This window comes from Oreochromis niloticus, linkage group LG3, assembly GCF_001858045.2.
Source record: "Oreochromis niloticus isolate F11D_XX linkage group LG3, O_niloticus_UMD_NMBU, whole genome shotgun sequence".
Taxonomy (NCBI): Eukaryota; Metazoa; Chordata; class Actinopteri; order Cichliformes; family Cichlidae; genus Oreochromis; species Oreochromis niloticus.
This window is the reverse complement of record NC_031967.2, coordinates 38,924,816-38,996,904: the sequence shown is the minus strand read 5'-3', so window position 1 is coordinate 38,996,904 and position 72,089 is coordinate 38,924,816. Positions and strand designations below refer to the sequence as shown.

The 72,089-nt window shown below is 42.1% G+C and overlaps 2 protein-coding genes and 2 long non-coding RNA genes across 5 annotated transcripts in view; 1 reads left to right on the top strand and 3 right to left on the bottom strand.

The window, feature by feature from the left end:
- Positions 1-2,993, bottom strand: part of LOC106096939 (uncharacterized) — a 15,764-nt gene extending 12,771 nt beyond the window's left edge. The window contains exon 1 of the long non-coding RNA XR_002059815.2: positions 2,354-2,993. This is a non-coding gene — a long non-coding RNA (uncharacterized LOC106096939). The remainder of the gene's footprint in view (positions 1-2,353) is intronic.
- A 19,286-nt stretch (positions 2,994-22,279) lies between these two features.
- LOC112845522 (uncharacterized) lies at positions 22,280-23,239 on the top strand. Its single transcript, XM_025904932.1, has 2 exons — positions 22,280-22,921; positions 23,035-23,239. Exons 1-2 carry the CDS (start codon positions 22,280-22,282, stop codon positions 23,050-23,052), a joined length of 660 nt encoding a protein of 219 aa, XP_025760717.1. The 3' UTR covers positions 23,053-23,239.
- Positions 23,240-26,033: 2,794 nt separating this feature from the next.
- On the bottom strand, positions 26,034-32,206 carry LOC112843146 (uncharacterized). 2 transcript variants are annotated; one of them, XR_003215310.1, is made up of 3 exons: positions 31,424-32,206; positions 29,906-30,967; positions 26,034-26,707 (listed from the first exon to the last, which is right to left on the bottom strand). It is a non-coding gene; the product is annotated as an uncharacterized LOC112843146 (long non-coding RNA). The 2 variants fall into 2 exon arrangements; XR_003215309.1 differs by lacking the exon at positions 26,034-26,707 and having other exon boundaries at positions 29,739-30,967.
- A 14,733-nt stretch (positions 32,207-46,939) lies between these two features.
- LOC102077966 (adhesion G protein-coupled receptor F4-like) lies at positions 46,940-58,120 on the bottom strand. Its single transcript, XM_005463138.3, has 13 exons — positions 57,967-58,120; positions 57,805-57,857; positions 53,556-53,677; positions 53,236-53,454; positions 51,791-51,994; positions 51,472-51,603; positions 51,173-51,354; positions 50,160-50,336; positions 48,702-50,075; positions 48,564-48,605; positions 47,929-47,979; positions 47,743-47,809; positions 46,940-47,424 (listed from the first exon to the last, which is right to left on the bottom strand). Exons 1-13 carry the CDS (start codon positions 58,033-58,035, stop codon positions 47,366-47,368), a joined length of 2,751 nt encoding a protein of 916 aa, XP_005463195.2. The 5' UTR covers positions 58,036-58,120; the 3' UTR covers positions 46,940-47,365.
- Between the last annotated feature and the right edge of the window lie 13,969 nt (positions 58,121-72,089).

Sequence of the window (72,089 nt, the reverse complement as noted above, 5' to 3'; positions counted from 1 at the left end):
CTTTGAAAACACGAGGCGTCTGCGTTTCTTGGTCCCTTGTTCGCGGTTGCTGGGAGCTCGTATCCTGCAGGCTCTTCTGGATTTCAGGGGTCGCGATGAGGGTCAAAACAGCCCAGTCAGACGAGCTAAAAGCAATCCGTGGTGTCAGCGGGCCAAAACTTTCACCTGCTTTTAGCTGGTAGAAATAGATTTGGCTCTCCGGGAGGCTGAAAGCATAGCCCCAAAATCCCCCGGTGTTGAGAGGGAATCTCTCCTCCAAAGGGATAGCAGATGCAGGCTGGACCCTACAGAGATGCAGCCGTTTGAGCTGCACTGGCTTGGCAGAGGCTCTGTAGCTGGTTACGGGGGTCTGAGAGACCACAGTGAGGTTGGTAGGTCTGGTGGCCATGTTGTTTTGTGAAAAAAGGAGAAAACTTGTTTTTCTGAGAGGGAAAAACTGTTAAATTCAACTTGAAATGTGAGATTATTTATCCTGATGCAGGTGAGAGAATAGACCTATCGCTGAGAAGATAAATCGGCCCTGTATCCGATTGGGTGAGCGGGGTGTGAACGGATCCACCCGTTTGTTATGTAATTGTCAGCGGGGCAGTAAGGTTTACCAGGTATGATTGATATGCACACAGGTAAAAGTACCGCTAATTGTTTAAACGGTCTGGCGAAGGGGGTATTAATGGGTATTCGGTCTGAGTACCGCTAATTGTTTTAAGCGGTCTGGCGAAGGGGGTATTAATGGGTATTCGGTCTGAGTACCGCTAATTGTTTTAAGCGGTCTGGCGAAGGGGGTATTAATGGGTATTCGGTCTGAGTACCGCTAATTGTTTTAAGCGGTCTGGCGAAGGGGGTATTAATGGGTATTCGGTCTGAGTACCGCTAATTGTTTTAAGCGGTCTGGCGAAGGGGGTATTAATGGGTATTCGGTCTGAGTGGCGGCACCTGGGAGGCGGAGTGGATCTCCGGCGCAAATTTCAAACGAGGTAGGCAGCATTCGAGGGTGAGCAGGGGAACGAACAAGAAGGAAAAAGAGAATGCTCTGGTTGCGGGCCGGTGCGGCTCGGAGCGAAGGGAGAACTTAGACTCTGAGCGGGATTTGAGAATAAAAGACTAAGGATTTGGTTTCAGGATTTTGCCCTGTTATCGAATATAAGGCTTGGGGATAGGAGGTTGACTACAGGTTATTTCTAGGGGTTTTTTGTTTTGCGTATTTTTGGAGAGAAACCGCGGAGGTTTTTTTTTGTTTTGTTTTGTTTTTCAGGAGGATTTGCCGGTTATGTGCCTAAGGATCGCGAGTAAGAACTTAGACACGGAGCGGGGTTTGAGAATAAAAGACTAAGGATTTGGTTTCAGGATTTGCCCCTGTTATCGAATATAAGGCTTGGGGATAGGAGGTTGACTACAGGTTATTTCTAGGGGTTTTTTGTTTTGCGTATTTTTGGAGAGAAACCGCGGAGGTTTTTTTTTGTTTTGTTTTGTTTTTCAGGAGGATTTGCCGGTTATGTGCCTAAGGATCGCGAGTAAGAACTTAGACACGGAGCGGGGTTTGAGAATAAAAGACTAAGGATTTGGTTTCAGGATTTGCCCCTGTTATCGAGTATAAGGTTTTGGGTATACGGGGGTTCCCTACAGGTTATTTCTAGGGGTTTTTTGTTTTGCGTATTTTGGAGAGAAACCGCAGAGGTTTTTTTGTTTTTTGCTGTAAGCCGCTGGGAGCCGCGGGGCGTTTATGGTCGCGAGAGTTTTTTGCGACTCGGACTTTGATTTTAAATTTCTTTGTTCGGATTAAACAAATGCATATAAATTGAAATAAACTTTTCCCACAAGGCATGCACCCTGTATGTCTGGCCATTCTGAACGTTACAAAAGCACAAGTTTAACTAAGCACATTTATACTGGTTTAACACATTTTCACCCATAAACACGGAGCCCCCCACAGAAGCACGGTCCCGAGTCAGGCGCGCGCACGAGCGCGCCTAGACACACAGGCGCGCTCGTGCGCGCCCTGTGCACTCATGCGCTGTCATGCGCTGACCCACCACCAGATGGCGTTTCTTTAGGGGAAAAAGGAAAAAGTTTTTAATGGATTAAAAAAATAAAAGAATGCTATTTGATATAAAAACTTTTCTAAAATAAGCAATTAGTTCTTATTTTTTGGGGGAAGAAAAGCAATGAACTAGCATATTTTATGAAAATCATAATTTTTATGAATATCATATTTTTATTAATATCATAATTTAATTATCATAATTTAATTATCATAATTTAATTACTTACTGAGCTCATGAATAATTCATAGAAACTAACACTCAAAAAGCTCATGAATATTTTTGACATAAGGGGTATAATATCACTCTCTCTGGTATCGATACCCGGCTTCTGTTAAAGTGATTTCCGTATGTGATTTCCCCCGTCCGACCATTCAGCTCCAGCAGTACTTCCCCGTTTCTCCTCCAGCGCGCAGACTTCACCGACTGGCCCGCTGTGACGGAGCGACACGGGAGGATGGCATCCCCACCCTCGGATACAGCAACTTCAGAGGGCACAAATACCTCCAGCTTGTAAGCTTCCAAGTGTTTCCTGTTGCAGGTAAACTCATAATGCCCGTTGTCATTGAAGTTAGCATTTGTTAAGATTAAACAATCGCGTCCTACGACCACACGGTCAGTGTAATCTCGCCCTGGCTTCCAGTAACCACTTAGAGATGCGATGAGCTGAGTGCTGGCATCATCCAGCCGCTGATACAGTGTGCCTTCTCCCTTCCTGCACTCCTCTGAGAGCGGAAACTCGACATCTGCCCCCACAGTGGTTTGGATCAGCGCTCCCAACCCCTCACAGATAAAAGGAAGAAAGAACACAAACACTGATGAAAGGCTCATCCTGACGATCTGACAGTGAAGTGTTTCCGTTATCAACCTTCTTCTGCGTTATCGCGAAGCTCCGTTAGGTTTAGACACCGAGAGAAATGCTTGCCACATGCGCATGAACTGATGTGATGTCAGGGTCCGCCCAACCGGCGTACGCCGTCATTGTAAATGGTGCTAGCCTAAATACATTTCTGCCCCGTGTAACTGAAGCTGGCAATAAGACGTAACTACACACACAAGGTGCTGAAATCCAACAAACATATTCTGATCATCACTTTGTGTTTGGTGGTGCTGTAGCCACAGAACACTCCAGTTTCTATAACATTATTATATTGTTCATAATATTTTATTATCATTAATTTACGTGGCAAAATCAAAGTGAGCCAAGTTGTGAAATGTGTTGGCCAGAAGCTACATGACAGGAGGCTGCGTGAGAGTGCTGAGCAGTTTAAACAAGTGCTGTGTGAACCTGAGAGGTTTACTGTGAGGTCAAAGGTCAGCTCAGTTTAATTCTGTTTTTTATACAGCCTGAAATCAACAGTTGCCTAAAGGTTCATTTTATTGTAAGGTAAAGACCCTACAATGATACAGAGAAAACCTCCAACAATCAGGTTTCCCCCCTATGAGCAGGCTCTTTGGCAGCAGTGGGAAGGAAGAACTTCCAGCAAGAAACCCAGGCCCATGGTGGAGAGGCCATCTGCTGTGTGTGACTGGGGTGAGTCAGGACAAAGGCACACTGTGGAAGAGAGACAGATATTAATAAATAGAGAGATGTGTACAAACACAAATAGAGGTAAAAAAAAAAAAAAAAACCCAAAGGGGACTGAAGAAGAAACACTCAGTGCATCATGGGAATCCCCCAACACCCTTGGCCTATTGCAGTGTAACTAAGGGAGGACTCAGGGTCACCTGATCCAGCCCTGACTATATGCTTTGTCAAAAAGAAAAGTTTTAAGCCTAATCTTAAAAGTAGAGATGCCATGGTCCTAAGCCAGAAGAGGGTGGTGTGCCCACTCCAGGTCATGGACGAGTTCCTGCCTTAAATGGAGAAGTTTAAGCTCATGAGTGAGAGGAGAAGGGAGCGGGAGATCGACAGATGGATTAGTGCTGCAACCACAGTGATGTGGACGCTGTACCTTCGATTTACCAGTCGATAAGTGGATGAAAATGGATGGAAGACTGTTTGCCAATAAACAGGACATAAAATTATTAATTAGGTTACAAAGTCATTCATTTCAGCTATATATATGAAATATATTCAAAAGGAAAGAAAAGAATTGTTGTACTTTTTGTTATTATTGTTTATTTTTTGCTATTAAACTAACTTTTTATTGTAATTGCACAGTCATACTTAGTACAATAGTACAACAAAATTGGAAAAAAAAATTTTTACATGTAAATGTTAATGTGATTTCATTTTTCGTACTTAACTTTGGACGGAGCCTCCATGATAGAGGCTTCTGCAGCTCTTAATCAGGGTCTCCTCATTAATAGCTGCCAGTCTGTGTGATGTCTGTGTGCAGCTGTTTTATGAAAGCCATTCAAACTTTTAGAAATCTCTAAGAATGATGAAAAAGAAACACTTCCCCACCCAGGGAGGTGGAGGTGGCTGGAGGTGCAAAGGTTTTGGACACCTGCTCAGGGCGGGCTCAAGATGCATCAGTGAAAACACCTCCACTGTTTCCAATCACGCATTTTGCAGTGATAGTAGTGATTTGTGTTAAGATGTGGCACCTGGAAGATGCACCTCAAAGTTAAAGTTCTGTTTCTCTTTAGCGTAACTGCTGGAGAGGAAGAAAATACCACTCTTCTGTTCTGAGTCTGCTGATGCCGATACTCTGTGACAGAGCTTTTGCTTAAACATGGCACAGGATAAGGAGAAAGATGGGGGAGATTATTTTTGTTACATCCAACATGAAGAGGAAAAGAAAGAGAGGTGCTGTCCATGAAGCTGAAGGTCAACAAGACAACGTCTGGATCATCCACTCCTCCACCTTTATTAGTGAGCATCCCTCTGTGTCCACTTGTGTCTGAGTCAAAATTTCTGAATTTCTCATTTATGTTTCATGGTTTCTAAAATTCTGTCATTAGAAACAACAACTAACCTGAGCTGCTGTCAGGAGCTTTGGATCGTCAACCTTGTGGAGTGGATGATGAAATCAGTGCATCATATAGACCCGGTGCTGTGCAACATCCAGAAGTGATGAAGTCACATGGACCTTCATCTTCTTTCTCTTCAGCTCAAAAGTGGCTCATTTTCAGCATCTAAAAAACATCCAGGTGTGAAGTTTGAAGTACCAGCTTTACTCTGAATGGGATGTTTAGTGTGAAGCTTAGAAACATTTTTTTCAGAAATGTTATCATAAGAAACGTGTTCTAACAGGAAATTCACATCTTTTCATATTCTATTCATTCTGTTTCTAAATAAACTCTTTGGTTTCTCCAGTGTCTTTGGTGCCTTCAGTCTACATACAGTCCTTCTCTTTATATTAATAAATGAGTTTAAAAGCCTAAAGTGTGTACTTGTAGCATTACAAAACTACATATGTGTTTTCTGTAAAACACAAATAAAGTATAACCTAACCCAAACTCCTGTACATCCCAAAGATGAACATAAACAAAGCATCTTAGAATCATAGTTCTTTACTTTTAGCACTCAGAGTGAAACATCTACAGCTGAAAGCTCCATTATAGTTGACCATTTTGTTACGGGGCAGAAACATTTTTCTAATCTTTCTGGAGGCAGGTACCTCGGCCTTCTCTATGTTTTCTATGTTCTTCTCCTTACAATATTTATTTTACAATATCAAGCTGTTATCATTTCAGACCACATGGGGGAGCTCTTTATATATTTTTTGGACTGTAAGCGGTTTAGCTGTGAACATGTGGGGAGAGAAAACATCATAATCCTTTATTTTTGTAGAGGTTTCTAGTCATCCAGGTCATCTTAGTCTATGGAAAGAAAATCTGGACTTCTTTAAGTTTCTTGAAGACCTTTCACCTCTCATCTGAGAAGCTTCTTCAGTTCTAAGAGGAACTGGTGGAGAGTCCCAGATTTAAGCCCTATGGAAGTGTCCCTAAGAGGGTCATGGACCCCCTATTGATCCTCTGCTTAAGCCAAGGTGTGAAAACGGGTGTGAGTCACAATCAGCCAAGGTTTAGGATGAACCCTTTGTAAGACTAGCATCCCCTGGGTATAGACGATGGTATGTAGGGCGGTCAATGACTTTGTCCTTTTCAAGTTTTTGTCGGCAACTGATACGTTATTTGTGTTTGCTTTTGGGGTCTCGTTTCAAGGCTTCATAGGTATTGAAGTCACTGCAGAGTGTAGTAATGTTTGTGTAATAATCTGCTGTGTTTAGAACAGCAGTGCACCTCCTCATATCGGCTGGACGGCCTTCTTTTCTTGTATTGTGAGGTTGGACAGAGGAACTTTTGCACTGTAGAGGGTGGCTAAAACTTTCCTCCTTATTTGCTCTGATCCTGTTTGTGTTAATTTATTAATCCTTATGGTTGTTTCTGTGTCTGATTTGAAGTCCACTATGGGTAACTGTTGAGGAGAAATGGCAAAATTGAGTTCTGTGGCTAGGACTTCAGTGAGATTCCTGTCTGAAAAGTTCTTCACTCATTTTTCTGACTGTCTTTGGTTGTGAAGTCCTCATGTTCTTGTCAATATTGTGTACGTGTTGACTGGGAAGTATAAGTTTTCATTAGCAAAGTAGGGAATTTCTAGAGTTGTCTTTCTTTTCCTTTAGAGTGTTGGGCCCTCTGAGCCCTGGCCACAAACTTGAAAAATGAAAACTCTAAAATAGGGGAGGGTAGAAGTTTTTTTTAGTTCTAACTAATCTTGTGCATCTATAGTGAAATGGACCTGTCTTATCCTTTCACTTGGAAGTTGATTTTGTGCTCTCCATAGAATCAATAAAACTGCTCTGAGTTTGCTTCAAACTCTTTGAAACAAGTCTGCTCTGTCTGCATCTTAGATTGAAACTGACATGCTGAAGAGTTGTCCCTGTGGAGCTGTACATCAGAAAACTCCACTTAGTCACATGAATATTCTGGATGAGTTTCAAAAGATTTACTCCTTTTTTCTCATTTTTAACAGAAACAAAGGTCAAGATATCCAACCACCAATTTTGTTCTGCTTATCCGTGGCTTGATAACGGAGGCAGTAGCCTAGGCAAAGATGCCCAGACCTTTCTCTTTCCACTGAGGCATTTCTAGGCCAGCTCAGAGATGTCATTTCTCCAGCACGTCCTGGAGTCAGGTCTTTGGAGTGAGCAATACAGAGAGCACCTGGTGGGCTGGCCTGTAATGACAAGATACGTGACAGGATATGTTACACTATTTATACGTGATTCAGCAAGGTCTACAGAATATTGCTGGTCACATGTTCCCAGAGACGTAATACTTTAGCCATTCGCTGCACTAGGTTTTAACCAGAAGCATTTCTTTAACTTCCATTTGTCGAATGATGCATTTGGCAAAGTGCACCACTATTTGGAGAGCTCGTCTTTCCTCCTTGGTGCTGTTCCAATAGGTGCAGACATTTCCCATCAGGATGCTCTGGATGGTGCATGAGTAGAAGTTCTTGAGCAACTTCGGAGGTAGGTGGAAGTCTCTGAGTTGTCTGAGGAAGAAGAGACGCTAGCAGGCTTTTTTCACCAGCGTGTTAGTGTGACGTGACTAGTTTCTTTCTAGCAATTCTCTCACTTTGTAAAGGTACATCTTGAACAAACAGCATAAACTGATCTCTGAAGAACTATTCATGATAAGGGACACTAGAAGGATCACTAGCAAACATGCATCAACTGCATCAAAACATCTTCTGTATAACTCCCCTCTTCTGTTTACTTTCATAAAACCATTGCTGAAGAGTGAACACTTAATTTCTCTTGTTATACACACCACCCTATCAAATGCTGTTACACAAGACTGCAATTTATTGAATAATAATAATAATAATCTACACCTCTTCATAGTCAGGATTTTTTTTGAAAACCTATATCTGAAAGTATTTCTGTTTTTGTTTATGACAAACAAACACGACGGAGCATAAGAGTTTACACCAGTTGGATTCTAATAGACTAAATCACTGGGATTTTTTACTTCCCAGAATAATTAGTTAGACAGTGAAAAAAACCTTTTCATGTATTTTCAAACGGGAATGTGAATGTGTCTGTCTTTAAACTTTAGCTCTGTCTCTTTGCTGGGGGTCTGTCTTTCTTGGGACATGTCGTGGTGTGAGATACTGCAAGTTTTGGTATCAATTGGACGTCAAGTAAATACAGGGCCAGTATTACGAATACCAGTATTGATACACTTAATCTATAAAGGCAGCTTATATACAGGAGAGTGTAGTCTTATGATGAATGTGATGGATTATCATCAATTTGCCAAATAAAAATACATCACTGAGATCTTCAAGTATTTTGAAAGAGTGTTTTTGTTTTGTTTGTTGTAGAATCTAAAAGTGCATATTTTTAAAGCATATTAGGTCAACATCGGTTGTTTAAATAAATAAATAAAATAGACAATCCAAAAAAGTAACTATATTATATTCAATGAATGTCATTGGCCATGGTCAATAACACTTTAAGTTATGCTTAAGACCTGGGCTGAGTCACTGGGATGCGTCATGACTAAAACATGTCTTTTTCCACTAACCTAAATGAGCTGGGACAAAGCTCTGCTGTGTTCCCACACACATCAGTGTTGGCAGTGATTTCATTTACTCACTGCGGCCTGTGGCTGCTCTGTGCCACTGAGTCCCTCAGTAAATTAAACATAGCAGAGCAGAGTGGAGTGTACCTCCATGGGAGGAGCGGTGTTTGCACGATTATATCTACTTTCTGACGATTTCGAGCAAGGGAGTGAACTTAGAAGAGAAAACAACAAAGTACAGTGTAGATCTCTTTTCACTAATTAAAATAAATAGTTAGTGGTTTGAGCAAAACGATTCCATAAAAATGTGACACCAAAGCCTTTTTATCTTACTTAGTGTGAGGTAGTCGGACACGAACGTCAAGGAAGGTGGTAGGGAAGCAGACTAGGGAGGCATTTCAGATTTCAAGGTGAGCAATTTATTTACAGTGAACTTAATATAATAGAACTTAACAAAACTTCCCCCCAAATCAATTCAATTAACAAAACTCAACATAACATAACATGGCTCTGGTGACACAGCTCACCTCTCCTCTCTCTTACATCTTGTAGAGACTGGCTTTAAATAGGGCCATCAATTTCCCTTCAATTGCCCAGCCAGTACCACTCACTCAACTGAGGGATGTAAAACTCTACACAAATGATTTAAAAACACAAAACCTCTACACACTTCTAATATGCACATTTACACAACTAAATGGCAATATTAACAAAAGGAAAAACATTCAACAAATTCCTTTAAACCTTAACACAAACAAAAGGAAGCATCTCTATGGAAAAAGAAACCCCTCCACTTAGTTTGACCTGCTGATGTCATGCGTGACATCATCAGGATTTTAAAATGAGGAAATGCCAGGCGGGCGTTTCCCCACACCTGACCCTAATGAAGACTGAAATGACAAACAAAGTAAGTATGAACAAATGACTTAATCTGTAACATAATAAAATATAAAGAAACATAACTTAGTATTTGTCTTAATTTGCAGAATGTTAATTTGCCGGCAACAGAACGCTTACACAAACAAACCCGGGATAGTGAGTGAAGCAATGTTACTTGACAAATAGCAAATGGAAGCAAATACATAGAAACAAAATAATGTGTATAATGTGCAAAATAAAGTAAACACATATGGGACAAATGGAGAGCTTTACAACTGCTCCTCCACTTTGTCACACTTAGCTGGCAGAGAGCTCAATGGTATGCAACAGATGCACTACTGTTTTTCTTGGCTTCCTGATTCAGGTTTATGCAGCACAGATGCTTCCTTTGATTTCTCTGAATGAATACTTTAGTCATGGTTTGTAGTGTTTGCGTGGCTTTCCGTCTTCAATGTGACTCATTAGGGTGTAATATTTTTGGTTGCCAAGCTCTGTATGGAGGCGAATTTATAGCTTTCAAATTAGTTGGGAATGTACTTGTTAGTTTGGGTTGAACCCAGGACTGTATAGGCGTTGGCTGAATAGCAGTGGTGTTCACCTTGGGGTGTCGGTCAGAACACACAGGATGCACAGTTAAAGGTTATACCGTCTTTACTGTGATTCCTCAGCTTAACAGCACAGTACAGCAACACAGTAATGCAACCGCAGGCTTACAAAGTGGTGAGGGGTGTGGGTGTGGTCTGTGAACAGAACATATACAGAATACTGAATGTAATAAACATCTAAGTCATGAATTATGATTCATTAGCTTTCTTCGAATTTAACCAGCACTACAAATGGGAATTCCTATATGAACATTTACATGCACAAGTTTCATACACTACTCCCAAACCCTTACAGTACATGACATTGATTGCCAATACACCCAACAACAATATATCACAAAACACCAAATGGCTTTAGCTCACAGCTAGCAAGCATAACAAGTAGCATTAGTAGCATGAACTAGCCACATAGCGAACAGGTCAAAACACATTGCACTTCTACATCCACTAAATGTCTAACTGGCATAAAAGACTAAAACTGTCCTTTCCAGGCAGGGCTCCACGTCTACTCACAGTTCTTTAGCGACGCACACGACTCACACCGTGTGTAGACATCCCCTGCTGAGTCAGTCTGCCAGGTGGCTCTTGCTATGTGTTAGCTCCAACATGTGCTCAGTAGTGCAACTGTGCTCTCTCACCACAAGGGGGCTCCCCTCCCACAGCTGACAGCCTTTCCAACATAGCCGCCCCCCAATTTGCAGTGCAAATTGGCTCCATGGATAGGCTGTCTATGCAGACGAAGGATCCCCCACCTGGTCATCCTCATTCTTGATCGCCGGAAGTACAATCAGACGTACTATAGGCCGGGTGTATGTTTTCTCACGTATCTTCATCTCTGCTGTTCAGGTGTGGCCATCAGAACCAGTAAGAATCTTCGTCACCCTCCCAATCTGCCATGATACTCTGGGTAGCTGTGGATCCACCAGCAGAACAACCGCTCCCTCTGTTATGTCCTCCATGGGTCTCTGCCACTTCATGCGAGTTTGGAGATTAGGCAAATAGTGTCTGATGAAAGATGACCAGAACCTGTCCACCAGGATTTGTGAATGTCTCCATCTTCGCCTCCCTAGCGCTGCCTCTTCGGGATACACTACCTGAGGTAGGGAGCTGTCCGGCCGCCCCATGAGCAAGTAGTTAGGGGTCACTGGATCGATGTCAGCCACATCCGCAGAAACATAACCTAGGGGTTTGGCATTCAGGATACCCTCGATTTCTGTAAGAACGGTTCTGAGTACCTCCTCACTCACTGTTTGAGAGCCAACAGAGGTGTATAAGGCGTTTTTGATAGAGCGGATTTCTCTTTCCCAAGTGCCTCCAAAGTGGGGTGCTGCAGGTGGGTTGAAGCGGAAACGAACCTGCTGCTTAGCCAGTTTCTGCTGGAGGTCTGGACACATGCTGGAGATTGCCTGCTGGAGCTCCTTTTCCCCTCCTTTGAAGTTTGTCCCCTGATCCGAGTAAACTTTTGCCGGTTTCCCTCTTCTCGCGATGAACCTTCGGAAGGCCATCAAAAAAGAGTCAGTGTCGACGGATGTCAGGAGGTCTATATGAACGGCCCGAGTAGTGAGACACTTAAACAAAATGCCCCATCGCTTCTCCCTGCGTCTGCCTATCTTAATCCAGAAAGGACCAAAGCAGTCCATGCCCGCCGAATAGAAGGCAGGTTTGAACAGCCTGAGGCGGGCAGGCGGCAGGTCAGCCATTTGCTGGGAAGCTGGGTTTGCCCTCCACCTACGGCAATCCATGCAACTATGTTGGTGCCGCTTAACGGCCTCTCTACCTTGCAGGATCCATACAGTCCGCCGAAGCTCAGCGAATACTCTCTCTGGGCCAGGATGCCCGAGACGTGCATCCACATCTTGAATAAGTAGTTTGGTATGCACATGGGTGGGATCCAGGACCACAGGGTGTACCACAGACAGATCAAGGTTCTCTGCTCGCCGCAGCCTGCCACCAACCCGGATCAGTTTATGATTGGCATCATACTGCGGTGCTAGGCATAGAAGCCGACTGTTAACCAGTATAGGTTTGCCTGCCTGTAGCAGGTGGTAGTCCTCTGGGAAACAGTCCATCTGAATCTGTCTCAAAACCCGTTGCTCTGCCTCGGTGTAGGCCCCCGCAGTAGGTGAGTTACTCCCAGCTGGGTCACCCTGAATTGCCGCATTTTGAATCTCCTTTGCTGTGGCTTCTACTAATTCTGCCCATGTGCTGAACCGCTGGGCCTCTGGGGTTTGATTGCCCGGGGTCGTGTTAGCCATATGACATATGGCAGAGCGTTTTAGCTCAGTGCCATCCTCTGGGTCTGATGTACTCAACGATGGGCAGGAGGGCCACTGGTCTGGAGGTAGGAGGAGAAACTCTGGTCCCTGGGTCCACCTATTTGGGCTGACCAGTTCAGTGAGACTTTTGCCCCTTGTGATGTCATCAGCTGGGTTTCTTGTAGAATCCACATATCGCCAGTCTTTGGGGTTAGTAAGCTCCTGAATTTCTGTAATTCTGGTGCCAACAAACACCTTGAAATGGCAGGATGCGGAATGCAACCAGTTGAGGACAGTGGTTGAATCAGACCACAGCGTACATGAGGTCACCTGTAAAGTCAGCTCTGTCTGAAGTAGCTTCGCAAGCTGGGCTCCGGTGAGTGCCGCGCAGAGTTCAAGTCTGGGAATAGAAATCTGCTTCCTCGGAGCAACCCGTGATCTGGCCATGAGGAATGACAGCTGCACATTACTGTCTTGATCTTCTGATCTCAGGTACGCCACAGAACCATAGGCTCGCTCTGAGGCATCACAGAAGATATGTACTTCTCTCGCAATGTCAGACTGATTCCTGTGCGGCAGTGTGTAACATCGTGGCAATGTCAACTCTGATAAATGCACCAACTCCCCCTTCCATGTCTCCCACTGGTGCAGCAAATCATGAGGTAACTGGGGGTCATCCCAATTGCGATGCTTGTCCCAGAGTTGCTGTACAATAATCTTGGCCCTGGTGGTGAAGGGTATGATGAACCCAAGTGGGTCGTACTGACTAGCCAGGGTTCGATATATGTTCCTCATAGTGGGCTCTCCATAGTCCATAGGTCGGTGCTTGAGGCTGAGGGTGTCTGTCTCACAGTTCCAGTTCAGTCCCAGGGTTGATTCATGCGCTTCTTGTCGTTCCTGTGACAGCCAGAGTTCCAGTTTGTCTGACCGTGCCTCAGATGGCAGATGACTAATCACTTCTGGCCTATTACTAGCCCACTGCCGAATTTCAAAGCCCCCGGAAGCCAAAAGTTGCCGTAGTTTCTTGACCAACTGCTGGGCTTCTTCAATCGATGAAACACTCTGTAGACAGTTGTCCACATAGAAGCACCGTTCGATGGAGAACCTCACATCCTCTCCTGGTTCACTATGCAGGAGGACATGCCGATGGAGAGCAAAGGAGGCACAGCAGGGACTACATGTTGTCCCAAAGGGAAGGACTTGCCACTCATAGATGTGAGGGGGCTCATCCCGGTTCATATTGCGCCAAAGAAACCTCAGGAGCGGTTTGTCTTCTGGGAGTAGGCACACCTGGTGAAACATCCCTTTTATGTCACCACTGATGGCTATGCTGTGTTCTCTGAAGCGCAGGAGCACTCCAACCAGAGAAGGGCTCAGGACAGGGCCAGGCAATAGGGACTCGTTCAGGTTAAGTCCCTTGTGTCGAAAAGAGCAATTAAAGACCACTCTATTCTTGCCATTGTGCTGGACCATGTGATGAGGTATGTACCAACTCTCTTGGCTCTGAGAGGCAACCTCCGGTTGCAGTTTGGCTACAAATCCAGAGGTCACTAACCTTTCAATCTCGGCCATATATGCAGCGGCCCTAACCGGGTCTTTGCTCAGACGTCTCTCCATACTCCTCAGGCTGGGCAGTGTCGCTTCTTGGGTGGCCTGAAAAAGTGGCGCATCCTTCCTCCTCAATAAGGGTGTGGCATACCGGAGCACTCTCTTAACATCCACGCGCCTTGTTCTGGCCTCCAGTATCTGAAGGGCTTCATGATCCTCCCTCGACCTTGTCACCTCCTTTTCACTTTTATAGGGTAGAACATCCACTTGCCATAGCTTCTCCACATTCCTCTGGAGTTCAACAGATAGGGGGCTGCAGGAGGTATACAGACACTGTTGAGACTCTAACTGTGACTCAAGCGACTTTGCAGGCCCTTGCAGAGTCCATCCCAGTTGGGTCCGGATTGCAGCCGGCCCCCCTGGTGATCCAAAGCGCACCGGCTCTATAGGGTTTATGAGATGTGGGTGATCAGCCCCAATTAGCAACAGGGGCGAAACTCTGCTGAAGGTTTGTAGGGGCAAGTCCTTCAGATGTCTGTACCTTCTCTTGAGCATGGTAACTGGATATGAATGCTCAGCTAAGCCAAGCCGCTGGGCAGTGAAGGCATTAGCTATGTGGAAGGATTTCTGGGGCTGCAGGATAGGGGACAGTGTGAATGAAACGCAGGCCCCATGCAACGTTTGGATATCCTGACGGATAGTTCTCAAGGCGAGGTCTTCAGGTGTGCCTGTTAGGCCCAGTTGCTGCGCTGCAGAGGAGAGCAGCATGGTGCGGTCAGAGCCATCATCCAGGATGGCATAAATGTCCAGAGTTTTGTCACCATTTCTCAGGAGAACTCTAATCACTTTCAGCAGAACACAAGTAGGATCTGAAGGTTTATCTAGGTGGAGTATTTCGGTTGCAGAGCTCACCAGGCAAGTACCTTCCTTCACACTCTTGACATTGACCTCATGCAGGATCTGAAGGTGTTTGCCTTGACATAGGCTGCAAGCTTTCTTCAGATTGCACTGTGCTGCTTGATGTGAGCTGCCGCATCGCCAACAACGCTGGTTTGTTTTGATCCAGTCTATGATTTGAGCCTTATCAAAAGACTGGAATATGGGGCACTGACTGAGATAATGGTCCTCCGTATCACAGTAGGGGCAGAAAGCTTTCAGCGGGCCTTTCTTCTTGCTATGGGCAACTGGTTTGCTGCTCACCGACTCGACAGGCTGCTTCGTCGGCAGATTCTCTGAGCCATGCAGGATGGTGGCCATGCGCCTTACTGACTTCGCCTCTCTCAGGCGCTCTGGTCTCTGGGTGGCCCTCTCCTTCTGCCCTATAGCCCCAAGCTGGGTACTGCTATCTTGGCACCATGTTTCCAGCTGCAACCAATCCGACAAGTCTGTTAGGTTGTATACTACCCCTGGATGGCGACACATGTGCCTCCGAAACTCAGACCTCATTTCAGCTGGCAGCTTACTGAGGAGCCGTGCCACGTGAGAGCCACATTGCAGTTCCACTTCGCCATCCGGACCAAGGGTCTTCAGCATACCAACGAGAGCCCGAATCTGCAGTGCAAATCTTTCAAAAGCCTCCACATCCCCGCGACGAATGTTGGGTGCATCCATAACACTGGCAATCTTCCTGAGGGCTAACTGGTGGGGCTGACCAAACTTCTCTGATAGGGCTGCCATAGTGTCAGTATAGGGGGATGGAGAATTGAGATATGCATCAGCTATGAGACGGGCTTCATCTAGTTTCAAATGATCCATCAGTATCTGAAACTTGAAAAGCTCTGTCCCATCTGGTGGCAGCAGATTATCAAGTGCGATCTTTAACCGGGCAAACTCGCTTGGGTCCCTTCTAAAGAGATCAGGAATACTTGGAGTTGGACCCCTGTATGTTCTCTCTTGTGCCATTACCTGTGGTGGCTGGTAGGCTGGGGGTGGATAAGGTTTATATTGCAATGATGTTGTGATAGGTCTTGGTACCTCGGCGATGGGCTGCTGGCTCCAGATCTTGGTGGGGGCTTGAATTTGGAAACTGGGATAAGCCCTAGCAGAACACTGCTCCTCCCAAGGAGGCTTCAAATGTTGCTGCATGATAGGTGGCTGTTCAAACTGAAAGGAGGTTGCACTGTTGGGAAATGGCGGGGTTGGCCGACTAGCTGTCAGTGTCTGCTCTTTTAACAGCTGTAGTTCACCCATCATCCTATCCAATGTATCGATCATTGTAGTATCCTTGGGTGGAATACTCTGAGCTGTTGGTGGGCGAAAGTATGGCCTTTGGGATTCTTGTTGAGCATGGGTGTCCTGCCTATTGTCATACTGCGGGCATGGACTCGTTCGTGCATCTATTTCAAGTGTATGGGAACTAACTGTGGGGACACTGATGGGCTGCGTACGTTGGGAGGAAGACAGAGGGGGTACCTGTATTGGGGGTGGTCTTTGGTCCCATTGCTGTGACAGGTAACCACCTCTGCCCGGTTCACGTGGTTGGGCGTAAGGCTGAGGTCTGCCATTCATACCATACTGCGAACCCGAAACCGCAGACATTTCCCATGGTTGATGGAAAGGAGAAGGAGGCTGATGGTTCAGGCCATCCCTACTGGAAACATGCTGCTGCATATCCTGCAGATCATTCGGAGAGGCGGTCCATTCATCCACGGTGTGTTCCCATCCAGGCTGACTCGTCGGGCTAGATGAGCGGGAGGTCCGTACAGACACTGCTGATGACACATACTGCTTTCTCTCTTCTGGCCCGGGTGCATACTGTGCTGTGTATGAGTGACGGTAGGATGTCATGTCTCGTTGGTGGCCCACCAAACTCACCTCATAGGGAGGTTGTACTTGGCGCCTTGGGCGAGTTGATTCTGAGACATCTTCACTGGAGAAGAAACTAGGCTGCATCCTTAGGATCCAAAGAAAGCACCATCCGGCTCGAAGGACCAATGTTAGTTTGGGTTGAACCCAGAACTGTATAGGCGTTGGCTGAATAGCAGTGGTGTTCACCTTGGGGTGTCGGTCAGAACACACAGGACGCACAGTTAAAGGTTATACCGTCTTTACTGTGATTCCTCAGCTTAACAGCACAGTACAGCAACACAGTAATGCAACCGCAGGCTTACAAAGTGGTGAGGGGTGTGGGTGTGGTCTGTGAACAGAACATATACAGAATACTGAATGTAATAAACATCTAAGTCATGAATTATGATTCATTAGCTTTCTTCGAATTTAACCAGCACTACAAATGGGAATTCCTATATGAACATTTACATGCACAAGTTTCATACACTACTCCCAAACCCTTACAGTACATGACATTGATTGCCAATACACCCAACAACAATATATCACAAAACACCAAATGGCTTTAGCTCACAGCTAGCAAGCATAACAAGTCGCATTAGTAGCATGAACTAGCCACATAGCGAACAGGTCAAAACACATTGCACTTCTACATCCACTAAATGTCTAACTGGCATAAAAGACTAAAACTGTCCTTTCCAGGCAGGGCTCCACGTCTACTCACAGTTCTTTAGCGACGCACACGACTCACACCGTGTGTAGACATCCCCTGCTGAGTCAGTCTGCCAGGTGGCTCTTGCTATGTGTTAGCTCCAACATGTGCTCAGTAGTGCAACTGTGCTCTCTCACCACAAGGGGGCTCCCCTCCCACAGCTGACAGCCTTTCCAACAGAACTTGTGTTTTCTTAAGAGCAGAAAACCAAGGGGAAAGTTTAGAATGTGGTGAAGCAGTTAGGCAGGGAGGTTTCTAGCCAGGGTCAAGGTGCCAATACACCCTCTGCAGTGGTTGCATCACTCAGTTTCATGCTATCATCAAGCACATGCAGTCATTTATACCCACCATTCAGGCGCAAGAAGCCGCTGCAGTAATTTCCTAAATAACAGCTGTCACTACTCAGACAATGTTACATCAGACATGCTGATACGGAGGAGAAGTCAAAATCACAAGTCAAGACTATGTCAGTTGTTTTTTGGAAAGTTATTTCCACAAACTCACCCTGTTAGAGTGAACTGTTAAATGTTGTCATTTTTATGCTTACCATTTTTACATTGTTTTAACTCTGTGATGAAAGGAATTATTTTGTCCCCCTCCCCAGATTCTCGAGGTTCTGGGTGGGGGCTGTAGTGTTTTTATCACAGGCACATCCTTGTGAAGGTCTGTTTGATGTTTGGGAAGTTTCCTGCCCTTTTTGTGGCTTCATTGTGTTTTCTAGGGTGAACCATAAATTGGGTGTGGGGGGACTACCCTCTTTATGACCTAGGATGTTGCTTCCTGCTTTAATGACCCTTTTTGGTCAGCAGGAGGTCACACACACACACACACACACACACACACACACACACACATACATTCTCACATGCATACAGATGTTCACACATATACATACGATGACTTGTCTTAGAACCATGTGGGCGTTGCTTTGCTGTGAGGTGTTTTGTGTGAACTGTTTTCCCAATAAAAGGCAGCGAGAGGAGGCCGTTGTTGGGGTCATTTTCGTGGTAGACACCGACGAGGCCTCCCTTGCAAGTAAATCGATCGATCGCTGACTGTCTTGTTTTCTTCATGATGAATAAGTCTCTAAACCAGCGGGGCTTTTGGAAACACAGACCCAACACACCCCAAACCAGTGACAGCAGATGGATGTCCTTCCTTGGTTTTTCCTTCGCCAAAGCGCTTGCTCATAGGGGGTCATATTATTGTTGGGGATCTCCCTGATTTTTTGTATTATTGCAGGGTCTTTACCTTACAATGTAAAGCACTTTGAGGAAGCTGTTGTTGTGATTTGGCCCCATGTGAGTAAACGTTATTTGAATTCAACTGAACTGAACAAACTGTCAAGTATTTTAAACACCCAATGTTTATCATTATGTATCTGATCTTCTGAGCAGGAATGTCAATAACATCCACCTGTCTGCAACCCAGCTGCAGCGACTGCAGCGCAATGGGCCAAGTTGCAAAAATCAAGAGGTGCATGACTGGCTCACATGACACAGGATGAGCTTTCAACATCGTCACGCAACACAAGTGACGCGGCTAGCATAGTGAAGGGCCTTGGACAGGACCTTTCTGTGAGGAGTGTCAAGGTTCTCCCCATGTCTGCATTGGTACTGTCTGACTTCTCCGGCTTCCTCCCAAACTCTAAAGACATGCAGTTAGTGGGGTTAGGTTAACTGGTGGTTGTAAATTGCCCATAGGTGTGAATGGTGGTCTGAGGTACCCTAAAGAGGATCCAAAAGTCACACAGACACGATGGGAGTTTAGCAACAATTATATTTTCTCGAGACGTTTGTGAGTGTGTCCTGCTCTATTCATATAAATAAATTGCAGCTTAGATGTGGTTTTTCAAAGGTGATCTAAGCCTGAGAGCTGTTTCCACACCATGTGCCCGGAGAGGGAAGAAGGCCTGAAGTTTAGGAGCCATGTGGGAATTGATACTTTTCTCTGTCTTACTTACTCCTGTCTATTTCCACATGTATATGGACCTGGGCCGCTGGCTGATCTTACTCTTGGTCAGTCTGAGGGGTTTTTTTTCTTCTTTTGACTTTCTAGAGTAAAAAGGCTGTGAAGGTTAACTGTTTCAGGCAAAAGTGTTGGTGAGGAAATGGGTTCATTCAGTAGGAGCATGCTGTCAGTAACTCAGTATATAAGGCTTGTTGTTATGTATCAAGTCTAAGAAAAGGTGCTGAGGGTGTCATTTGGGGTGTTGTGGAATTTTCTAAATAAAGTCTGCAACACAAAAAAGGCTGTGGTCAAGCTACTTCTTACTACGTGCAGGAGAACACACATACACATCGAAACATAACAGGTTCACAACAATGAGCGTTCTAACCATGGGCGTCGCAGCGCCCCTTTCATACCATCGCACAAACTCTGTGTATCTTTTAGTTCCAACAGTCTTTTGTCCAACCCAGGCTATTGCTGAACAAAGAAGACTCCCATTAACTTTTCCCAGGCCAGCACCTGGCACTGACCCTGAGCTTCATCTGTCTGCGCAAAACAGTTAGCAGATAGCATAGTGAACGTCATTAGGCAGCTAAGCAGTTTTCACAAGGTCATGCTGACACATACTTACTTCATCTTATGCATGCAAAGGTTATACAGAAATCATACAGTGAAATTCTAACCACCTAAATCTAAATGTGAGGGTTAACTTTAATTTTCCCATTGCAGGGTGCTGAGATTTTAAATGGACTAACAATGAGGTGGAGTTGTTGCTGCGACACTCTGTATCACCTGACCGAGCCTTTTGTTTAAACTTAACACGGGCTAAGAAGCAAGACTGAGGAGATTGTTTTTGTTACATCCAGCATTTGTGAGGCTAAAGATCAATAAGACAAGGTCTAGTTCATCGAATCCACTGCCTGTGTCGGTATAAGCATTCCTCCCTTTTGCATATGGCATTGAAATGTGAACACTACCCACCGTTCACCACAGCGAACATTTGTCGTAATTCCCATACAGTTTTCCGCTCCCAGTGGCACACACACCAACAACAGCATTTCAGGAGCCAACTCACTCTGATATGCGCGTGACATGATTGTTTGTGTGTAAGGGGAACATTTACAGTTAAACATGTTCTGGAAAACCAATTCAGGTTCAACACTTAGGTCACATAGAAACATCTCATCGTATCTTTATGTTGAGCTTTGAACTGTATCATCTTTGGATTTTTGTGATCACAAAAATCCAAAGATGATACAAGATGATACAGATCATTACACCTTGCTCTGTCTAGAAAGGTGTAATATAAATAAAGTTGTATTATTTATTTATTTTAACAAGTTCACAGTGTTTGAAGCAGTGCAAAGGAAAGACGTGGTCTGAGTACACAGTCTATGTTTAGTGGCTGCCTGAGTGATGACGATTCCTCGGACCACAGCTCAGATTAGTGGGGTGTGGGAGGATGGTGTTTATTGACATTCCGAAGGGTCCAAGGGAAGAAACAAATTTGAAATGAGCTCATTTTGTGGATAAAATTCTCAAATTTTCCAGCTTAAACATTTCCTATGTTATTTATGTTGTGTTGTGAATAAAATGTTGGCTCTTGTGATTTAAAAGTCTTTTGGTTTTTATTTTGTTCACATTTAAAGAACTTTTGTAGGTTTCGGACGTGTTGGCTAAAACAACGCTAACATATTGTTTCCTGATAGAAATGAAGCTAACTAATACTCCAACTATAAGTTTAGTTTCTACCGGTGTTGCTTCTCTTCTTTGAAACCCTGACGTCACTTTTCACGGAGCCATCCTACCGTCATCATCTGGCTAAGAGCGCGTGCACCTGGACCAAACCAAAACAGGAAATTTTAAAAAATGGGCGGGGCGGGGCGGAGGAGGACTGGGTTTTAATCTTTGTTATCCAAAAGAAAAACTGATGCTAGCAAACAACCACGTTGTTTTTGAAGCAAACAATATTTTATGGTGATAAGCTCTCTGCTGCTGGCACGTAGTCTCTGCGCTTGTCTCTGCATAGTCCAATAAACAAACCGTGCTCCTTTCTCTGTTAACTATCCTACTCCAAGATACCAGATTAGGCACCAGTTGTCGACCTTGAGAGAGAAAGTGAAAGAAAAATAGAAACACTGTAGAATCAATCTTTAGTCGATTAATACCACACCAGGACTTACGGCATGTTCCCGTAACAATAGAGCTAAATGTAAATGTTTTGTTAAGAGACAACGCATTTTAACACGTCATTGTGAGGTTGGTTTTTTTATGAAAACCCCCCAGCGTGATACTAATGTTTCTCATCTCATACACAGTTACGAGGGTTTAAAAACTGTTGAATTTGAATTATTCTTCCCAGGAAGCCAGAAAGTAGATAATAGTAGAAAACAGTTTTATGCAATAATGATCATCGGGCTGGAAATATATTTCAGCTGAGCAACAAATGTTCTTGAAATTGTTGTAAAAAATCACACAAACAACGGTTGTGTCGACCTTGTCTGCATTCTCACGTGGATCCATTCCACCATTTCATCAAAGCCCTCGTTAGTAGCTTCTGTAATATCGGAAATTCCAGAACTCTTAAAATGAAGCTTCAATGTAACTGAACTATACGTTATGGGGAAGAAAAGTATCAGAACTTATATTTTTTAAAAAGTGCAGACGAGTCAAAACACCAAAACCTAACACAGTGATCACTGGCATGTCGTGATGTAGGAGATGATAATGTGATGTTCACTGAGTTCTTCCTGCCTTTGCCTTCAAAAATGAGACTCAACACATCAGGCTGATAGTCGTCTAAGGAGCTTGGAAAGAAGACAGATAACCATCACTGCTCTGACTGCTTTTCCAATGTTGAAGTTCACTATATTCATGCAGTTGATTTTTTCACATCCCAGGATTGGATGACCAATCAGACGCCAGTAAAGATGGGCTAGTGTGTGGAGGAAGGTCATTCTCCTTAGGTTATATTAATCCATCGTTCCCCTGCTCCACTCAGAAGGACAGAGACTCAGGATGGCCCGGCCTCTGCAGCTCTTTGTCGTGGTCTCCTCCTTAATAGCTGCCTCTCTGTGTGATGTCTGTGTGGAAGCTGTTTTAGGAAGGCAGTTCACATTTCCAGAAAACTGCAGCAATGATGGAGGAAAACTGTTCCGGTGTGAGCCGCATGGGGAGGTGGAGGTGGCTGTTCACCAGCAAGGTGTGTGGACACCTGCTCAAGGCTACGAAGACCGTATCAGTAACAATTCCTCCATTATCTTCTATCACGCATTTTACAATGATAGCGGGGATTTTGTGTTAAGGTGTAGAGAAGGCGTGCAAATTAAAATTAAAGTTAAAGTTCTGCTTCCCTTTAATGTAACGGTCAAGGAGGGAGAAAATGCCACTTTCCCGTGCTTTTATCAAGAGCAAGTCTGCAGCAAGTCCGAGACTGTGCAGTGTGTGAAAAACGGGCAGAATTCCACCACAGACGAAGGAAACAAGTGTGCTGATGGCCGACTCTATGTGTCACCTAAACGAGACTGTTGCCGAAACGTAACAGGGGCTAAGAAGCAAGACGGAGGAGATTATTTTTGTTACATCCAGTGTGGAGGGAAACGGTTCGCAGCTGTTGTGAGGCTAAAGGTCAACGGGACATCCACTTCACCGCCTGCGTCGGTAAGCATCCCTCCCTTTTACACATGACATTGAAATGTGAACACCACAAACTCAAACTTGTGTCTGAGTTTAACAGAATTTATGTTTCATGTTCTCTGAAATCCTGTCATTAGAAACCACAACAAGCCTGAGCTGCTGTCAGCTTTACAGAGGAGCAGTGCTGTGCTGTGCAACATCCACACACGATCCAGTCACACGGACCTTCCTCCTTCTCTTTAGCTCATCAGTGCCACCCGTTACACATATTTCTCATTTTTAGCGTCTAAAAACAACACGTTAGAAGTGCCAGATTAGCTTGGAAACATTCAAGTTTTTCAGACTTATTATCATATGAAATGTGTTCTAAGAGGACATTCATATCTCTTTATATTTTGTTCATTTCTTCCTTGATTTTTAGTTTATCATTAGTTTGTATGATTTTTACATTTTATAGATGTGCCTTTGTATTTCTACTCATCCTGTAACTCGTTGGTTGCTCCAGTGTCTTCTTTGGTGCCTTCAGTCTACATACAGTCCTTCTCTTTATATTAATAAATGAGTTTAAAGCCTAAAGTGTGTACTTGTAGCATTACATAATTACATGTGTGTTTTCTGTAAAACACTATGTGTAACCAGACTTCATTATTATTTTTTTAGTTCCATCACAGTTGAGCATCATTTGGTACGAGGCAGAAATGTGTCCTTATATTTATGGAGGCAGGAATATTATTCATTTTGCAATCGATGGTTTGGCATCATGTTCATTTATACAGAGAATCAAGAGCACAACTTTCATTTATGCAGTAAAATTAGACTGAATGAAAACCACAACGGTTCAGGCTGCGGAGCCGCATGCAGCTTTTTCATCCTTATACTGCGGCTCCGCGTGGCTTGGGAAAATAAATTATAAGTTTATTTTATTTGTGTAATTTTTTAAAAAAGTGTAGTTCTAAATTGGAAGATTATGTGATCTTGAGATACTAAGCTAAAATTATATTTTATTATTTTTCGTCGCTCAAAATAAGTGTTACACTCGCGGAAAGCGGTTACCGGCCAAAACGCCATGTATTTTTCGAGACTTTCAACCCCAGGTAAGCCAAGTATGGAGAAATATAAGAGAAAAAAAATATCTGAAGAAAATAGAACATTTAATGATGCCTGGGCAGATTCCCAGGCATCATTAAATTATCATTAAATTGTTAAGTGATTCTACCAATATGCCTAATTTGTGGAGCAAGGGCGTAGATTTGGCATGGATGGAAGGGATATGTCCCCACCAATATCCAGGGATTATTGAATTGTCCCCACCAATTCGAGTAAAGAAAAACAAACCCGATAGAAAGAGAAAAAAACCCCGATCTGTCAACGTCTCATTCACCCAGCGATGCAGAAAGAGTTAAATTACGTTCTCTACTGGAGCCCTACCTCATGTGACAAATATGGCCAATGTGATTGGCTGTGCCTTTCAGGGAGCTCTGTTTCGTTTTAGCAGCGGCAAGCCTGCGCTGCGAGGACCTGCAAGGAGGACAGGAGGATGGCACATATCCTTCACATATAAAACTGTGATTTGTAATTTTAAATGGTTTAAAAGCATCTAGAATAGCATATGTAGGCAAGTATATTTCTCCTTTTTTTATCAAGAAGCAAAGACAAAAAGGAAAACAAAAGAAACAGGGCAGGGTTCAGTGGTTGAATCATCCGTCCCCACCAATGCCAAAACCAAATCTACGCCTTTGTTGTGGAGAGAGACTGACTAACAATAAAAAAGTCAAATGTCGCAAGACATTTCCAAAATAAACACACAGCCTTCGCTGAAAAATATCCGGAGGGAGAAGAGAAAAAAAAAGTACTTTCAGAACTGATGCGGAAGGCTGATCTGAGGAAAAATAAATAAAATTAAGTTGGATGAATTCTGCAAATTAACTACATATGCAAGTTTTGTGGCCACAAAGGCACGGTAAGCCGTTCACGGACAGAGAATATATGAAAGAATCACTCATTAAGATTTCAGAACACCTACCCCCGGACTTTGAAAGCAAGAGTGAAACTGTGCAGAAAATCTGAGAGATGCCTCTGTGCGAAGACTGTCAAAGATGGATATTTTCTGCCGGGGGGAGGGGGCATCTGCAAGGCTATGCTTGATTGTTTAAGAGTAATAAATAAAAACAGTGTCAGTGGCTACTGATGGGGCACCAGTTATGGGTGGAGCGTACAGGCACTTTGTGACCTTGATGCAGAAGTCACTGGATAGTAAGCTGCCGACGTTTCACTGCATCCTGCACATAGACACACTGTGCACACAAACCTTCCCTCCAGAATGCACAGAGATCGTGAATGTTGTCATTCAGATTATGAATAAAATAATGGCAAAAGGTTTAAATCACCGTCACCACTGTTCGCTACTAGATGAACTGGAGAGCGCGTACTCTGATCTGCTGCTGCATAACCGAGTCTGGCGGCTGTCCAGAGGAGAGGTGCTGAAACGCATTACTGCATGTCTGGGAGAGGTGAAAACTTTCATGAGCAGCAGAGCTGAAACAGCCAGAATGGCTGGAAAAGCTGCATTTCATGGTGGACATGACAGCGAATCTGAACAAGCTGAATACAACACTTCAGGGGAGAGGAGGCACAGTGCTACACATGCTGGAAGAAGTGTCAGCGTTTGAGCGCAAACTGATTTACAGAGAGGCACAATGTCTCACTTCCCCTCTTTGCGGGAGTTCAAACCCCCTTAAAGAGTTTTATTGGTTGGTTAGTTGGTTGGTTTATTTTTTGTTTGTTACAGGCTGGTCATTTTTAGGTTCTTTTTTAATTCTTCTACGTGTGCCAATACTGGGCCATCAATCCTTTCCACATTTGCAACAGCTGCATTCTACAAGGACAAAAAACATGCCCATAAGTTAGATGTTTGGGAGATCACCTGTTGACAGAATTAATTTCCAACCATGTCATCTATAATTACAAATGATCGTTGACCTTAAAGGCATACAGCAAACATGCTGCATGACTTCCACGTCTACTGATTAAATTAATGCGACTGTGACTGTTTAATGTCAGAGGTAATCAGAGACATGTTGTTTTGTTGTATTTTATTTATTTATTTTGTATTTCTTTCATTTATACAACAGGGACACTGCATGTATGCTGCATCGAAAGCTAACTTGAAGACCTTAAGAAATTCAGTGACTCCACAACAACAACAACAACAACAACAATTCACAAAGCTAACAGGCGAGGAAGTGTGAAACCCTCCGTGTAAGTATTCTGAGCAGTCTAAGTCTTTGGAAACCAGTGAGCACCACCAGACAAGCTGCTTTAACAACCAACACCTTCTCACGCCTAAAGTGTAACTTTTTACGCTAGGTGACAAATCTTCATTATGTTAAGCGTCGGGAATGAGAACGGTCTCAAACATCCACATTACTAGATTCAAAATATGCGCTCATCAATCAGGATCTATAACAGCAGTGCGATTGCACATATTTTTTTCAAATTCTTTATTGTCCCACGAGGGGAAATTAGTTTAGCAGCAGGATAAAAATAAACAGAACAATAATATAAAATAACAATGACAATAATAGTGATATTTTTATAACAGGGACGATACATGTCGTCTGCTTGTCCCAGATGACTTTATGATTAGACCCTGCAGTACTGACTCATTCAGTGGATGAATAACAACAAGTCCATTTACAAGGATGAAAGTTGAGGAAGCATTTAACACTTCAGGTGAGTAGACCACCCTAGATGTCTGTTGACCCTTGAGCCCCTGCCGACTGGCTGAACTCCTGGCCACATCATTTTTAACTAGAACAAACACAAATACAACATTATTTCATTTCTGACAGAGGAAATTTGTTTGGGTGTTCAGGAACAACAAGGCACAAGCCTGCCATGAACTGGAAACTGCTGGAACACCAGCGTCACCGTGGGTGCCCAAAGTGGCCTTTTGTTGAGGCAATTTTTTTTAATTAATTTTCTTTTTTTAATTTGTGTGTGCGTGCAGAGTCCTGTCTGTGCCCCTCAAGAATAACATTTAACTATTAATCACAGTTTTGCTAAATAAAAGGATCTGTCTTGCATACGAGCTGGGAACAAGGTCAAAAAGGCGCACAGGTGCATTTTTTGCTGTGTGTGCAACAGTGCGACATTATTATTATCTGTCATTTTATTAACATTTTATTAACTGCACAAGTACTATAGCTGCTAGCTAGTTTTATAGTAAGGCTTTTCCTGCCTTTCTGGAGGGCTTATATTTTACCAAAAAAATCTAATATGCATCCACATATCCACATAATCATTGATTATTATAATTATGATATCTAAAAAAACACAAACTGTATTTTAAAGAACATACATTAAGAAACAGATTATATTAGATTTATATTTTAAATGTGACAGAATGCTTATTTTACAGCAGCAAAATTACTGTATCTCTACAGCACAGGTGTCGAACTCCAGGCCTCGAGGGCCGGTGTCCTGCAGGTTTTGAATGTGACCTTGATCCAACACAGCTGATTCAAATGGCGAAATTACCTCCTCAACATGTCTTGAAGTTCTCCAGAGGCCTGGTAATGAACTACTCATTTGATTCAGGTGTGTTCACCCAGGGTGTTATCTAAAACCTGCAGGACACTGGCCCTCGAGGCCTGGACTTCGACACCCCTGCTCTACAGTTTAAACATTTAATAAACCTTCTGCTTGTACAGAGTGGATAGTCACACACGCATTATTTTATATTTTGTTGAGGTGTACTAGGTGAGGGCTAGTTCTTTTAGGTTCAGCAGCTAACAAGATGGTGAATCGGTCAGGATACAGGAAGGAGGACAAGAGGCTTTCACTTTGCTGGATTGTCAACGCCAGCTGTTTTATTGCCACCTATATACTCAGTGTTGCCAGCGGTTTCCAGTCATGAATTTAACACTCTGAGCATCACCGTGAAGGATGGCAACCAGAACCAGGAACACAGTTTACATGATGAGGTAAAACAGAACTAACATGGAAAAACAATCTCCCCTCCTGGAGTAGCAGCGCTGTACCCCAAACTTCTGCCAATGTCATTTCCCACAACTCCACCCCAGACAACATTGCAGAACATAGACATGAAATCTCAGAGCCTTTTATACATATTTATTATTTATTTTTGTATTCTTTTTAATGTACTATTATAGCACTAGGAATAAATAATAAGGGGAGATTCCTTTATCAGCACTGTCCCACATAGCAGAATTGGTAAGGGCCAGATCTGGCCCACACAATGTGCTTACACGTGGCCCACATACCGCAAAGAATGACGGCCCTTAGGTGGCCCAGATCTGAAATGCCAGAGGTGGCCCACACATGGGCCAGCACAAGGCCAGTAGCAGACACACTGGTGATCCTGTGCTGGCCCATGTGATGTGGGCCACCAAAGGGCCATCATTCCCTGCAGTATGTGGGCCATGTGTAAGTTGTGTGTCAGCCTAATGTGTACCATAATCAAGCCACGTAATAAAAACGTGTGCATAACAGTGCAAAAGTAACATGACAAAACTCTGGCCAGATTCTCTCCCGGATTACTCAAAGTGCTCTGTACAACATGCCGCGTTCACCCAATCACACACTTTCTCTAAACTGAGTGCTTCCTAACTACATTCATAAACATGCACACTTGACATGCAGACTGTAGGAGTCAGTCTGCTTGTCACCTTCCGATCAGTAGGTGACCTACTCTACCTCCTGAGCTACAGCCAACCAGTGGTAAACATGAGTAAACCCTCACTAGGTTTTGGATAAAGTGTAAACTCACAAACCTGTCAAACCTGCATTTGAAATGTTGGTTACCATAGCAGTATAGTTATGCAACATGGCATTTGGGTCTTCTAACTAAAATAGGAAAATAGGAACATAAATAGTGAATCACTGCCAGACCTGACCCACATCTGGTTGACATACACTCTGTCTGTCTGTGTCTGTGTATGTGTGTGTTTTATGTGTATAGATTTTTTTTTAATTATTACTCATGATATAACATTGTCCAGACATGCCTGGTAAGGACATGAGGAGGAAACAGTAGGAGCTGTGTGAGGCTACTAAAGGCAGTGCTATAACATTTTTCTGTCATCATTTTATTATTGATTAAGTGCAGGAGTTGTTAGGTGTGGATAATTAAATTATAGTTTATTGCAATAGCAAGTTGTGCCTTGTTCTCAGATAGACAGCAAGTGGAGAGTGATATATGAAATGATGGGATGGAAGGAAGAAGAGAAGCAAAGAGTGATTCACAGGCAGAGCCTAAATTATTTCTCACAGTTTTTTGTTGCCTTACAGTTCCAGGCACTGTCACCAATCTTTGCATTTTGTTATTATCTCATAACACTTGTTTAATCAGCTACCATCTCTCCTATGGGCTTTTTACAGTCTACAATCTCAGATCAACACAGCCCTCCAGCACTATCAGCAGCAGGAGCAGCAGAAACCCCTCAACAGCAACATTGTACCCATCAGGTAAAACATAGGCTACATTTGCTTTGCCTTGTCACCACCTTACAACAGTGATATAGTATGATGCGATCCCATATTAGATTCTTGATGAATGTGTGTTATTGTTATTCAGCCTTGTTCAATGTGCCCCTTTTTAACTTTGAGCACCCGCCCCTTTAAAGATCTCTGCACGGCTGAGATAAAAATTGTCATGACATTTACACCCATGATGAATGGATGTAAACTCCTGACTCCACATGTAGAGGTCAAAGGTCTATCTCATCCTGGTTGTTGCACTCTTTTTCATTAAAGATGTTTCTGTCTGTGTGTAGGTGATTGAGTCACTATTTGTAAAAGAAGCCGAGTAAGCCACACATTAAAATCACACAGATTTACTGAAGCATAGAATGATTAAAAGTGGACTTAATTCAAAAGACAGAATGTATGTGTAACTTCATGGTATGGAAAATGTATAAGTCACAGTTATTAAACAAAAAACAGTATCCCTTAAAGTTTTAAATGTAGAAGAAGTCCAGCTTGAACCTCTGAGGGTGTTTGAAGTTGAACTGTAGTGGGTTCATCGTCCAAGCAAACTCATCACATTTTATCACTGTGGCCTGTAAACAACCATAAAGCAAACAAATGAAGGAACATAAAACTGTAAACCTTTAATTAGCTAGAAACTGAAACCATGGCTGCTGGTTTATGGTTTCAGCAACAGCCTCTCGTATTTACTAGCAGCCCTCATAGACTGCAACCAACTGACCCACAAACCTCATTTATTTGATGAGCACAGAGTGTCCTCATCAAATAAACTAAGGAACTAAACTAAGCTTGTTGGCATCAAATCATAATAGAAACCTTACCCTGCAACCAGTAATGTAAAATACAATTTATATCCACATTCAGTCTCCTGCTCAGTCACACTTGGTGGCACCTGGAACCTTTAAAAGGTCTTTTGGAGGCCTGAAGACTCTTTTGTCCTCAACACAATGATAATAAATTCAACTACTCGACCCAGACTGTTGAATTCATTAACCATAAGCTCCAGCCTCTTACAGATCAATGAAGAAATCATAAAAATTGATTATTAGCTGTTGCTATAACCAAGCTATACCTTTTTCTCAGGACAGACCTTCAACTGTACCAAGTGAAGAGCTGCCAAGAAGAAGACACAAATAAATCAATAAGTCAAAAGTCAGAAAGAAATCTCTGTATGTGTGTATTCTTTTATCTTTACACTGTAAGTTAGCAGTGTGCAGATATCTGCTGTTTATTTTGCCATGAAGACTTTCATTACACAGTGAAATAAAGGTTCGGGTTTGGACTTTGGTACTAAAAGTAATGCACTACAAAAAGCTATTTCTATTCATTTTTATAGGCAGTATAACATCAGAAGGCTTGGCAGGGCAATTTTTAGAGATGTGCTTTCCTCCTGATTATAAATGATTGGTCATGTTTCGGCCACTGTCTCCTCTGCTCTCTTCATGCATGTACACCATTGGTCTTCTCTCTCCAGCCCCAAAAGAACTTGAGAGTAAAAACAATCACAGATGTCACAGCTGCTGTTATGATGATTGTGATCCATATCCAGTGGAAGGACTCCTGCAGAGGGCAAGAAGACATGAAAATCAGACGTGTTAGTCAGTGTAGTTTGTTGGAGCTTTAAATGCCTTTCAGTTTACAGCAAATCAAAGATCACACAGTTTACAGCAAAACATCAAGACGAAATGTTTATGTGCAATCTGTGATCTGAGTAGGGGAGGGGAAAGGGTTAATCCCAGTTTAAGCCACAAAATCACCTGCAGGTGCCTGTTATCTTGTTAAATTCCTGAATGACATAATTAAAACCTGAACTGTGTGTCTTTGCTGCCAGGACAGAGATCAGTGTTGTTGTAATCACTGTTGTCACAGCAGAGTCATCCTGCTCACAGTATGGTAAAGTTATTCACACGCAGAAAGTCACTGACTGGCAAGGCATCAAACGCAGGTGTTGTATTTAAAGCCTTTCTGCTGTAAATCAATCAGTTTGCCAGATAAAGCAGGGTGTGGTGCACTTACCGGTGGTTTGCGCACTCGCAGGCGGACAGCAGAGCGGTGTTTCTCGGCCTTCTCTACATCACAGTAATAAACTCCTCCATCTTGTTGCTGAGCTCCCTTTATGATGAGGGACAGGTCTGCCCGTCGGTCCCAGTCAGATGGTATCGATACCCGGCTTCTGTTAAAGTCATCCCCGTATGTGATTCCCCCTGTCCGACCATTCAGCTCCAGCAGTACTTCCCCGTTTCTCCTCCAGCGCGCAGACTTCACCGACTGGCCCGCTGTGACAGAGCGACACGGGAGGATGGCATCCCCACCCTCGGATACAGCAACTTCAGAGGGCACAAATACCTCCAGCTTGTAAGCTTCCAAGTGTTTCCTGTTGCAGGTAAACTCATAATGTCCGTTGTCATTGAAGTTAGCATTTGTTAAGATTAAACAATCGCGTCCTACGACCACACGGTCAGTGTAATCTCGCCCTGGCTTCCAGTAACCATTTAGAGATGCGATGAGCTGATCGTGCTGGCATCATCCAGCCGCTGATACAGCGTGCCTTCTCCCTTCCTGCACTCCTCTGAGAGCGGAAACTCGACATCTGCCCCCACAGTGGTTTGGATCAGCGCTCCCAACCCCTCACAGATAAAAGGAAGAAAGAACACAAACACTGATGAAAGGCTCATCCTGACGATCTGACAGTGAAGCGTTTCCGTTATCAACCTTCTTCTGCGTTATCGCGAAGCTCCGTTAGGTTTAGACACCGAGAGAAATGCTTGCCACATTCGCATGAACTGATGTGATGTCAGGGTCCGCCCAACCGGCATACGCCGGCATTGTAAATGGTGCTAGCCTAAATACATTTCTGCCCCGTGTAGCTGAAGCTGGCAATAAGACGTAACTACACGCACAAGGTGCTGAAATCCAACAAACATATTCTGATCATCACTTTGTGTTTGGTGATGCTTTAAACACTGTAGACAATACTACTGCTGCTGCTACTACTACTACTACTATAATAATAATAATAATATTTGTTATCATGAATTTACGTGGGAAAAATCACGGGGAGTTGGCCAGACATGACAGGAGGAGCCTGCAGTGCGAGATTTCCGATGCTCTGTTGGGGTGATACAGTACTATGAGGTCATTGATACGACTGGGTCTGATTAATCAAGAACGTATACGTTTAACACCCCATTAGATCAAAAAATGGGTCATGTGACTTCTGCTAATGTGTTGGTGACTGAGGCTCAGGAGGTCAGCAGATTGTCTACTAATCGGAAAGCAGTAGCGGTTTTTGATGTGGGCGACGTGGGCGGTGGCCCAGGGTGGCATCCAGGTGGGGGCGGCATTACGAGCAAAAAAAAGTTGGTCGCACACATGCTGCTCTGACATCATACCAGCGAATTGTGGGGATGGAATAGGCACCGGTCGGTTTTGCGAGGAGTAAGGGCGCCTCCGTGTGCCCGTGTGCGAGGTGCGCCTGCTGCTTGCGGCACAGGGAGGAGAGGGCGGGCACCAGGGGATTCTCTGGGTGGCTGAAGCAGCATCTTATCACTAGCTCGCAAAATAAATTAAAAAAAGTAAAAACAAACCAAAAAACACAAAAACACCAGAAATTATGATAAAGACTTATAATTTGCACTTAATGTGCCCTTGCATTGTATGGTTTTCTAAATTCTTTATGCGTGAGCGGCGCGAGAGCCCTCGGTGCGCCTGCTCGCTGCTGAAGTCAAAGTAAACTTTATTGTCATCTCCGCTACATACAGTCCAGTATATAGAGAGACGACGAGGCTCCAGTTACAGCAGTGCAAGTAAACATTAAATATAAGAAGAGTAAGAAAATAAATATACACTCTACGACTAGGGGTAAACGGATCAATAACAATTAATATATATATATATAAATTAATAAATAATAAAAAAAAATACACATAACATATAATGTAATTGCAAGGAGGTATTTCTGTAGTCTATTCATTACTACATAGTGGAAAAGGGGTGGGATTAAATAAGCTTATGCTTCTTCCTGCTCCTTTTTGAACATGAAAGTTATTTGTAGTTGTGGTTGCTCGTTTTCCTTTTGTTTTGCTTTGTTTATTTGTCTCTTTGAATTCTATGTTGTTGTACTTTTTTAACATGTTCAAAATAAAGATTCAATCAATCAATCAATCAATAATTTACAGTTTGATAATTTAAATTCTCACACACAACCTGTCGAAAGGGGAGGGGGCGGCTGCTTCCAAATAAAGCACATTTCAGTCATAATGTTGTAAATCCAAGCCCACTATGTATTCATGATATGAACCCTGGGTTGTGTGAAATCCCAGAAATAAACTCTAGACAAAGCGAGTCTGTGAACTAACTATTAGGTTATGTAGTGGTGATCCTCGGGTTGAGGGATGGGTGTTCATACTGGAGCACAAAATTAAGAAAAGTTCAAAGCCATCAGATGCTCAGTTTAGAAAAAAATAGAAAATAAGAGGAGGAGAAACGAGCAAAAGATACAGGTAAGCAGATGTGTGATTGGATAATGGCAGGTCATCTTGAAACAATCAGAATCAGAATACTTTATTAATCCCTAAGGAAATTATGTGGGTTACAGTTGCTCCAAGAAGAAATGGTAAAATAACAGTAACAGACTAAACTCCAAACAATACATTATTATGGCCACAGGCAGGAGTGTTGAGATGCAATTCTTTGAAGTGCCTCAATAATGCTATGTTTTTTATTGATAAGTGCTATAAAGTTATATGGTGTAGTATTAAGTGGACACGGCCCTGAAAAATAAAGGCTTTAGACTACGTGTCCTTGGGGGTAGAATGCTGTAGACTCACTCACGCTTGTCTGGGAAAAGTACATAACATGGGACCATCTTCTAGTGGAAAGTTACTGGAACACTGTTGTTTAGACTAGAAAAAGAGAGCTGGTAATAAAACTGTTAAGCGCGCGTCACGATTTTGAGATCTGTGTCATGCAGGACGCATCTCCCTTCTAGAAGTAAATTTGTTTTAGAATAAAGTGTGCAATGGCCTATGAGCAGTGTGTCTTCCATCGGATGCCTCTGAGAAATCAAAAGAACTCGGTGAAGTGTTGATATTTAACAAATGATTTCCTGCATCGGTCAGTGTTGCTTTTTGGTAATCTCAGTCTCTCACTGAACGTGCTCCTGTGATAGCCAAACAGGCCAGGAACGGCCCTGAGAGAAAGTTGGTGTCTCATGTCCTTCAGTCCACATGACAGTGAGCCTTGAGCGAACAAACAACCTTTATTTGTCACAAACACAATCATACAGAGTACGACATGTAGTGAAATGAAATGAACAGGAGAAGCAAGGAGAAAATAAGAACTCCCCCCCAGACTGAGCTTCAACAGGGAAATCAGTCTGAGAACAGAAAAAAACCACCTCAGCACATAGCACATGAATCGTCACATCTCACAACATAGAAGCTTCGAAGGCGTTTGGAGGGGGGGGAGTGAAGGTCTGTGTCAGTGTACGTGTGTGTGTGTTCCATGTTTAGCCGAGAGAAAGTGTCCCTTCACCCGGTTAGGCAAAAGTCAATCTTCGGTGAATGCAGGTGGCCTGGAAGGAAGATCGTCACAACAACAGTCTTGTTATCTAAGCGAGAATTGTTATTCCTGTCAGCTTTGGCCGTGAGCATCCAGCTGGCGCCAGGGCAGCTGCATGAGATGAAGATGGTAGTTATTTTGGTAAGTGCAAACAAACTGCATCCAATTGTAATGTTGATCTAATGTCCATCACTGGTGATCAGGTCTCTCAATTCCCAATTGCTGTGAGCAGTTGGGTTGAGAGAAGAAAGACAGGATAAAGACATGCTGTGGAAGAGAGCCAGAGATTAATAGCAAGTATGATTCAATGTAGAGAGGTCTGTTAACACATAGTAAGTGAGAAAGCTGACTAAGGACAAATACTAAGTGCATCATGGGAATCCCTCAGCAACGATCTTAGCAATCTGAGGCCCCACATCAGGTCAAAGCTGTGCTGATCTGTTGTTCTCACTGCTTGTTTTCTATGTTTTGGTCCAAAGCTGAGCTCGGCTCTAAGCTGGTTCACATGTCTGTGCTCCCTCTCTGCTGTATTCAGCTGACACGATGATACTGCTCATCTTCATCTTCAGCTATGTCGATGGAGAGGCAGCAGAGGTGGAGGCTGAGGATGGTGTGGCTCATCAGGTGTGTTTGGCTGCTAAGAAACATACATGTGTCTCATTCGTGTAGTCTTCACAGCACCAGTATGAACATTTTCTGTCCAGTTTAAACATGAAAGCAGTTTGTGTTTTATACAGCAGGACAAACAGAGGAAATACACAATAGCAACTCTGCTCAAGCTCTGTCTTGTGGTCACATTGCCACACTGTGTTGACTCAAATACTTAAAAAGGAAACAAGGACTCATGCTTTCTCATTTTTGAAGGTCTGTATGTTTAAGTCAGCAATGAGTTTTATGTTCCATGCCCAAAATTCAAAAGGAAGGTTTACAAGATGGTGAGAGCTGCTGTGATGTTTGGTTTGGAGACTGTGACATATAGAAAAAAACGGAAGGAATAGCTGAAGGTGCAGAGTTTAAAATGTTGTCATTTCATGTGGAAGGCCACAGTGGAGAATCACAGATGGAGGGAAGGAGGACATGCAGAGGGTTGGTGTGGCAGCATGCTGGGATAGAGCGAGATGGAGTGGTGACCTTATGAAGAAGAAGAAGGTTGGGGACATTTCTAACACATTTTATTCGGAAAGAAGGGGGACAGATATTTTCAGAAACTGATCAAAGGAATCCTGACTAGGAAGACATGAGTAGATTATTGTATTAACACTGATATCATCAAAAAAGAAACCTGATACTTAAACAATGCACTTGTCTGAGTTTTTCTTTTTTGTTTTTAATTAAAAGGAACATGGCATCTCTACATTATAAGATTTCCCTGCATAGTTTGAGCTAGTTTGTTTGTGTCCAGTAGCGGTTTTAGATACGGGCGACACGGGCGGTTGCCCGGGGCGGCATCACGGGGATCGGCAAAAAAAAAAATTGCTGGTACTCATGCCAGCGCATACTGGGATGGCATAGGCACCGACAGGGCTGGACTGGCTATCGGGCATATCGGGCATTTGCCCGGTGGGCCGCTCGTGATTTTTCGTTTTTATGGGCCGATGGGGTTTTATTTCTTTTCTTTTTTTAACGGTATAAATGAATGGTGGTGGATTGGCCAGTTGGTCGGGGAGGTCGAACTTTAAAGTTGAGGTGAAACGGAACGCGATTTGTCCCGCTCCTCTTCAGCTAGAAAGTTGCTAATTCAATCATGAAACTAAACAATGATCAGCTGATCGGCTTTTCTCTGCGCCAGAAAGAGGAAACCAGCGGATGTCACGCTAAACAACAGCAGCACGTTTAAGCTCGATCAGCTGTTGTTAGCATTTATTTAATATTACTTTCTAGTATCATCTCAGTGATTCTTGAGATAAGGGACAAAACATGTCGGCAGATAAAACCCAATTTTGTGGTTAAAAATATGCATACAAGTGTTAACTAGTGATGTGCCATACCACTGATTTCCTTTCCGATCCGATACCAAGTAAAATTCAGGGTGGTATCGACGACACTGATCCGATACCGATACTTTGTAGAAAAACATATTTTACTTATTATATCTCAAATTTTAGCGTCATCATGATTACAGGACATCAGATTACTTGTTCTTATCACTTAATAATGCAGAGTTCATCATATAGAAATAAAAAACTGAAGTTGTGTGCCATTCGAACACTTTGCCTGCCTGCAGCACTAAAGGACTCCGTGAGAGACGTCTGTCTCCCCCCCCAGCAGCACCTGTCCCCCTCCTCCTCTTCAGTTCGCCTCAACATCATATCATATTCTGTGATATGATTTACTCTGAGGTGTTTGACGAGGTTAGTGGTGTTGCCACAACACCTCACTTTTTGCCACATGTATCGCAAACCGCGTCTCAGCTGTTTGTGGAGGTAAAATACCTCCGCACATGACTCTACTTACGCTCAGCCATTGTTGTGAGTGCGCACGCCAGGGGCTGCCAGACATTTATACAGCCGTTTTTCGCACATGACTATGAAAGGCGAAGAGGAAGTAGTTCCTTCCAATGTAGACAATCTGAATGATATAGTTTCTTTTCACTGTGTTCCTGTTAATGATAAACTACAAATTTAGCCTAAGGAAATATCGATATTTTAATGTGAGAATCGATTCTAGAACATAAATGACTGGTATCGGAGGAATCGATATTTCGGGATCAATCCGCACATCACTAGTGTTAACCCATGTGCCTAAAAGACAAACCAAGGCAATGTTTATAAAACAAAAGTATGATTTTGCATTTTTTATACATATATATTTATTTTTAAATGGTACAATACATTACCAGTACCTTAAAAATCCATTGTCCAGAAGCAGGTGTGATCATATTAAAATACAGAAAAAAAATTAAAAGTAATGTAAAATTAAACATGATGGCTCTCATCACTAAGTATTTAAGTCAATACCTTATATAATATCAAAATATGCAATTGAAAAATTATTTTTACATATTTTTTAAGTGATTAAAATCGTGTCCAGAGTTTTTGTCAACACCAAAGTACAAAAAAATCAGGAATTATTGGGGGTAGCTTAAACTCTGTGAACCCCTTTACACATGCCATGAGGTCACTGCTGTGATATTTTTTTAAAATTTTTGTTTCATTTATTGCATACCTTTCTGATAAAACTCTGTGTCGCAACCATAGTGCGTCAACACCAAAGTCGATGTAATCCAAGATTTATTTTATTTTTTTTTTGTAAAAAGAGCTTCATTTAGGTAGATTGTAGAGGCCATAAGCAACTGATGAAAAACAAGATGGCTTCTGTCAGAAAAACATGTGTTATGAGAGACAGTAGGGTATTTTGTCAGCACCATCAGGATTTTTGTCTGACGGTGTTGACCCTTTTTCTAATGGTGTTAACATATGCCAGAAAAGTGTGCTATTCACCATTTATGTTAAGTTATTTTTTACTAATATTTCAGATATATTACTTCCTGAGTATTTTACTGATATTTCTGCTTTACAGATGTGTCAAATTTTATCAAATTTGCCTTATCTTGAATTTCATTCTTTATGCCATTCACTCAGTGATGCAGTGGGCAGCTACAAATCCAGGATAGCTGCTGTTCGTTGGATTTGAATGCCCAACCTTCCGATCATGTGGCATCTACTGAGCTAGCTGTGCCCCGAGAGCTGTTCTTTAAGTGATGATGTATGAATCCTGCTTCCGGGCCCAAACTACTCTGTGTTTATTAAGCCTTTTGTGCTGTTAAAATGTTTTAATGCTTTTTATCTTGTTCTATTACATCTAAACAAGCCCCTAAAAACAGTCAGTGATCACTGTCAGCCTAACCATCGGGAACCCTCATGTTAACTTTTATCAAGTGGAAAAAAGTTAGCATTCATCCTCCAGCTTCACTGTGTTTATGTTATGCTAACATAGCTGTGTCGCTAGCGATCATGTAGCACATCACTATACCAGCTAGTCCAACTTCAGTAACCTGACAATAGTCACTGCTGCTTAGTTTTCTGTCTTCATTTATGTTGGAAGTGATAGCAGAGCTGGTATATCATGTTCAGGTGGAAACAAGCAATCTAACTTCTAACTCTGTTAAATTTCATATATTCTGTTTCCATGGATGTCTGGATGTTACACCTGGTAGAGCAGCCACACTGATCATTTTATTAAAGATGAAAGAATTTAGACAGTTTGTAACTCTCAGTGATGCCGCAGAGTTCCTTTGACTTTGGGATCTGCAGCGGAGTTTGGACCTGGAAACGACTAATGACATCAGACTTAAAGACCGGATAGCATCTCTATTGCTTAATGCATAATTGTGTTGTGAATATTCATCCTTAATCTGTAAAAAAGCATAAGGTTCAGAAAAATTATAGTAATTACAAAATAGTACATTTCAGGCTAGAATAGCAAAGGGGAACCTGTCAGTAGAGGAACGAAAGAGAAGGAACAGGGAGGCTTAAAAAAGAAGGAGAGAAAAAATGGACAGCCAGCCTGAGTTGAAGAAAGAGTTTCTCATAAAGGAAAGGGAAAGATGGAAAGAGGGTGAAAGAGGGAAAAAATAAAGAACATCAGTGATCTCAAAGAAAGAGAAAAAAGGCAGAAGAGAAGGTTTTGGAAACAAGCACAGAGAGTCGAAAGGAGAGAAAGTACAGCAGGGTCTAAACACACAACCACAGAATACTTTAGGAATCAAGGAGTAGTAGGCAGCTACTTGCTGGTGAACTATTAAGATGTAGAACTTGACATGTGCAAAAACAGAATTGTTATGGTGTGTCTTGTGATATTACAAAAGTTGTTAAGGTTTAATGGTCATTTTGAAAGAAATAATATCTTGTTTTCTAATAGTGTGTCACCACCGTCAGATCTCTGTCACCTCCGTCACCTCCGTCAGCACCTTGTCAACTTCATAATATGGAGTTTTGGTTTATTTTTCTCTTTTGGAGAACCATATATTTTCCTCCCTCATGATCTCCCAATAAAAATACGTAATTTTCTCAATAAATTTCCAATTTGCATGCTGCCTAATATGATTGTTTCTTATAGAGATTAAATACAAGCTTCTGAAAATATGTATGACTGTAACTCTAATAATAAAAAGCCAAAACAATCTTACTTTTAAACATGGTATAATTCATTTGAAAACATATGTGCATAAACAGTAGAACAGAGAAGCTGCTAATAGTCAAAATAGCTGAAACGACTTAATTTAAAATATATATTTTTGCATTTCTTTGTGTCTGACGGTGTTGACAAAAACCTTGCACTTCTCCAGCAAAAACATAAATTATTGAAAAATCAAAAAATATATTTTAGAAAATTAAAACCTGTTTTTTCCCTAATCTCAGGAATCACTGAGCTGATGTTTGCTGGAGCCACAGCCGTAATAGCTGCTGGTCATGATATCAGTTTGGATATGTGCTGAGAGGGAAACATGAAGATGAAACCAGGAGATGTCCTCACCGAATCATCAGAGCTGAACAGGTGATGGAGAAACAGGTTTACCTTTTAGGTGACAGGAATGAGTTGAAGGGAAGTTATGAACTGTTTCTGAGAGACAAATAACACCAGGATCCTTTTCTACGTAGCTGACAGCTACGTGTGCAGAGGCGGGTCTAGCAAAGTTTTGCCAGGGGGGAAGGTAGCTCATTAACAGGGAAAGGGGGGCACAAAGAAATACTTTTCTTTCTTATTCTTATTTAAAATGTCTAGCTTTTAATGAATTATTATCTGAATCTTATAGCCAAAGTTTTCATCTGATGTAAAATGTATAGAAATCCATTATTGTATTCAGTAAATATTAAGTCTAGTACAGGGGTGTCCAAACTTTTTTCGCTGAGGGCCACATACATAAAAAATATAGGAGGGGCTGGGCCACTTACTGGAAATTAGGTATATAACCTTAACTTTACTGTATTAAAAAATCACTTAAAAGTGGTCAAATGTGTTATATTGTTTAATATAATTAAAGACAAAACTGCCTTCATCACAGTTTTCCATAAATGGATCTTTATTGATTTATTCAGAGAAAGCTTTGGTAGCTCATTCTCAGAACAGCAGCCTCAGATTTCTTCTTAGACAGAAGATTTACAGCACAGAGAAAAAACAATAAAGGGGAAAATGGGACGGGTACATTTCAAGTATGTTATTTAAGTTATTAGGCTTAGCAAAACATCTATTAACGTTCGTTTGAAACGATTATCAACATTAACAGACTGCACTGGACTTAATAACATGAGTCCATATAATTTTAGTAAATTATTCTGGTGAGTATCAGCTGCGCTGGGTATGTAAATCGGGCCATCCAGCTGCGGTGCTGATCGCCACTTGTGGCAAAAATCCGGACAAATGTCACTTAATCAAGGAGCAGATCTGCATCAGATGAGATCAGCTGACTTTGCGGGTGCGTGCGCTGTGCACAGCGGTGTGTACTCTGTGTGTTAACAAGATAAACGCATATAAGAAAGTGGTGCGCAAAAGCAGGGTAGTGACAGAATTGATGCGCATTATTGATATTTGAAGCATGTGTACCTGCACATGCATGCTTATTAACATACGGGTACTGTGGAATATATTTTTTACTCACCTAAAGCGCTCGTGCTCTCATCCACTCCCCGCAAAAAATTAGCAGCTGTGCGGTGTCTGTGGCATCAGTGCTCGGATCGCATGCGATGGAGTAAAAATCAAAAGCACAGCTTTATCAGACAGTTGCAGTTTAATGTTGGCTGACGAGTCTTCAGTGCGTGGCACAACTGTATTTCTGGACATGCTGACGTTGTTGAAGTCCTGCACTTTTTCCGGGCACATTATTTCGGTGACTTTAACGAGGCAGCGTTTTATGAGGTCTCCATCTGAAAAAGGCTTGCCATGTCTTGCGATGAGTTGGGCGACTTCATAGCTGCTATTGGAGCCTTTTCCTGGACAATTTGAGCACGAAAAAAAAATACTGTTGCTGACCCCGCAGGATAGCTACTATTTGCTTTAATTTCTGCTCTCGCTCAGCACCAGTGTAGGATGCATAGGCCTGATGTTTGGTTTCATAATGACGTCGTACATTATACTCTTTCATAACTGCCACAGTTTCAGTGCAGATCAAACAGACACACTTCCCCTTGAATTCTTTGAAGAAATATTCACTCTCCCACCGTGTCTGAAATTTTCTGCACTCACTTTCGACCTTTCGCTTCTTTGGTTCTGCCATGTTTAGTAACTTGGGGTAAATTTCTTCTGTGATTGTCCTTTTTGGTGGAGCAACTGCCTTGATCAACAGCAGCTCCCCCTGGTGTTAAAACTAAGAAGTGCAATAAACTCAAGCAAAAGTTGAAGTGCGGGCCATTTTCTATCCTATTTATAAAATTACTTGTGGGCCAATTAAAACTGGACCCGCGGGCCAGACTTTGGACACGCCTGGTCTAGTATATACCCTAGTAAGCTATAGTATTCTTTCCTTTGTTAAGGTACCATCTGTGCAGTCTGCAATTCTGTTGAAGAAAGATGTTGAATCTGTGTAATTACTGGAGAAAAATAATAGATTTCTGCGCATTTGTTTTATATGTGCATTAAATTAAAATTGGTTTTGTCAGTTAAGCATCTTGAGGCAGAGGGTGAGGGAGTGGTTCCCTATTTTTTTTACTTTTCTTTTTTTGCTGGGAGTTGGCAACCCTATTAGTTAGGTATATGTAATTATAAATTGTATTATATTTTTGCTAAGTACTGTTAGGATACCATAATGGGGAGGATGGTGTAGGTTTAAGTTTATTATAAAGGCTTTATGGCTTTTCCTATAATACCATTGTGGGCCGGTCACTAGTCAAAATGCACGGGCTGATTTTTTCTCCCAGTCCAGCCCTGCAAGGGACCGCTCAGGGAGTTTGTGTGTTCGCTCAGACACATGGAAAATTAGAGGGAACATTGCTTACACCCTCTCCTGACCCTGGATACTTGCACTCCTAAAGGCAGGGGAAATAAAAACAGGACAGTTAACACATGATAACACCACACCAATTCTTAGTAGGTGTACATTTACTAACTTGTGTCCTCATGACTTATCTGCTTGAGGACAACATACTTTGTATTTTGCCTTGAGGTTATCCCACTTTTTTCTTGCCTGCAAGGGGGTGACTGTCCCCTGCAAGCCCATCTTCTCCAGGATAGTCCTGATCACACCCGAAAAATTAGAGCAGACAGAAACCTTGACAACTATGTTGATCCCCACATCCGAACGTTTGCACAGCAGAACGCCAGAGGAATACCGTCTGGACATCACAGGTTCTGTGCAGCATGAGGGTTAATGAAACTATACTCATATATGGGTGTGAATTGATTTGTTCTTGTACCTCCATGCCACAGTGGCAGAATTATTCACCCCAGTGAAGAGGTGGTCGTTTTTGCCTCGCAATCTAATGAGGAGAGTTGTTTGCTCTTTGTTCCCTGCAGCGTATCACAAAATGATTAATTGGCAAGATATAACATAGCTGTATGTGAGTGGCAATGCATGGCAAACTGCTGGGGCCACCATACTAGTTCATGTGCAGTCTATCACGGGGATATAAGCTAAACACAGGCATATGCCCAGAGACTACCAACAGAACCGCTACAGGGGTTTAACTTTTGTAACACCAGATTTTCAAGTACTTACATTTGAATTCCTCTCCTACTGTCACGCCCAGTTTTCCTACCATTGTTCCGCTCCAAAATCCTTCTACTGGTTCGGATTTATGCGGCAGGTGGCTCGCAATGAATCCTGGGATATAGTAGGACATGAAGGATACATTGGACCCACCCTTAAAATTCAGGACGCATTTGTCGCCACATTTTGAGTACTCTTTGAATTCGGACAGTCCTCGTCGCGTCGCTGTGACGCCATTGCATCCAAATATGGCATTTTAAGCATCCTTCCCCTGAATTCAGACACAGCTATACACATGGGACCAGGGAAGGCACAGAGACACAGAACAGAAGGAGCTCAAAATATAACCGAAACCTAACCCCAAAAAACATGAAATTAAGAATTAACCTTTAACACAAGATAACCACCTCAACTGGCAAATTTTGAGCAGTGACATTAAATTGAGGAACGGTTATTCTACTACTGCAATGCAGAATTCCGTCAATCAATTAAAACTCCAGCCATTAACAACATTGGCAACACACCTCTCATCTACATTTTCTCCTTTCCTCTCATGGTGTCCATTAAAGTGTCGTGCCAAACAAGAGGAACCTTCAATTTCAAAAGCCCATAAAGAGCCTGTTCGAACAGGTAGTTCAAACTAATTGGCTGCCTTATTATTCTGTGTAGGCCAAAGCCTGAATATCATACTTTTTTCTACATGGCAACCAACATTAACACTTTAGTTTATCTTTTAAATGAACAGACTAACAGGGTGTGTGAAGCTGGAACTCTGACACAAGGTTAGGTTTTTAAAAGATATTAATCACAATTCTGAGTGTTAAAAATTCAGGACATAATTAGTGATAGAAAGCAAATTGTAGTTGTATACATTATTAAACAGGATCAAAATTAAGGCTATGCAAAAATATACGACAGTAAGTGCACAAAAGAAAAGAGAAAATCATATTTAGTTTATTTTTGAACAGCCTGTAAAGAGTAACTATATAATGAAGGTGCTAGCTAGTATGACTGTAGTGTGGTCAGCAAAGAAAAAAAGTATGGGTAAAATTAGTATGAGTATGACAAATGATTAAGAAATTATTATTTTACAACATAATTATTAGTATACAGCATTAAGAGCTCTAGCTAATGTGCAACAGTGCCCGGACATCTGCTTTGTCCTTACATCACAGGGCTACTTCACAAAATACAAAGAAAAAAAAACAAAACAATTACCAACAATGTTTAAGAATTTATGATATTATTAGAGCTAAATTATTTTCATGAGAATCATTTTGGGATCATGTGCCATAATACGAACAGACAGAATAAAACCGATTTAGAGATTTAGAGAGAGATTTCCTTTTACAACTAAGTGGTAGCCTAGCTTACAAAGTGATTTACACCAAAACTTTCTTTAACAAAGGTTGTTTGGTATTTAAAATTAGTTTATGATAAATACATGTAGAAAATGTTAAAAATTTTAAATGTGAAAGTTTAAGTGGAATCTCAGTATATTTGGTTTCAGCCAGTGTAAATGCAAGTGTGCAAACCAAGGGCGTAGATTTGGCATGGACGGAAGGGACATGTCCCCACCAATATCCAGCGATTATTGAATTGTCCCCACCAATAATTTGATCTCTTCGAGTAAAGAAAAACAAACCCGATAGAAAGAGGAAAAAAAAACGATCTGTCAACGTCTCATTCACCCAGCGGTACAGAAAGATTTAAATTACGTTCGCTACTGGAGTCCTACCTCATGTGACAAATATGGCCAATGTGATTGGCTGTGCCTTTCAGGGAGCTCTGTTTAGTTTTAGCAGCGGCAAGCCTGCGCTGTGAGGAGCTGCAAGGAGGAGAGGAGGATGGCAACAAAGAGGAAGAACCTGGATATAAGAAAGTATTTTTCAAAGAAACCTGTAAGTCACTTAAAGTTAAGCTCACTCATAAAATGTGTCCGTCATAATAACGTTACAGGCTATGCCCGGCTTTGGCCCACATGAGTCTAAAATTGTATGTAACCATGAATAACATGTTTTGGAAACTAACTGCACAACAGGCAGCACTATTAGTTATCTCAGTCTCCCAGAGTAGCATTTCTAATTTTGACTGAAAGTGTCAGAAAAAACGGCAGCCTCGAGCAAGCCCGGATATTAGTTTACAGAGGCTGTTAAAATTATATGTATAACGTTAAAATGTTGGTGACACAATAATTTCATCCTAATGGTACTGACATATTCATAGGGTAAATTTTTGAGACAATATATCATGAGGTAGTCATGATTTTGCAAATATTCCACCTTGTAGTGCAGTTTGCACAAATTGTTTTAAAAATGCACTCACCCTACAAACATTACTGATGAGTGACAGAAACACTGAAGCAGCTACACATTTTATTCTTATTGTCATGTATGTCCTATTTGTCAGGTAACAGAAGAACCAACACAAAGCTCAGAGAGCAATGGTGACACAACATCACGGGTGAAATTGGATGATGACTCGGTGGTTCATGACTGTATTTGAAGCACATGTGTGACTGCATGTATTTGGAATGTCTCACTGTTATTTATCTGGTGACAGAGGCAGCTCTGCCATGTTGTAGCTCGGACAGAGGTGAAGAGACAAGGTCACAGGTGACTGACTGATGATTTGGTGCTATAGATTAACTAGTATTTATTATCATGACAATTGTTAGGCTGCTGATGTAAACTGATTCATTAGTGTACATTTGACAAAGAATCTGAATCGACAAGTCTCACTTTTTATATGGCACGAATCAATGTGTTATTTTATCAGGTGGCAATATGTCCTAGTGCAGTCAGAGGGGAAGAGCCAGGGCCAAAGGTGAGGCACATCAAGCACATAATAATAATTTTGTGGTCATCTTAGATGAGTAGTTTTATGGACAAAAACCACCAGGTCATTCAGTGTTCCCTTAGTGCTAATGTGTAAGAGATGTTGGTGTACTATAACTGAAGTAATGTTCTTAAGTCCTTAAAGTCATATTCTTTTATTGTCATGACTCTATTTGAAGCTATTTTTATTTTTGTATGATACCTGATTTATATGGAATATGGCTGAAGTAAACTAAAGTCTAAAATACTTAGTCATTTGTTTAATAGTAATTTAACATTATATAATTCACATATAAAACTATGAATTGAAATTTTAAATGGTTTAAAAGCATGTAGAATAGCATATGTAGACAAGTATATTTCTCCTTCTTTTTATCAAGAAGCAAAGACAAAAAGGGGGGAAAAAAAAGAAACAGGGCAGGGTTCGGTGGTTGAATCATCCGTCCCCACCAATGCCAAAACCAAATCTACGCCCTTGGTGCAAACACACACATCCACAGATAAACACCAATCAGGCATAACATGACAGACAAGTGAAGCGAATAACATTATTTTCCCTTCATCATAGCACGTGTTAGTGAGTGGGATATATTAGGAAGTAAGGGAACATTTTGTCCTCAAAATTGATGTGTTAGAAGCAGGAAAATTTTTAAACAATGGCCAGATTGTCATAACTAGATGACTGGACCAGCGTCTCTAAAACTGCAGCTCTTGAGCTGTGTTTTCATTCTGTCGTGGAAATCAAATCTACTCACTCTTTAGAATATAAACCTAACTCTTTTCTTCTAAAACAGTTTGAAAATATATGTAAAACATAAATAAAACCATCACAGATTAACGTATTGCAAATATGGGGAAAAAAGGGAAAAAGCCTGACTTCTTGTTGGTTATGTGAATAACCACAGTTTACTGCATAGATTATGTGTTGCTAGTTGAATGCAAATCACTGGATGCCCTGGATGTCATGTTGTAGCCATCTAAAAAAAACAAAACGAAAAAAACAGAAGAGTAAATGTATTCTGTGGCAAAAAAAAACCCTAATAATAATAATACAACAGTAGATACAGTACGACACGTACTACACCAGGAATCTGTAATTTTGTTGGCAGTTAAAATAACTGTATTAATAAAATTTTAAAAAATGGCATTTTGTATGCGTTGATGCACAACCCATCTAATTATTATTTTCCCAGCTGGACTGCCTGATCAAAGTACAAGCACACCTAAAAGCACACAGCTTTCACTTCATTTTTATATAGAACCTTAGTTGATAAATTTCCTTGATGGTTCTTTACCTCTTCCTTGTCTCCAGTTCCTTAAAAATCGAAGTCCACTTGATGTCGGGTTTCCAGCACTTGTGCTCTAAAAAAACAAAACAGAAACAAATCATGCAATATTAATACGAAGCAAATTAGCTATGATTCATAAGAAAGGAAAGAAGAAAGGAACATGAAACTCATGACTAGGAAACCTGTTCTTACCCCTGTCCTACTTCTGGAGGGTTGTGACCATGATGCTATTGCTAACCGCACCTGATAAATGAAATGTCAAATGTTAGAACAATACAATGAAAGTCACAAAGATTTGTTGTTAAAATTATTTGTAAAAATGCATTCATGTTGCCAAGCCAAACACTACAAGCAAACCATCTTGTATTTTTGCTGCTCTATGGTGATGTTCATCGGGCTTTTTTGTGTGCTTGTGTGAAACACGAACATATACACATAACTGTTATTTATTGAAGCATGGGCCCATCTGCTGTTTGCTACTTTCATCCTCAAGTCTGAGTAGTCATTTAGATGGGTTTACAGATAAACTATGAAATGGCACTGAAAGGGAAAGCTAGACTTGACAAAGGAGGATTTTAATGTATTATTACAATTTATAGTCCTTTGTCAGTAAAGATTAGGTGACAATTACTAAATTTCTTTTTTCCCAGTAAGCAGTATGTTGGTTAAACCAAATTTATATCATTTACCTTTAATTTTTAAGTAATGCAAGAATAATCATATATTCATTCATACACATCATTCATATATTAAATATTATTTTTCCTTGACTTAAAATCATTTTATTCATTTTTATTTTACCTGACTTAAAATTGAGCTGTACGTACCTTACCATCCAGCAGTGTTCCAAACACCAAAATAAAGAAACCCTTTTTTAAAAACAGAGTAACATGAGTTTATATGGATTCACCGATTAAAGATGCTACTATCATAGTATAGAGATAGGGCAAAATATGAATTTGTACCTGTAGCGAATTGAAGAATGCGAATGCAATATGGATTCCTTCATTTGTTGGATCAGCCAGAATTCCAGCTCCCAAACCCCAAGTTATGCCAAAAACTGGTGTGAGCACAGCCAAGCTGTTGGCAATAACCACTAAGACGTGCCTTTCCTCTGCTTGTGCAGCAGTTGTTCCAACCCTTCTCCTTATGATTTTGTACAAAACCACAACCAGGATAATGAGGTTCATCACCACTATTGATAGTGCAGGAATCACAAATGCCAGCAGAGCTTTGGACTTATCCCAGTTGAGCCAGCATATGGTATTTTCTCGGATGTATCCGTTGTCAGGTGCAGTTGCAGCTATAGTTACTGTTGCAATGATGACAGGAGCTCCATAGCCTAGAAAAAATCCAATGGCCAGCATAGATGCTTTAGACAAACCCCCACCAAAAACACTAGTTGTACGGTAGAGCAGCAGCATAGCTGAGGCCAGCATCCAGAAGAACAGGGCTAGGTAGAAAAAATGGATAAAAAAGGTAGCTGCAGTGCATGCTGGGGGGTTTTTAACTTCTGCATCTGAAATGGCCGCTCCAATTATAAACCAAATGTTTGCAATCAGGAGCGAAACAGCAATGTTAACAATGGCAACATGACGCAAGTAAGAGGTTTCATTGTTTCTTATTTTTCTCCAAATGAGGCCTTCAATGATGAGACATATGACCAAGGAACCCATGGAAATGCCAACTCCAATGTAGGTTATAATGTCCAAATAGAGTTTCTTCGGACTGTTCGGTGACATGAGGATGGAGAATGAGGTCAGGTGGTTGCAGTTGCAGGTGACAGTTTCCGTTTCATTTATGTTTAACACTAACTCGCAGCCCTTGCCATCCCATCCTCCCAGACCATCAAAGAGGCTGAAGTTCCAGAAGACACATTCAGGGTTTCCCAGTGTATCATTTAAAATATCAAATGTGAAAGAGATATTATTGATTTGGCCACTGGACTGAACAAGTACAACCCTGCCGTTTATGGAGTTGAGCGATGAATTGGCCTCATCTCTTGCAGGTAGTACGTTATCTAACGAGTTAAATACTATCATAGTGATTGTTTTGTTATCTCCATTAGACTCGGGTATTTCTATTGTCACTGAAGAATTAAATTCAGCATTGAAAGTGTCTGTGAATGTAGTTCTGTTTAACTGAATAAAGTCTGTCGTAATGTCAAAAGTTGTATTGACAAGATGAGATGTTATTGTTTCAAGGGAGTCCAAAAATGATGAGCTAACACTTTCAGCATCAGTGTTGTTTGAGATGCTTTTGGTATCATTTGTATTTAGAGTGTTCCATGTTTGCTTTGTTCCATTGATGGTGAGAACCCCTGCTGTTATCAGGACATTCTAAAGTAAAAAGATAAGAGTGATATTAGATTAAAAACATTTACAGTTTAGAATGTGAAAACTTTTGCAAACTTATCAACATACCTCCATTGAATCTCTGCTAATTGAGATATTGAAGGATGAAGTTTTGTTGGCTACAATGGTGAGTATTTGTACAATAGCTTTAATATTGGGAGGAGATGTAATCACTTCTTCAGTAAAATTGACAGTGACATTGCTGAGCTGTTCCAAAAATGCTGGCAAGGTAGTGGTGTCCAAGATCTGTGCGATTTGGACAGAGGAAAGAACAATGTTACATTTTATGTCCATTTAATAGTTTAATGTATCAACAGTCATAATCAGATAAGTTAGTGAAGTTAGTTTCTGAATCTGGGACTTGAATTTGGAGTCAAATGTAAACTATAACTAATTACTTTCTTAGTTGTTATTTATTTATCGTGGCTCAAGAGTTGGGAGTTCGCCTTGTAATCGGAAGGTTGCCGTTTCGAGCTCCGGCTTGGACAGTCTCGGTCGTTGTGTCCTTGGGCAAGACAATTCACCCGTTGCCTGGCAGTGTCTGGCAGCCTCGCCTCTGTCAGTGCGCCCCAGGGTGGCTGTGGCTACAATGTAGCTTGCCATCACCAGTGTGTGAATGTGTGTCTGAATGGGTGGATGACTGGATATGTAAAGCGCTTTGGGGTCCTTAGGGACTAGTAAAGCGCTATACAAATACAGGCTATTTACCATTTAACAGTATCTATTTTTGTTTCAGGGTGTTGCCAGTCTGAAACAAAGGAAATTTTATTTTAATAAAATAAAATACTCCAGATAAACTGGAGTGGGTTAAAAACACCACTGCACTCTACAGGAAGGGCCCGAGTTTTCTCAATTTTCTGAGGCAGCTGAGGTTTTTAAAATCTGTTGGACAATACTGGCAGTTCTCTATGAGTCTGTTGTGGTCACTGTCATCCTCTGCATGCTGGACCCACTTAAGGTGGTGTCGGAGAGTAGGAGCTTTTAAAAACAAAGAAAACATTTGTTGTTGGCCCAGACCATTACTACATCTTCTACTAATGATTCATGAACTGCTGTTAGAAACAACTAGAGAGCTAGATTACCTGAGACTCGTCAAGCAGGTTCTGAACTGCCAACAGGATGCAGTTGTCTTCAACATCTTCAAATTTTCCGCTCTCCTTACACACTGCAGTTATTTTTCCCACGTTGTTTGGTTGTGAACAGGGCACTGCAGCTATGAAACCTACATTTCCTTGGCCAAATGTGTCATCTTTACAGACAGCATCTATAAAGAAAGAGAACAAATACATCAGCAGTTTTAATATGTATTTTTCATTTTGTATGTGTTAATGCATGCTCACGTTCATACTTGTGAATATCTGAATGTATAACTAATACTCACTCTGTGAGGATAACTGTAGTGTTATTGCATTTGCAAATAAAGGTCGGTTTTTTAACTGACAGATGACTGTCTTTTCTCCTTGTTCACAACCTTGAGGTGTAGGATAATTATAGGTAATCGAAGTGCCAGTGCCTAAACAACAGCAACAATAAAGGTAAGTTAAAAAATATCCTAGAGAGTAGAACAATAGCAAGACCCAAAAGTTACAAAATAATGTAATTACATTAAATATGCTTTTGTGAAAAATATTGTGATATAAAATGTTTCTCAGTAACAGATTTGCCTTTTGTTTATTTTTGTGTTTTTGTGTCAGGCTTACCTGCTGCCGAAAAGCCCTGAAACTCAACCTCATACCCAGCATTCACACTGCAAATCAGAGCCACACTTCCTCCAGAACATTGCACATACCGTCTGATTGGTGAGACGACGATTGTGGGTTTTGTTTTCAGACTGAAGTATGTTGCAGATTTCTGATGAAAAAATGCTTTGTCATTTGTGCGCATGAGCCGACATTCATAAATTCCTGTAATGAAAAGTGAAATTTCAAATTAAAAAAACAAATGAGGTATGCAATATTTGTAATAACAATAACATTTTTGAATACTCCTGTTTTTCTCCCTTATATATTGAAACTTTGCTTTTTAGCACTACTAGCCTAAAACAATAATGTCTCCCAAATATTCATCCATTAACTAAAGGACAGTTTTCATAGAATTAGTTAGTCACCTCCAGTTACAATATTTCTCCATTTCTTTGCCACATTTCTCCAAATATTTTTTAACTTCTTAGCTCTGAACATGCATTTTCCAAAATACATTCAGTGAGACACTGTTTAATCTGTGAATGCAATAACTAACCCGAACCTTCATTCCAGTTTAAATCGACGTTTGTCAACAAGGCCATTTTTACCAAAGCATTGAGTTGCTTTGACATTGTGTAAACTGTGGTGATCAAAAGTTTTAGATAGTTCCCTGATACTGTTTTAGGTGGCTGACTCTAAAATTGAGTTCCTTATCTTAGGATTTCCTGAAAGCTAAAAAGCAGAATATCAGGCCATTCAAAATAGAATAATTCAGTGAATACATACACATACTAATACTCTATTTGGCCACAGATTCTCATAAACTGCACAGCTGCTACAATGTGCTTGCAAACACAAGAAGGGAAAATATCTGTCTGCCCCACACCACTGGCTGCACTCTTTTGCATCACTAAATTATTTTATGAAAAGTGAGCCATAGAAACTGGGAAAAACCATATAAGAGAACATTGCTCCCACCACGGTTTATTGAGGTGGTAAAGTAACAGGGCATAAATCTTCTGCACTGTATTTAAATAGTAACGTTTTTTTGTAGGTTTTCTGTGAGAGAATTAGGCCAAACCACTGGATACCTCTTCAAGACAATAAAATAACTGTAGTGTTATACTTACTACACTAACATACTGCACTATAGTCATTTTGGATGAAATTTTCTCTGCAATTTGTTTTTTTATAAGTTCTTCAGACTGATTGGTGCACTGACCTTCACTGTCCTTCATCACAGTTTTCTCTTAGTACCCAGGCAAGAGCAACACCAACATTCTGATTCTGCTGCACTGTAAGATGAATTTTAATCAGCCAATCAGAATGTTGGTGTTGCTCTTGCCTGGGTACTAAGAGAAAACTGTGATGAAGGACTTACATTTTATTAAAATTAAAATAATAAAATAAAATACATTTTATTAAAATGTACTCATATTGAAATGTATCAATACATTTCTTACCATCATCAGCACTAATAAACCTTGACACAGTTAAGTTTGATATTCCATCCTTAATTGAAATTTTGTGTTCTTCATCTTCATATATGAGCACCGTATTACGCCTCCACTCTGCTGCTGAGACAGTGCCAAAACTGAGATTCACTGGTGGAGGGCCACATGTTACAGTCACCATTTGCTCATAAAATCCATAATATGACGAAAACTTTAGGGAATCCGAGGCTTTAAGAAAAGGACAAAAATGTCACACAATTGTTGAACAACTATCTGTATCAATAGATATTCACAACATTTGAAAGCATAAATGTAAAAAACTACCTTACCCTCAAATATGACAGGGTATAATTTTGCCAGGTTGTTAGATATGTTCAAATTTAGTGCCTCAAAGTCTGGTTTAGAAGAAGAGGGAGCACTGACTTGATATTGGGCAATTGTACTTCCACTCCTGCAACAGAGAAGAGAATTCCCTTAAAAAATGTAACCACAAAAGAGTTGCCAACTTCTCACATGCGATGTGTTCACTCACTCAGGCCAAACAAGTCTCATGCCAAATAAAACAAACATCAAATCAGAATCAGAATACTTTATTAATCCCAAAGGAAACTGGGGATTGTAGCCGTTGATTATGGCAAAAATAATTAATTTACAGTAAATTGCAATTATATTTACAATTAATTTAAATTTTTATGTTTTTAGAATGAGTAGCAGACACAGTTTTACTGCATGTTGAGTTTTCCCTCAGTCACATTAATTTACAATTTAACAGTTGGAAATGTTTACAGTGAAGTCTTCATTGTGATGAGACAGGATAGAAATTTGATCACATAAAAGTAACCTACGTTTACTGTTTTAATTTCTTTTTATTCTTTCCTCCTAGTTTATTAAATAAAGTATTTGTAAACCTCGTGGCTGAAGGTATTAACAGGATCAGTGACAAAGCGCAGCCTTTGTATGCCCTTGTGTGAGTTCTGAAGTGTTTAACATCAATTTCCCACTCCCCTGTGGGCAGTCTTTATCCTTCAAACTCAGGTCCTCTGCCAGATGCCTGCAAGCTTGAAGAGTCCTGCGCAGGATCTTTACTGTTCCTAGGACCACCCACTTCTAGATATAGACCTCAGATGTTGTTCCTGGGATTAGCTGGAGCATGTATTCACCCTCCACAACATTCTCATTTAAAGTAAGGCTTTGTTTAAAAATAACATAAAATAAAATGTGAAAATTGTGTTCTTCAAATGAAGTGTATAACTTCAGAAAAATTCAATGAAAAATTAATTTTCAAATGAATCGGGATCCTGACTGAACAGTCCTTTTTTGCAGATAATAAATCTCATCTTAAATCTTAACAACTGAAGGGTAGCAGAGACTCACTTTCTTCCCTTCTTTTAATCAACTTTCCTACTTTGTTGCTTAGTGAGACACCTGAGCTCTAGCTTTTCCTGCCAGGATTTTCAGCCTGGGCTTGAATGGAGTCAGGCCCATTCTCATTTGCCTACTGGGGAGCCTGGACGATATTTAGTTTTTATTTTGTTCAGTCCCGGTTCCCATGCTTGGAAGATTACTATATTTCAGCTCAACTGAGGATCCTAGTGTGCTAGTGCAATGTAGACTACCTAGCAAGAAATAGAAACAGTTGCCTCAAGAGATTTTCCGATTCAGGCAAGCTTAGGGAACGTGACACTTATTAAAAAACAAATTAATCAAGGAAACCAATGGATTAACTTGCCTTTAAAACTCTGGTTACAATTTCTTAATAAGAATGATTGGAATGAGTATGATTTTGAAGATGATGATGATTTTGATTTCTTACCCAATAAGTTAGACGCAAGAAATCAAAAATGGGCAGGGCAAGGCTTAACGGCATATTGTATGTTTTATGATAAGGGAACTCTTAGAGACTTCCAATCAGTAAAAGATCAATACCAGTTAAGCAATTCAGATTTTTTCAGGTTTCTTCAAACCAGGCATCATCTATAGAACTTTATACCTAAGTGAACAGATCTTTTCTCTCTTCCCATTTTGAACATATTTGTCAAGGCTTACCATGCAGATCCTGGCCTCAAGGTAATTTCTAGATTGTACAAGGGTATAAAAGAGGTTACGAAGTTGAATACTATCTACATTAAACAAAAATGGGAAAGGGAAACAAATATGGCAATTTCAAATGACATCTGGTATCAGCAGTGTGCCTTTAAGTGGAGAATTTGTAGTTCTAATATATGGAGATGTTTTGGTTGGAAGAGTCTCTGTAGGTTTTTTATTACACCTGCACAAAGTAAACACTATTCTAATCACTTTAGCTGCTGGAGAAACTGTGGGGCCCAAGGAATAAAACACTTCCACTTGTTTTGGTCTTGCCCATTGATCAACACTTTTTGGGTATTGATTCACTCTGAGTTACAGAACATTTTTAATATGCAACTCCCCTTTAATTGGGATGAACTTTTGTTTGGATATTTATACTCAGTGAATGTAGATAAAATGTCCAAGCTGTTATATTGTATTCTGAGTCTGGCTGTCTGAAAGACTATTACTAAGAAATGGCTAAGTGTTAAAATCCCATCACTAAATGACTATTTATGGGGTGTTTAAAATGGAAAGAATTACCTTCTCTAACAGATTTCAATATGGTATATTCATTGAGATTTGGGATACATGGAAACATTACATTTTGACAAGGAGACCCGATTTAGTTTGAATCTCTGTAATTCTGTATGCCATATTTTTGAACTGCTATGTGCCATGGGTATGCATGTATGTGTGTGTGTGTGTGTGTGTGTGTGTGTGTGTGTGTGTATATATATATATATATATATATATATATATATGTGTGTATATATATACTAGGGGTGCAACGATACACAAAATTCACGGTTCGGTTCGATACTTTGGTGTCACGGTTCGATATTTTTTAGATACAAAAAAATGTTCATGCTTTTTTAATTTGTCATTTATTAAAATTATAAATATATATTTTAACTCAAAAGTACAGTTTTGAAATTTAATGTTGCTGAAACAACAAAGTAAGAAAAAAATAAATCTATCTGATCGAGCAATCCCTCATCTTTGGAAACGAGAGTTTATTACAGAGAAATGGCTCTTTCCAAAATAAAAGCTATACTATACGCTTCTTCTGGGCTATATTCTCAGCAGCATATTAAACATATCAGGTCCTCATAAGGAGAATCATGTGCTAATGGCTGTCTAAATGACTCGGGTAAAGTTTGTAGCATGCATGCTTGTTGTTTTTGTCTGCTTCCACTTGTCTTTGCACTAGGATGATGTCGGCGTAAATGTGCAGTCATATTCATTGTGTTACAACTAGTGCTGTCAGCGTTAATCTGAAAGGGCGTTAACGCCACAACACGGCAAATCTCTGTTAACAAGCTACCGCGGATCGCCCTGTGCGTGGGGCTGGACAGCGTCAACACGTTAACGAGCAAAGTGCAGTAGTAACGCAGTAGTTCCCACCCATGCAATTGAGCATTGCGTGGCACATCCGACATACTGTTTTACTTTTGTCCATGACGCGCTTATGTTGTGCCCTTAAACAGGGGAAATAGTGAGGAGAGGTGAAAGAATGGCACAGACACGCAGCTCTCACTCTCACTCGTGTGTATTGAGTTTATAAAAATACTTTAGATAACATTAACTTTAACACTGGACAAAAACCTATACAGACAGCAACAGAAAAATATTCACACAACATGGCGGAGTACTAGCGAAAACTAGCATAGACAGCAACAGCGTTTAACTTGAACTTCTCAGCAAAATAGTCCGCAATTCACATCTTCCGCTACAATGAACAATGATAACAACATAATCAACAGTAACACACATTTATACAGTTCTGTGCATGGCAGTTACCTTAAACAGGGGAAATAGTGAGGAGAGGTGAAAGAATGGCACAGACACGCAGCTCTCACTCTCACTCGTGTGTATTGAGTGAAGGAGGCGCGCGAACCCACCTACTGGAGCCCTGAGGCATTACCAATGGATCGACGCACAATCAACCCAGACAGAACTTTCACTACTTATCTCCCTCTATATTCCCACTGCATATTCTATTCGAAAACAGTCAAAGCAACAAATAAAACATTAATAAAGACATGACATGAAATGTAAGGAACAGAGATGTACAACTCCAAAACTAATCAAATTTATGAATTTATGATCCACCACACTTACCTTCAGGGTCATACTTCACATGAAGACCAAAATAGTTCCAAAGGCCAGATCTGAATGAGGGTGTGGGAGGTTCAATTTGCCATGTTGCAACGAGCTTAGCTTCTGTCTTGCTGTGCAGCCTAGGCGGAGTAGTCGAACGCAGATTTGTATTGTTCGATACATATGCGTACCAAATCGAAAGCACTGTATCGAACAGTTCAATATCGATACGAGTATCATTGCGCCCCTAATATATACATACATACATACACACACACACACACACACACACACACACACATATATATATACGTTTATTTCAAAAAAAAGAGAAAAAGAAAAGAAGATGAAGAAAAAAAAAACTTGTTAGGAGTACTGAAGTTAATAAAAAAAGACATTGTGAGTTACCAGAAGTGAATTAATTTTGCTTCTATTTGTTGGTTTGTTACTTCAGCTGTGATCTGTTTGCGACAATGACAAAAAAAACAAGGAATAAATATCCCATACAGTTAGTGAAATGAGAACACAAGAAAACTAAATGACACAGAAAAACAGCAAATAAAGACTTACAGTGTTGTTGACATTTCTGTGAAAGTCATTGGTTTCCTGATTGTATTCTTCCTTGAATTCAACATCCATAGTTATGTTAAATGTCTCAGTCGTTATTGTTGCTGTTGTTGATGTTGCGTTTATTGTGTTTGTTGTTGGTGTGGTTGCTGATGTTTTGTTTGTTGTTGGTATGGTTGTAAATGTGGTGTTTGTTGTTGGTGTAGTTGTTGATGTTGTGGTTGTTGCGTTTGTTGTTGGTGTGGTTGCTGATGTTGTGTTTGTGGTTGGTGTGGTTGTAAATGTGGTGTTTGTTGTTGGTGTAGTTGTTGATTTTGTGGTTGTTGTTAGTATTGTTGTTAATGTTGTGTTTGTTGTTGTTGATGATGTTGTGGTTGTCGGTGGTGGTGTAACTGGCATTGTTATTGTTGTGTTTGGCATTGTAGTTGTTGTTACTGGTGGTAACGTAGTTGTAGTTGCATTGAAAGCTGTGGAGAATAAATTAAGAACCAAGAAAAAAGAAGGGAATTTTACACTAGAAAATTCAAACAGAAATAAATGTATTAAATACATATTTTAATACATTTAGGGAGTCTTGATGCATTCTCAATCATCCAGGAAAGTAAATCTCCAAAAGTTGAATCTGTTCATCTGGACATAGCGTTTTGTGGGAGAAACGTTTCGTCACTCATCCAAGTGACTTCTTCAGTCTCAGCTGACTGCAGGTTTCCCCAAACCTTATAAACAGTATATTTGCATAATGACTGAAACCAGCCCACTGAAGAATGGGCTGTGAGGTCAGTTCCTTAATCATAATTATGCAAATTCTCATGACCATTGATCAACAATCACTGACCAAAAACCACTGATCAAAGAACACTGATCAATGGCCATGAGTACCATTCACAGAGAGTTGGGGAATGGGAAGAGGAAGAGTACGAGTACAGGAAGAGGGTGATAGACTGTCTGGCTATTGACAGGCTATTGACCGGACCTCATACCACAGGCTGTACCCAAGGGAGTCTACACCAAGTCTGTATGGTTTACCGAAAATACATAAGCAGGGTGCACCTTTAAGACCGATTGTCTGCATGATCAACTCTGTCACCTATAACATCTCCAAGTTTCTGGCTTCGATCCTCAACCCGCTGGTGGGCAGCTCTGAACACCACATCCAGAACAACCTGGATTTTGTTGAGAAGGTGAGAGATGTCATTATGGAGGCAGATGAAACCATGGTCTCCCAGTCACGGAAGCGTTGGAGGTAGTCCGTAAGAGATTACAGGATGACACCAACCTCAGCAACAGGACCACTCTCAGCATCGACCAAGTGTGTTTGCTTTTGGAACTGTAAATGGCCTGTATTTATATAGCGCTTTAATTGTCCCTAAGGACCCCAAAGCGCTTTACATATCCAGTCATCCACCCATTCACACACACATTCACACACTGGTGATGGCAAGCTACGTTGTAGCCACAGCCACCCTGGGGCGCACTGACAGAGGCGAGGCTGCCGAACACTGGCGCCACCGGGCCCTCTGACCAAGTGTCTTGCCCAAGGACACAACGACTGAGACTGTCCAAGCCGGGGCTCGAACCGGCAACCTTCCAATTACAAGGCGAGCTCCCAACTCTTGAGCCACGATCGCCCCAACTGTGTCTTCATTCCAACTACTTCACATACAAGGGTCAGTTCTACAGGCAGAAACATGGGTGTGCCATGGGCTCCCCAGTTTCACCCATTGTGGCCAATTTGTACATGGAAGAAGTGGAAAAGAGGGCTTTGCTATCCTACCCTGGAACACCACCAAGCCATTGGTTCAGATATGTGGATGACACCTGGGTGAAAATCAAATCTCAGGACGTACTACATTTCACAGATCACATTAACTCGGTGGACCGACACATCAAATTCACCAGAGAGGATATGAAAAGTGGAAGGTTAGCCTTCTTAGACTGTGAGATTTCCATCAGTAATGGGGGACATCTAAAGGCTGACGTGTACCGTAAACCTACACATACGGATCAGTATCTAAGGTTTGACTCTCATCATCCACTGGAGCACAAGCTGGGTGTCATCAGGACGCTACAACACAGAGCGAACACCATCCCCACTGACACAGCAGCAAGGGAGGCAGAAGAACAGCACATCAATAAGGCCCTGAGTAAATGTGGTTATCCCAGCTGGACTTTTGTCAAAGCGGGAAAGGCACCTAAAGAAAGCCCCAGCCGATCCAGGAGAGAAGGACAACTGCTGCCCAAGCGAAAACCTGTAGTGATCCCGTATGTGTCAGGAGTGTCGGAACAGTTGAGACGCATTTTTTCTAAACACCGGGTCTCTGTGGCTTTTAAACCCCAAAACACGCTGCGCCAAAAACTGGTCCACCCTAAGGATCGGGTCCCCCGACACAAACAGAGTAACATAGTGTACGCTGTTAAGTCCCAGGAGGATTGCCAGGATTTATACATCGGAATACACCAAACAACCTCTAGCAAAGCGGATGGCACAACACAGAAGAGCAACCTCACAGCCCATTGTTCCTTCAGTGGGCTGGTTTCAGTCATTATGCAAATGTACTGTTTATAAGGTTTGGGGAAACCTGCAGTCAGCTGAGACTGAAGAAGTCACTTGGATGAGTGACAAAAAGTTTCTCCCACAAAACGCTACGTCCAGATGAACAGATTCAACTTTTGGAGACATTTAGGGAGTATATAATCACATTCAGGTCACTGAAAAATTATTTACTAAGTTCTTACTTGAGATTCGTTTACAGAATTCTCCACCTGGAGGAAACCCGGTTATACATATACGTTTATACATATAAGAACCTATGTTTAACCCTTTAAAGCCGGTCGGAGCGGGCACGCTCCGTTTTGGGTAACTATTTTTTAATCCCGGTAGCACTGCAACCACATAAGCTAGCGCAATAAATTTTTTTGCATATGAAACCGGAGGATTTGTACTTACATCGTATGCCATCAGCTTGTCCTAGGTCACAGTCTCCTTCCACATATAGCTTTGCAAAAATTGCATAAAAACATAATATTCCAGAAACACGCTTTGCCGATCCGATCAGCTCTTCATAACGCTTCCTACGCTGGAATAGATGTCAGCGCGAAATATCACATGCCCACCATTACCTGCCCAAAACCGGAAGTGATGCATATGCTGTTTTTTTTGGGGGGGGGGGGGGTTGCAAATTTGCATTATAATATTTATTTTCGTTTTTCCTTCAGTATATAAAAATTGGTGTATTTCAAAAATAAAACTATGAAGACACTCAAAATAAATTTCCTGTGGTGGGAAACTATTTTGTGCAACTTTTTTGTATTTACAGTTTTCAGGAATAAGCCTCTTAAATTTTTCTAACTAGAAATATATGTTAAAAAAAACAAAAACAATTTGAAAATTTTTTGTAGTTTATTGCACTTTTTTGCAATTTATGTAATTACTATGCACTTAATGCATACATATTATTAAAATTTGGGCTACAATGGTTGTATTGATGTATAGCAACTTGAAATGCTCCCAAAAATGGTACTACAGCATGTAAATATATAATATAAGCTCTGGCGGACTTGGTTCTATGGTAGGTCTTAAAGCGTTAACAAATTACACATCCATTAGGTGATTCAACATCTACAGAATCTGTGGCAAGATCTGGAAACTGCTGCTAATAAACACTGTCCATCTAATCTGACTGAGCTGGAGCTGTTTTGCAAAGAAGAATGGGCAAGGATTTCAGTCTCTAGATGTGCAAAGCTGGTAGAGACATACCCTAAAAGACTGGCAGCTGTAACTGCAGCAAAAGGTGGTTCTACAAAGTATTGACTCAAGGGAATGAATAATTACGCACACCCCACTTTTCAGTTATTTATTTGTAAAAAATGTTTGGAATCATGTATGATTTTTATTCCACTTCTCACGTGTACACCACTTTGTATTGGTCTTTCACGTGGTATTCCAATAAAATTGATTCATGTTTGTGGCTGCAATGTGACAAAATGTGGGAAAGTTCAAGGGGGCCGAAACATTTCACCTCTCATCCGAGAAACTTCTTCAGTTCTAGGGTCAAATGGTGGAGAGTCCCAGATTTAAGCTCTGAGGGAGTATTCCCAAAGGAGGGACAAAAGGACCCCCTAATGATCCTCTACCTAATTTTATGAGCCAAGGTGTGCAAACAGGTGTAGGTCACAATCAGCCAGGGTTTGGGGGGAACTCATTGTGAAACCTGGCCCCACCCTATCATGTGATTTCCTGAGGTCAGATGGCCCCGGATGTGAGTGGACATTAAGGCGTGTGGGAAGGGATCTCAAAACTGGATTATAGATGGCAGACAGTTGGTATCGTAAGCCACCGCCTCTGTTCAAAGATGGTCATTCACAGTGGACATAAATGGCTTCGTTTACTCCTCTTTCAAACCATCTGCCTTCTCTATCCAAAATGTGTACAATACTGGTATATAGTTTGAAGTCTCCACTTTTAACACAAAAATGGAGACCCAGCGTTGTCTTGGATTGACCTATGATCTTGTTGCTATGTCATCTTAAATTGGTCATGTGCTTGATTTACCATGACTACTTTTGTCACAATCCTGGGTCGGTGACCCAGTGTTTTCTGTAATATTATTATTGTTCTGTGATTTCATCATGGTTTATATGTACTGAAGTATATATAAACTTTAGTCTTATAATTGCTATAGCTAGCCAATAAATTTAGATATACATGTTATCATTAACCATATTGCAAATATTTTTAACTGTAAAATAACACACCAGGTAATGTTAATAGTTAATCAACAAATTGTTAATAGGATAATAAAATAAAATAAATCTTTCTAAGTTTATAAAATAACAATCAACTATTTCTTAAATCTGGTTATTATATAGTAATACTGAATTCAGCAATGTCGGTGGTCACGTCTCAGTATGAACACTGCAAAAACAACATACACACCTAACAAACTGAAAAGCCCTTGCTGACTAATAACCTGAATTTTCTATACTCTTTTTATAGTCTTTTATGTCTTCACAGTGTAAAAATGTGTGGATCATTTCAGATTTTTAAACAGTCATTGAGTTTAACTCATTTATATCTATATAGGGCTGCGGACATATACATGTTATCACAAAATAAAACAACCTAATTTATAATTACATATACCAAAGTAATAGGGTTGCCAACTCCCTGTCAGGAGTGTCGTGTGTGGAGGCGAGGAAGAGATGACCCAAACGCTGGACTCACGGTGCAGGATAATGGGGTTTATTGTAGGTAGGTTGGATGAACAGAACATGAACTGAAATGGCTGACTGGGTGGACGACTGACTGAATGAACGAATGAAGGACTGAATGGCTGGCTGACTGATCTGAACATACATGCGGAGAGACGACATTAACATCAATGACACGACAGTGAACGAGTAGAAACAGAGGACTTAAATACACAGACTGATGAGGATGATAATGAGAGACCGGTGAGTACACAGCTGAACATAATCTGGCTAATGACACGAGACGAGCTGACACAGGAAAAGCAGGAAGTGAGAACATGGAAGTGGCAAAATAAACTGAACATGAACAAAACTGAAAGCACTGGGTCAACGACCCAGGAACCCTGACAGTACCCCCCCCTTCAAAGGCCGGCACCCGACGGCCAAAAGAAAGAAAAATCAGAACAGGGCGGGCGGAGGGGCCCAGGACGGAGGGACGGAGTCCAAAACAAAAACAGTTCAGGTGGGCGGACACGTGGCCGGTGGCCGAGACGAGAGAGGTCAGGTGGGCGGCCACAGGGCCGGTGGCCGAGACGAGACAGGTCCGGTGGGCGGCCGCGAGGAAGACGGCGGCGGCCACCAAGCAGGTCCGGTGGGCGGCCGCGAGGAAGACGGCGGCGGCCACTGAGCAGGTCCGGTGGGCGGCCGCGAGGAAGACGGCGCCGACGTTGACATCCAGAACATGGCTTGGGCGACGGCGTGGCAGAAGCAGAGGCTGGACCAGGCGAAGCAGAAGCCGGCGAAGCAGAAGCTGAAGCCGAGGCTGGACCAGGCGAAGCAGAAGCTGAAGCCGGCGAAGCAGAAGCTGAAGCCGAGGCCGGACCAGGCGACGGCATGGGAGCCGGCGGTGACGGAGCAACAGCTGCGGGGCCAGCAGGCGCGGAAGCCTCTGGCTGGAGACAGGCGGGGCCAGCGGGCGCGGAAGCCTCTGGCTGGAGACAGGCGGGCCAGCGGGCGCGGAAACCCCTGGCTGAGGAGCGGCCGGGCCAGCGGGCGCGGAAACCCCTGGCTGAGGAGCGGCCGGGCCAGCGGGCGCGGAAACCCCTGGCTGAGGAGCGGGAGAGCTCACAGCTGGCTCTGGATGCTGTGGCTGCAGGTCCGGGAACTGAACAGGATGGTGAATGAGTGACTGGACTACAGAAGGCTGGGCGACAGACTGAACTGACTGGACGACAGACTGGACAGGCTGGAGGACGGGCGACTGGGGAACAGGAGCAGACTGAGCTACAGGGAGGACAGGAGCGGACTGAGCTACAGGGAGGACAGGAGCGGACTGAGCTACAGGGAGGACAGGAGGGGACTGGACTGACTGGACTGGAGCGGACTGGACTGACTGGACTGACTGGACTGGAGCGGACTGGACTGACTGGACTGGAGCGGACTGGACTGGAGAGCAGGTGACTGAGCTAGAAGCTGAGCAGCAGGTCAATTAGCTGACTGGAGTGGAGGCTGAACAGCAGGTGAGTGAACTGACTGGAGTGGAGGCTGAACAGCAGGCGAGTGAACTGACTGGAGTGGAAGCTGAACAGCAGGCGAGTGAACTGACTGGAGTGGAAGCTGAACAGCAGGCGAGTGAACTGACTGGGCTGGAGAGGCTAATGGCTGTGCTAATGATTGAATTACTGAAGGTGATAAAGCTGCAGCCTGGGCTAGTAAAGCTGGTGCCTGAGCAGGGGACACCTCAGCTAGCCTAACCAGGGACAGTGTGAGGGCGTGAAAAGCTGGATCAGGCGGTGGATGGAGAGGTGAACTGACAGGTGGAGAGGCTAGTTCTTCCGCGCCTCTAGGGAGGTCAGGCTGGGTTCTGGGTGCCCTCAGCCTGGGCGCTGGGACAGGCACGGGAGGTGGCTGGGCCTCAGTCACCCCCACCCGAGAAACAGGAGCGGGTGTGGAGTTAGACTGGGTCACAGCTGCCCTCGTCCTGGGAGATGGAACAGGAGTGGCTGCTGGCTGGGCCCTAGCCAACTGAGGTGGTGAAACGGTGGAAGAGGAAGGCCGAATCTGGGCCGCCATGCTGGCAGGAAATGGCTGAGTGATGGGCGTGGAAATAGTGACTGGGTGTGTGATACTGGCGGGTTTCTCAGGAATTGTTCTGGTCTTTCTGCCACCACTATTTACAGTCTTTGGGGGAGCAGAGCAGAACAAATCTTCCCAGTCCACAGAATCCTCCAGGAGGGAAACATCCCATGAATCAGAGATGGGTTTAATAGTGGTTTTAAGTGAAGAATCAAATGCGGGTGGAAAACAGTCACTGGAACTCACCACCGGGAATGGCTGGAAATAGTCCATTTTATGGCGGCGTGTGCGCCGCTTTCTCCGGGAAGAGGAAGCGGGCGGGGTACACATCCGAGCCTCTGGCGTGGGAGCCTCTGTTGAGCCGAGGTGGAAGGCGGAGCCGCTGCGCCGTGGCGAGGTTGAAGGTCCGGTGAATGAGGCAGATGGCGTGTGAGCGAGGAGCGGAGCGGCGAGGGAGGGAGCCGCCGAAGCGCGGCACGAAACGCCCACTCTCCGCGGCAGATGCTCCGGTGCAGGTGGGGCAGCAGGTGGGAGAACGCGGCGCCACCGAGGCCCGCCCAGAGCCAGGCGAGTTCCCTCAAAGATGTGCTCTAGCTCCGCGAAGAGCCGCTGTTTCTCCTTGAGCTCCTCCGCCCAAACGGAGAGCGCTGCCTCCTGCCGCTCAAAAAGGTCCGAGTCCGCTGGGTCAAAAGCGGGTCGTGTCATTCTGTCAGGAGTGTCGTGTGTGGAGGCGAGGAAGAGATGACCCAAACGCTGGACTCACGGTGCAGGATAATGGGGTTTATTGTAGGTAGGTTGGATGAACAGAACATGAACTGAAATGGCTGACTGGGTGGACGACTGACTGAATGAATGAATGAATGAATGAATGAAGGACTGAATGGCTAGCTGACTGATCTGAACATACATGCGGAGAGACGACATTAACATCAATGACACGACAGTGAACGAGTAGAAACAGAGGACTTAAATACACAGACTGATGAGGATGATAATGAGAGACCGGTGAGTACACAGCTGAACATAATCTGGCTAATGACACGAGATGAGCTGACACAGGAAAAGCAGGAAGTGAGAACATGGAAGTGGCAAAATAAACTGAACATGAACAAAACTGAAAGCACTGGGTCAACGACCCAGGAATCCTGACACTCCCAGCAAAAAAAGAAAAGAAAAATTCCCGTACTCTCTACCTCAAGATGCTAAATTGACAAAACCGACTTTAATTTAATGCACATATAAAACAAATGCACTGAAATCTATTATTTTTTTTCCAGGAATTAAATAGATCCAACATCTTTCTTCAACAGAATTGCAGACTGCACAGATGGTACCTTCCCAAAGGAAAGAATACTATAACTTACTAGGGTATATACTAGACTTAATATTTACTGAATACAATAATGGATTTCTATACATCTTCAATCAGATGAAAACATTGGTTGTAAGATTCAGATAATTATTTATTAAAAGCTAGATCCGCCCCTGCACACGTAGCTGTCAGCTACGTAGAAAAGGATCCTGGTGTTATTTGCCTCTCAGAAAGAGTTCATAATTTCCCTTCAACTCATTCATGTCACCTAAAAGGTAAACCTGTTTCTCCATCACCTGTTCAGCTCTGATGATTCAGTAAGGACATCTCCTGGTTTCATCTGCATGTTTCCCTCTCACCACATATCCAAACCGATATCATGAACAGCAGCTTTTACAGCTGTGGCTCCAGCAAACATCAGCTGATACTAGAAAGTAATATTAAACAAATTCTAACAACAGCTGATCAAGCTTAAACGTGCTGCTGTTGTTTAGTGTGACCTCCACTGGTTTCCTCTTTCTGGCACAGAGAGAAAAGCCGATCAGCTGATCAGTGATCAGTTTCTAGCTGAAGAGGAACGGGACAAATCGCGTTCCTTTTCACCTCAACTTTAAAGTTCCACCTCCCCGCCTGTAATTGGTCCAGCCCAGAGTCGATCATGACCAACTGGCCAATCCACCACCATTCATTTATACCGTTAAGAAAAAGAAAAGAAATAAAACCCCATCAGCCCATAAAAGCGAAAAGTCCCGAGCGGCCCACCGGGCAAATGCCCAGTATGATTAAGAAAAAACTTTAAGAATTGTTTACATTTATAGCTCTAATTAATCTTAATTAAACTAGTCGATGTTGAAAAATTTGAAAAAAAATCTTGGTTTCCCACCTTTGCAATTGATTATGATCATCAAATTGAACCAGAACACAAGCTGTTGGAAAGCCATTGTTGACTACACCTCTTTCAAGCTTTCTTAGACTTTAAATACCTAAAAAAATTATGCTCCACCTATGGTGACATTCTTTATCCTAACCATTATCAGCTTTACGAGAAAAAGGACCAAGTCATAAACAATGCTCTTCCTGCTTTTGCTTAGTGTGGTGAAAGAATGCACTGACTATGCAGGCAGTTGGACCACATTTCTCCACATGGCTCCTTGAGAGACTGTAGTCTGTTAAGCTATGATTTTATCACCATTTCTGTTTCTGTTTTGTTATAATTATGCAGGTTTGCTTTTATTTTATTGTCAGTAGTATTGGCAACTTGTATTAGATAGTCATGGTCCCTACACTTCCTGGGGTCTTCCCCCAATCTTAGTTTCACGTATTGCTCTCTCTCTCCTAGGCTAGTTGTGGGCTGGCTGTTCTCACTCCCAAAATGTAGACGCTGCAATCAGTTAGAATAGAATAGAATAGAATAGAATAGAATTCAACTTTATTGTCATTGCACATGCACAGGTACAGGGCAACGAAATGCAGTTTGCATCCATCCAGAAGTGCTTTAGCCGTGATATAGATATATTACAATATATATTAGCAATAATATAGATATGTAAGTATATTACAGAAAATGGTCTATTATGGTATGTTATAATGTACACGGTATGAAGTATGTTATGAATATTCTATAACTATAAGTATGTACAGGCTGTAGTGAGTACAAGCTATGTACAGGCTATGAACAGGATATAAATATGAAATAAAAACTATACAGAAATCTGAGATATACAGTTATACAGAAATGTGAACTATGCAAGTTATAAACAGTTGTAGGATTAAAAATGATCGTATGTACAGAATGATTATTTACACAGAACTATACAGTAGTGCAGTTAAGATAAGTGAGATATGTGGATAATTTCTGCAGAGGCTATATAAAGTGCTAGTGGTTGTGAGTGGTGGTTCAGTCCATGTTATTATTGTGTGTTTGAGGGTACAGTTGTCCATTGTGTGTGTGTGTAGGTGGTTGTGGGTGTGTGTATGTTCAGTCCATGTGTTAAGGTGGGTCAGATGTCAGGAGGCAGAGTTCAGGAGTCTGACAGCTGTGGGGAAGAAGCTGTTCCGGTACCTGGTGGTCTTAGTCCAGAGGCTCCTGTAGCGCCTCCCAGAGGGCAGGAGGGTGAAGAGTCTATGTGATGGGTGACTGGGGTCGTTGATGATTTTCCCAGCCCTTTTCAGACACCGCTTCCTGTAGATGTCCTTTATGGCAGGAAGTGGTGCTCCGGCGATGCGTTGGGCAGTTTTCACGACCCTCTGCAACGCCTTCCGGTCCGAGGCAGAGCAGTTCCCGTACCAGACTGTTATACAGTTGGTCAGGATGCTCTCGATGGTGCAGCGATAGAAGTTCACCAGGATGTCTGAGGACAGGTGGTTCTTCCTCAGAGTCCTCAAGAAGAAGAGGTGCTGGTGAGCCTTCTTGACCAGCTTGGAGCAGTTGGTTGTCCAGATGAGATCCTCGGAGATGTGGACTCCCAGGAACTTGAAGCTGCTCACACGCTCCACAGCCGTCCCCTTAATGTGGATGGGTGGATGTGGGTCAGCATTCCTCCTGTAGTCCACGATGAGCTCCTTAGTCTTCTCAGTGTTAAGCAGCAGGTTGTTTCTGTCGCACCACTCAGTCAGACGATCCACCTCCTCCCTGTAGGCGGTCTCATCGTCGCTGATGAGGCCAATCACCGTGGTGTCATCTGCAAACTTAATGATGGTGTTGGGACCATCAGCAGGTCTGCAGTCATGGGTGAAGAGGGAGTAGAGGAAAGGGCTCATCACACAGCCTTGTGGTACACCGGTGTTCATTGTGATTGTTGATGAGCAGCGGTTATCCAGTCGGACATGTTGGGGGCGGTTGGTCAGGAAGTCCAGTAACCATTTGCAGATGAGGGAACTGATGCCCAGGTCTGTCAGTTTCCTGATGATTTGTGAGGGGTGGATTGTATTGAATGCTGAACTGAAGTCTATAAACAGCATTCTGGCGTAGGTGTTGTTGTTGTCCAGGTGTGAGAGGACAGAGTGCAGTGCGATGGAGACTGCATCCTCTGTGCTCCTGTTCTGGCGGTATGCGAATTGGTGGGGGTCCAGGGTGGGGGGAGACAGGATTTGAAGTGTGCTAGGACCAGCTGCTCTAAGCACTTAGTGATGATGGGGGTGAGTGCTACTGGGCGGTAGAGTTCTATGGCATAGTGACTTTTATACATCTCAGTGTCACTGACATTAAAATGTCTTTTGACCGTGTATTCACACCGAACGCGATAGGTGCGACCAAAAATGCGCCTCGCCGTACCTGGGTCCATCAGCTCCTCCGGAGGCGTGAGCAGTTTGGTGAGTTTCACCATTTGCTCCAGGAGCTGCGCGTGGATGACGGCCACTTTCAGCGGTGCCACCGTCTTTCCCTCGCTCAGTTTGAGGACCTGCTGCCCCGCGTTGGTCCAAGCATCGCCTGCCTAGACACCAACTACAGGCGCTCAATCCCACCTGCAGAGCGCCTGTCCATCTGCCTGCGGTTAGTAAAAGTGTTTAATACGGTAGTCCTTTATTGATACCTGTGCTAATATATGCTAAACTATCATTTATACACTGCTAACATGGATGTGGTATGCTAACAGTGAATGGCGTCTAGCAAACCGTGGTATGGAGACGACTGTTTATGATATTTGTAGTGATACTCAAAAGGTCTCATCAAGTCCCAATTTAATTCAGTTTATGCTGTTATCAGTGTTTGCAATGATAGCATGGCTGTAGTGTCATATGTGGTATGAGGACCACTGTGGGTTAATCTTTATAGTGATACTCACTCCTTTTTTTTTAAATTTAGACCTGGTTTAATTCTGGTATAGTTGAATATTTGTATATAATCCCCGCAGCTGTCAGACTCTATAACAGGGGTCACCAGCCTTTCTTAAAACTGAGACTTAGATAAAATTGTGAACAGTTTGGTTCATCTTTAGTTATATGGTTCTATCTAGCATATTCTATCTTGATATGCTATGTCTTATGTAACACAAAATTATTTAAGGGCTAGTTTTATTGCAATGGGTGAGTTTACTGACTGACGCGCAGAAGAAATGGTTCTTTATGGAGCCTAGATGGTGTGAATGACAAGACCAGAGACTGCAATATCTTGTTCAGGAAAAACCAAAAATATATTGAATAAATGGGGGGAAAGGGGAAATGGAACAAAATAATTAATACAACACACAACATAAATAAATGCCCACAATTAATTAACAAATTAATGCTGTGATTTTCTATGCAAGAGTCCTTTTGTTAAGAGTCCTATTGGTCCTTTTTACAGTTCACTTTTAAGAAATTCCTCCTTAGGGTCCAGCTTCATGTAATGGGGAAGTATGTCCGTAATCCAAAGACTGCAAAGTGGGGGAAAAAAAGAATGTTCCTACCGGCTCACCACTTCAATATGAAGAAGATCAATTCAAGGGGGGGGGGACCTGACCTGTAGGCCAGAAAAATGTCCATTAGCACATCAAGTTCAATTCAGTTTACCGGTAAACAAATACATTTTTCTGCAAGTCTATGCAACAATGCGAATCATGAACCATAATCATCAGTCACAAATGTACAACAGTTAAATTATTAATCATCTTGGCTACGTAGCTTAATCCATACATTCCAGTAGCGTTCACTACAAACAAATACAAGAACAACAATGAAGAAAAACAACTGTCTAACAGACAGCATAGCCAAATTCAAGGCAACACATAACAATAATCAGTCAATTGCACTTTGTTTCAAAGAAAACCCATTTAAGTGCTTAAATAAATAAAAGCGAGTTCTACTCGCGGTGGGAACGCCGCGAAACAAAGTCATTTTTTAATCGCGGAAACGATCGACTCGTTACTGAGAACTAAAAGGTTGTTTTTAGTAGATGTTAAGGACACTTGCCGCTGAGGTGATACAATTTTATAGACGAATTGAGGGGAGAAAACGCTTTGTTTCCGAACGCCGTTCTAAACGCCATAAGCTTACAGCCACAGCAGGAGTCGAACCCGGAAGTATCCCTCCACAGCCGTTTTTCATATTGGCCGCGACGTAGAAGGAGCAAATCAGGAGAGGGACCTCAAATCAACTGATGGTGACCCATGGTGACATTCTTTATCGTAACCATTATCAGCTTTACGAGAAAAAGGACCAAGTCATAAACAATGCTTTTCCTGCTTTTGCTTAGTGTGGTGAAAGAATGCACTGACTATGCAGGCAGTTGGACCACATTTCTCCACATGGCTCCTTGAGAGACTGTAGTCTGTTAAGCTATGATTTTATCATCATTTCTGTTTCTGTTTTGTTATAATTATGCAGGTTTGCTTTTATTTTATTGTCAGTAGTATTGGCAACTTGTACTAGATAGTCATGGTCCCTACACTTCCTGGGGTCCTCCCCCAATCTTAGTTTCATGTATCGCTCTCGCTCTCCTAGGCTAGTTGTGGGCTGGCTGTTCTCACTCCCAAAATGTAGATGCTGCAATCAGTTCTATGGCATAGTGACTTTTATACATCTCAGTGTAACTGACATTAAAATGTTTTTTAACGGTGTGTTCACACCG

Coding starts and splice junctions, on each gene's coding strand:
- LOC112845522 (XM_025904932.1), top strand. CDS start 22,280: ATGGCCCGGCCTCTGCAGCTCTTTGTCGTGGTCTCCTCCTTAATAGCT.
- LOC102077966 (XM_005463138.3), bottom strand. CDS start 58,035: ATGGATGTTGAATTCAAGGAAGAATACAATCAGGAAACCAATGACTTT. Junction 51,355..51,471: donor ACTACAGTTATCCTCACAGA/GTGAGTATTAGT, acceptor CTTTCTTTATAG/ATGCTGTCTGTAAAGATGAC. Junction 50,337..51,172: donor ACCTGCTTGACGAGTCTCAG/GTAATCTAGCTC, acceptor CAAATCGCACAG/ATCTTGGACACCACTACCTT.